Raw genomic sequence first — 72,089 nt, 5'->3', positions numbered from 1 at the left:
CACTAAAATAGTTTGCATTTCTTTAGTCTCATTTACCATGGGGAATTTAGATGTAACCTGACTGGTGAACCTGCATGATTAATATTCCTTTTTTGAGGTGTGCAGAAATTGAGATGAACCATGCAGGTATTTTTTTTTTCCTCCACACTGTACAGACTAGGAAAGCCTGAGATTGGAACACATCCTTCTAGGGTTAATTGCTTTAACCCCTAAAGTATATGTACAGCTTGCATTAAAATCTTCATTCTCAGCTTCAGTGTCTCGGGCATGCTCCGAAGAAATTCACAGAAGAAATTTCTTTCTCAGTTCTTAACTTCTGTGTTCTTCTGTGTTCTTTAATACAGAACAAGTTTTCTCATGCTTTCAATATACTTTGCATTTTTAAGAAATATGTTTAAAAATGTATTAGTACAGAGAACATACATAATCTCTTATTCCTGAGACATGCTCTCTGAATAGTCTTATGACTAGCATGGTTATTTGAGTGGTCAGATCACAGCTCTAGCATTCCTTCTAGGGTCTATTTCTATAGCACACAGAATTCACATGCTTCTTTGCTGCTGGTTTTGACAGCACTGTAAGACAGCAAGAGATTTGACCCATGACTTACTTGAACTAGGTAAAAGTTTTAATGCTTTTAAAATTTGCACAGATTATTTCTAAATACTACTTCCTTTGGAGCAAAATACAGTAGATCTTTACAGCAGAATGTGGATCTTTACTTTCTCAGAATTGAGGTTTGAGAAACATGTTGGCATTTTTACTCCTCTGGTGGGTGGGGTTTACAATTTAAGTGAAAGTGTGTCATGCTGACTACTTTGAAATGCTTCATTATTAATATAACTTTTTTCTTTTACCTCAGAGAAATACATGTAATACAACAGAGTGTTTTGGATGGTGATTACCAGACAGTGGTACAAAAAGAACCACATATATTAAAGGCAGGGGGACCACGTGTGTGTACTGGTTTTGGCTGGCATAGAGTTAATTTTCTTCGTAGTAGCCAGCATGGGGCTATGTTTGGATTTGTGCTGGAAACACTGTTGATGACACAGGGATGGGAGCAGCTGTGTGGGGTTTAGTGGCTGCCTGGCATTGAACCACAACAGTGTGGGTTGAACTCTCTCTGTGAAATGCTCTTACTGGGTGAAAGTGCAAGTCCTGAGAAGCAAAATTACAGTCTCTCCCTTGCATACAAGTGTGCAAAACAACTAGATATCCTGTGTTGATAGATGGTGGAGAAAATGACATAATTTTTGGATTTTCTGTTTCCCAGCAGTACCGTTAGCAGTAAACCCAATAGCTCATTGTACATAATGACCCCAAAAATGTACAATCAGACTCACCAAGAAGTAGCCTTTTGACTGATTTACCTGGTGAGAGCTCAGGACCCTGAAGGTATGGGTATTTTGTTATCTCCTTCTCCCCTGGTTGTTCTTCTGAATGATGTGTACTGAAACGCCCAGCTCATTGCCCACAATCTCTCAGCCATCTGATGACCCCTACTAACCTTGACCAGACTGGAATGATTGTTCAGCCATTTAGCTGTGGCAGATAACGTTAGTCCAAGTTCCTGACTGTAATTCCTCAATTCCCAGGCTAGTGAACGTAGGCAAGATGAACCTATCACAGCTGTGGTTTAATGGGTATAAAAAAATTAAGTAATTATAAATCAATGAGCTCTGTAACTCTGGTATTATAATAATTACATTTTAAAAGGCACTACTTAGTTACAATTCAGGAATTATTTACAGGCAATAATTAAGGTCAAACTGACTTCCTGTTGTTACACAGAGTATTTCTATGAGCAGCATGTCAAACAATAAATAATTAAAGGCAAACCTAATTGCCTAGTGTACTGAAGTGTGTCATTATCCTAGAGATTATGCTCTTGTGTCTATCACTGGTTATATGTTAAAGATAAAATATGTCTTTTTTTAAATAAAAATGCAAATTGTCTTAATATGTTACTTTTTGGTTAGAATGGTATAATTTCCTTCAGGGTTTTTTTACTCAACCCACAGGAAAGGGAATAAAGTAACAGGAAAAAGAGTATGGTGCATTCAGTGTATGAAGCAATCCTATGAAGAAAGAATGGATGAGAAAAATTAGTGCAATCATTTTACAGGATTATTCCCCACAGTATATTTCCCAGTGCTTTGTCTGGTCTAGTTTGCAAAGATGCAAATGATGTTGGTTTTATTGCTTCCCTTAGGGGAGATTATTCCAGTCTAATAACACTCACAGTTAGGAAATTTTACTGATGTTCAAACTGTTTTTCTTTACCTGACTTTACCCCCATTGCTCCTAGTCATAAATTCCCACAGGCAATTCAGGATAGCTCCTCTCCTTCCTGGGTGTTCTGAGCCAAGCAATACACAAGAATTTCTTTTAATCTTTACTTGAAGTCTATCTACATGATGGACGCTGGAGCCTTGGAGAGCCTCCAGGTTTGAAGGCAGCCTCTGGTCACTGCCCTGTGTCCACACATCTGTCTGTGCTTGGACACACTTGTGTGCAGAGATGGGTATTCCTGAAATGCTTACCCCAGACAGGACCCTCGTGGCACCCACTCATCCATCAAGTGTTCTCTTGCCAATGGATTTCTTTTCCATTTAGGAGAAAAGTCACCTCCAAGGCTGGTAACCTCAAGGAAAGGTGAATCCATAGGATCAGCACACAGTCATAAAGGTGGGAAGGCATCCCAGGAGGTGTCTGGTCTGAGCCCCATCACAGAGAAGGGGAAGATATGAAAACAGACTATGTTGTACAAGGCTTTACCCAGTTGGGTCTCAAAAGCCCTAAAACCCACATGTTCTCCAACTTTTCTTAGTGACCTGTTTGAATGCTCTATTTTGTCATTGGAATATTTTTTCCTTTGCACCCAGCCAGAAACTAATCTTGTACTTGGTAATCTTCTAGGATTCATTTTATGTTTGAGCAGAAACAGCAGTCGAAAACTGTCTCATAAGCTTTGAAGGGTAGAACAGATTTCCCCAGTTTTGGGTCAGCAGAGTGTTGTCAAATTACCTTCTCTCTTTCTTTCAGTCCACTCTCAATTTGTTTAAATGTTAAACCTTGGGGGGAAAAAGTCTTTGGAGTAACATCTTGACAAAGCATGCATAAAATGCTTGAGTTAAAACATTTAGAATATAGTCTTGTTGTGAGAACCATTTCATAGAATGTTGATAAGTTTGTGATAAAGTACTTCACATTTCATGACCATGGTTGTCGCACTGTGCAGTCTTTCTGCATTTTTTGTATGGAAAGTGGAATTTTCTACAGCTTCTTTCCTGTCATGAGATCAACATCAGATGCCCTCAGTGACATCTACAAAGAGAATTTGCTTTCAGACCCTGGCGTACAACTGACTGTCACCAGACTGCCATTTCTGCTCAGTGCTCCTCTATTTTCTCTGCATTCCTGCTGCTGAATGGGAACTGAGCCTTCCCCCACTCCATCTCACTAGTGCAAACCTCCTCTTTTCAATCTCCATTGGCACTGGATAATTAAGTCACCTACTGGTTCCCTTCCCTGAAATATATCACTGTATTGCACAGTTCTGGCAGACTTGATTATCACCTGGGAATTGCACTCCTCCCAGACGGATGTGTCACTGATAAAGAGATAATACCTGTCGTTTCTGCAACAGCAAGTGTAGTGCACATTTATTTGAGTTTATTTTTTTTTGATCTAACAACCTCTAGTTCTTGCAATCTTTTGAAGACCCCTGCCTCTGCTTCTCTCCTCTATGTCACTTCCAAATGCCATGTTTGTTAAATGGGATTATCAGTTCCATAGGCTCAGTATTCCAACTCAAGTCTTACAAACACTGAGAACAGATATTTCGTGTGTCTGTCAGGCTGTGATCTGCTTTACACATCCAAGGGTGATGTCAGTCTCTCATATTTTTGTTGTGGCAGTGTAATCTTTACTCAAGTGCAGCCTGGGCTTTGGTAGATTCCCTGCCTCCATTGTATTCAAAATTGTTTTCTGAACACTAATTCCCCATTCTCTTTTTGTAGTTGAACACATCTGTGTAAGTGTAGTATCTTCCACTTGACCCTTTATAAAGTTCTAATCTGTTTTTCTTCCAGTTTTTTGAATTTTCTTATTGATAACTACAACAGGCAGCATTGTTTTCTGAGGCTCTTCTCCATATTTTATTCAGAGTTAAGGGTTTAGTAAAATATAGTTGTAATACTCCATACACCAACAGCACAACTTCACTAAGATGTGAATGTTACAGTATTTGTAGTGCAGAAAATAAGCATTAGTTTAGGAACAGATATATCTGTAAAGGGAACAAAATAGAATGCCTGTTTTATAAATTATTGCAAGGGAAAAATGATATGCCTTTACGATAAAAAGTTTCCAAAACCCAAGGATGACGTATTTCATACAAAGGCTGCCTAGGAAACCATTTCAAATATAACAAAATGAGTTATGTTCTAAAGCAAATGCGTTTATTTTTCGTTTAACAAAATATCAGGTTTACAATAAGATTCTTTTGTGGAGATGTACAGATATGCACAGAATCCAAAATAATAACTTAGGGATACTGGAATAGCCTTTAGCAAAAATATTTCAAAGGCGACAGGCTTTTCAAAAACTTGGCTTTGTCTTAAGAACCAAATCAACTCACCATGTTCTTAGAGACTTCTGGCACACATGTCTTTGAGCATTTCTGAAAATTTGCCTATGGAGGTGGATCTTGAGCACTTGAAAAAATTATCCTTGAGCTCTTTGGGAAATCTGGCTACATTTTAGACAAATGCCTGTTCTGTGATCTCTTGCCCTTTGATATACCAAAGCTTCTGCTATTTGATGAACTGCTTGTTGACAGATATTTATTAGTTTTTAGCTGACTTAAAAATAAGGGAGGAGGGGAATCCTGGATTTTGTAGAGACATGGCTAAACTATAGAGGGAAAATTAAACAGCCAACCAAGAAATCACTGAAATTTCTCAGTCCCTTGAGATGAGCTGGAGTATATTTTCCAACTGCAGGCCTGGAGAGTCTTTCTCGCACTCCAATCTTTAGTTGCATCAAGGTTTCAAGGTTTTGTTAATGTTACTGGGAAATGTTTGCACAGACTTTTCCTCCACCAAAGGGGAAGAAAATACAGCAAATTTTTGTGCTGATGTAGAGAATGATTAGACACTTTGGAAAGTGTTTTTACAGAAAAGTTCCATAACCAATCCCACTGCTGAGTAAGTTTTCCGAGTAAAAGAAACAAGAAGACCACTCATACTAGAATGTATCCAGTATTTTAAAAACCCCTGCTTTTAAGTATCACCTACAATGGCTATGTAAATCTAATGTATTGTAGCAGGCATTTACTAAGATTTCTAAATTACATTCATGTTTTTCAGGTATACATTTTGAAACAGTATGTCATGCCTATTTTCCATCCTGACAGTGCAAATGCTAACCTTGGCATTCGTTTCCAGCCCCCCACTCTCTGAAGAGCATCTCAAGTGAATGTACAGAATGCACATTCCTGGAAATCTCCTTGTGTATTTACCTGACAATTAAAATCTTGTGGCTTGCCTGCATTTCTGAACATATATCAGACAAAATGTATTCTGGTGCAAATCCAGATTGGATCAGCAGGAGTATCTTGGCTGGCCTGGAAGTGTCCAAGGTGAAACTGTAAGGCTACCTGCTGTATTATACTCCCAGCTGTCACATGAGCAGTAGTTGATGCTTGACAGACTGCCTGGAAGAACACTGTTGAATTATTTTTCACCCGTGTATATTAAAACCGACCATTTTTTGGAACATATGTCTCTCTTGCTGTACTCACAGGTGTTAAATTTACAAGAACAGTAATTATTACAGGACTAGGTGGTTAACTTGCTCTTGTTTCAACTACCGGTGCTATCCTGACTAATCAGTATTTAATTCTGCATTCCACCTCTCTATTGACCTTTGAAAATACTTTTTGCTATCTATCAGATAATAGTATATAGAAGGAATTGTTTTAAATCTTACATGGATGATTAATCCTCTGTTTTTTAACATGGTGAGAAGGGTTGACTTCTTCAATGCATTTCTCAAAATTACATCAAAATAGTTAAAATAGAAGTGGCAGAATTGTGCCATGGGTGCAGTGATCTGAACTACATGATAGAAAACAACATTAATGCTTTGTTTTTAGAAGTTATATGTTTACTTATTCCCCATAGCCTCTTTTCAAAGATTATCCAAGAGATGCTTAACTATGGTAGCAAGGTAAAGATATGATTGCATAATAGATATGGTTTAGGATGAGTTTTAATCTGTACTGAATCTTCTCACTAAATAATGAATGATATGTAGCTGATGGAAGAGATACAGGAGAGAAAGAGCAGCTGGTGTTTTGACTGATTCTATGATATTGTAATTATGTTTCTATATCTCTGCCAGGTGCTTTAACAATTCTAGCTAGGATTTATTTTATGTGGATGTAAATAAATAGAGGCTGTGGTTAATTTTCCTGTTTCCTGAAATAAGTCTTTATAGGTGTCAGTGAAAACAATGTGATTGAGGCCCAGGAAATATAGGTGTCTTAATTATTGGAACTGTGCAGCTAAAGTAATGGGGTGCTTGAGTGGTTGCCTGGGTAGCAAGGGGTGATTTTGAGATGATTTAGCAGGTTATTTTTGTCCATCAAAGGATCTGTATTTGTCTTAATAAGCACATGAAAGCTAGGCAATGACTGGAGTTAGCATGGATGCATATTGTATGGGTAAGTCACTAATCAATTGAAAAATGCCTTGCAGATTGATGACAGAAGCTAAGGAGCAGGGAATATGGCGGGGGGGTGGGGTTGGAAATTAAAACAAACAGATTGGATGTAATTAAAGAGCAAGGGGGAAGAGATTTGCATACAAATTTTTTGACTCACCTGCTTAAAAGCTTGACCGGCATCATGCTTCATTACTTACTGGGCTACACCAGCTCAGGGAACCAAAGCAACAAACCTGGTCTGGATTTAAGTATGTGGTTAAGGGTGACTGGCTGAGTGAAAGTTCCTGACTGGCAGCAGAGGGAGGTTCCTGCCAGAGGTGAGGAGCTAATGGATGAGCAGTCAAACCTAGAGCAGCATGCAGGGACCGTGGAGAGGCAGAGGCAGTGTGAGTGGGGCACAGAGGGAAGAAATGATTTGCAGCTGACGGTAGCACATGTCAGTTTTAGGAGATCTGAATTATTATATTCTTAAGGGTTTAGCTTGATTTAAATTTAGATATTTATTTTAATGCAACATAAATCAGATAGCATTAAGAGCAATATGTTGTTACATACTTCCAATTAACTGTATTTAATACTGGTTGCCTCCTCTGAAAGCATCGAAGTAAAAAACAATCTTGTTCAACCCCCAGTGGAAAAGGCTTGAGTTTTTTGTGAAATGTGGTGATATTTTCTATTTAACAAATTTTTTTGGTTTGTTTTGTTTGTTTAAAATACCTTCTAAAGCCATATTAGATTATAACAAATCTCATAATATTCCTTTTAAGTCTCCATGACGATGGTTATTGTGCAATTTGCATTTCAGCATACAGTTTTGCTCTCTGGACTTGAGCCCTACTGGAACATGATCAACCTAAGGATAAACAACAAAGAGAGGGTATAATTATATGTGCTCACAGGAGATGAAAATTAAAACTGTTTTGCAGTTTATAGATGTCAAATGGGCTTGAGTCAATTAGAAAAATCATCTTTCACCATAGGTTATAGCAGTTAATTAATTTTAAAGTGAGGGATGGTCACCTAGTGCAACTTCTTAAGCAGCTGGGCTTCTTTCAGTGATAAGTAAAAGTCTTAAATCTTTTCTCTGCTGCAGTGCCTAGCAGCGGAAACCAGTCCTTGCCAAAACCCATAAAGCTTTATGTGTTATCCTCCTCTAAATCCCTCCTCAAAACCTTTTTTCTGCTGTGATGCTGTGAGCCACTCCCATCAGTTAGACAAGTAGTGAGCTGTAGTGAAGTCTGTTTGCTTTACAACTGTAAAGCAGTCTTTCCAATCCACTCCCACCTTGTTTATCTCTTTCATCCATTGCTTTTATCCTGTCCGATAAGAACCCTGTTAGATCTGTGATGCAGGAACTCTTTCTTATTATTGTTTGCAAAATAACTAATTAAATTGAATCCTTTCATTTGGGGTTTCTAGGTGCAACTATAACATAAATAGTAAATAATAACTTTGTGAGATTATCGCCAACCAAAAAATCTCAAAATAGGCCTTCATTGGTAGGTGATGTGCCGTGCACTGGATGCCACAACAGAATCTCAGCACCAGACAAATCCTGCCCAGTAATATGGAGGAATGTTAATAGATTTGTGGAACTGTGCATGTGTAAGTCTGTACAGCTTGCTCTCAAAACACCATCCAGACTAGGAAGTTAGAACAAAAGGTATTTCCATTGTAAGAAGTTTTGTGGTACACAGCAAGATATTCTGTACATACTTTGGTCTGTTTTATTGGTTTCTGCTTGACCACCTGTGCCCAAAGAGCCTCCCACATTAATGGAGCTTAGGAATAAAGTATAACCTGAGATTCCTCACATTTGGACCATAATAACATTCCTCATCCTGCAGTGAAAAGTGTTCCATCGCAGAAGCAATGAGATCATTGGTGAAACCTCACAGGAGAGGTTACAGGTGAAAGTGCTGGGTCATTTCTGTGTGACTGGGCTTTTAGCATGTCAACATGGCTGTGATATTGATAATTAAGTCAAAACTGGCAAGGAAAATGAATACCCAGGGCATCACTAAGCCAGGAGGAGAACACTATGTCTTTTGAGAAGTCTGTGTAACTGGTCATACCTGTTCTAAAATGAGTACAGTCTTTGAAAAGCATTAAAGGGAACTGACCTTACCTTAGTGCCTAATCATAATAAATGACAGACTGAGTTAATTATTACTTGGCAATTCTTTATTTAAACTTTGTACTAAGATTCATTTGCAGCATATTCTTTCATGCAGAACATAAAAGATGTAATTGTGTGCAGAGTGGGAGTGGTGTTTCCCTAGGTCAAGCAAGGAATAATTCTTTTATATATTTGCCCTTTATGGAAAATACATGCATGCTGTACACGAGTATCCCAGTTTATAGGACTGCTTCTAGTAATTGTTTGCACAAATTGAGGACAGTCACTTTCCTAATGCTTGGGTGTCACTTTTCTTCTTTGACTGATAGAAGGGAGCAAGACACTGATGTGTTTGCACAGTGCAGCAGTACCTAGGTAAATTCTCTAAGAGCCAGTCTTCATCCTTCCCCACTCCATGTATCAGTATTTCTAAATTAGCTGGCCTGATCGCTCCATCTCATAGTCTTGTAGGACTTGATAAAAAGTCAGGGCCCAGACTTTGCTCCCAGGCTGTTGGTTAGCTATGCTCAGGGATAAAACAAAGCAATTTTTACTGAACCTTTATAATCAGTGGACTGAAGCTGGCCTTCTGCCTTAAGAAACCTGTCACAGACACTGTCTCACTGGACCACTTTCCTGAACCAAAACATATGTGTAGCTTTTGTATGTGTCTAACATGTGTAGATGTTACACCAAGAAATTTCTGTGAATTAACAGAAGTATAGGACATGTGGAATGAGACATAAGCAAGAAAAATAGAAGTCACTTTAGAAAACATTAGTGTAGTTTTTTGAAAATAATGCAACATCATGAAAAGGGAGGAATACTAGCAAATATTCTAGGGTTTTCCTTATTTTTCTGTGAAGCAGGATTCTTTTTATTTAATCATCCTCTTGCCTCCCCTCCAGCTCTCCCACCCCCCAAAATAAAAACAAAAAGACAACCCTCTAAAAACTTTTGAACCTGACTTCTTTGGATAACCATCAGGTTTCTATCAAAAACAACAGGATCCCGTTGAGATTGAGATAATTCAATGCTGAAATTGTAACTCATTCTCAGCCAGGCACGAAAGACTTCTTCCAGCACATTGCTCCTCAAAGCTGCTGTTTTTTCTCCCATCTTTGAGCTCTCTTACTCCAGCCCACAGCTGTATTTTGAGCTCAAAGCCCCTGGCTATTCCCTACCTGGGGAACAGGTGGCAAGCTGCTAGCATCTCCTTGGGCTTGTTTTTAGCATAGCATGAAGTTAACCATGCTCAAGGGAGGGTGAATGAGCTGAGTCACCATCAACACAAAGGTGAAGAATGAAAGTCAACCCCAATCACTTCAATCGGGGCTGGCTGATGTTTGTTAGTGGTATCTGGGCCAGTGCAGGCGAATTAGAGAACATCAACAGAAGTCTGGACTCCACTGAACTGGTAACTTTAGAAGTTTCCAGAGAGAGGGAAAAGGAAGAAAAGTAATTGCCTTTGCTCCAGGGGATAAGGAGGGATGTTCCAGCTGCACTACAGACACAGAAATAAGCTGTGAAAGTCATCTCTGGCCATCCTGTGGGAGGCTGGAACCACAAAGCTGCTAACAGCCACTTTAATTGGCGCTAAAGTTACTAGCCCTCGAGGCAACTTCCTTTAGTAGCCCTTCTCTGCAAGTACTTTGGGTTCACCTACTCTGCTCTTTGGCAGTCTCTGCGCTGTGGAGCTCTCATCTCAGAAGTGTCCAAGAAGCATGGCTATATCACAGAGAAATGCAAGCAATTACAGAGGAAGGAAACTTGTTTTTCCAGCATGGGGAAAATGGATGGTGTGCCACAGAGTAGTCATTGTTCCATGACAGAGCCAGTGTTTTTTTCTGTTATCAAATACTTTTAAAAAGCAAATGTTTTCCTAAGCCCTATTATTTTTCTGCCCTTTAGATGCTTGTTCTATGTCCTTCCCCCTATATTTTTCCCAATGTTTTCTTCATGTGTGTGTTTCTTAATGTCCCCTTGACATCTAAAGCCTTTGTCCTATTTGACTTTTTCAATAAGCTTCTTTTTTCCTTCTTTCTTTCCTTTCCTTTATTCTCTCCTGCATACTCCTCTCCCCTTCCCCAGGACTATATTTATATTTATATTTATTGCACTTAAGTAGCCTCAGTTGACCACAACTGACCTTCTGCCATGAGGGCATATTACACTGGTCACAATCTACAAAGCCCAGCAGAAAGGAATTTTATTCTCTTTTCACAGATATGGAAAACATTGCTCTGACCTGTCAGTTTCTTGACCTAACCATGAAAGGAAGCCAGATGTTTTTGAGCTTGAGATCATTTCGGATAGGATAGAAATAGAATAGAATAGAATAGAAATAGAATAGAATAGAATAGAATATTTCAGTTAGAAGGGACCTACAATGATCATTTAGTCCATTTCCCTGACCACTTCAGGGCTGATGAGAAGCTAAAACCTCTTATTAGGGAAAGTGCCAGTGTTGTTCGGAAAAATCCAAAATGATTCTGAAATTCTGGCAGGTTTGGGGCATTGACCACCTCTTTAGAAATCATTTGACCACCCCCTCAGTAAAGAAATGCTTTGCAATGACAAGTAAGGGTTTATCTCCTCTGACACAGCTTTGAACCAGTCCCAGCTGTCCTATCACTCAATACCAGAGAGAATGGATCAGCACCTGCCTCTCACTTCCCCTCCTTAAGAGGCTGTAGAGACCAATGAGGCCACAGCTCAGCTTCCTCATTTCCCTGCTAGACAAAGCCAAAGACTTAACCCCCTTCCCAAAGGACATTTCTTCCAGCCCTTTCATCACCTTTTTTTGCCCTTCTCTGGATACATTTGAGTACCTTCACATCCTTCTTTAATTGTGGGGCCCAGAGCTGCCCACAGTGAGCAAAGTGAGGCTGCACCAAAGCTGAATAAAGCAGGATTATCACCTCCTCTGACCAGCTGGGGCTGCTATTTGATGCATCCCAGGATGGAATTTGACCTCTGGGATGCAAGGGCATGCTGCTGACTTCTACTGAGCTGCTGCCAACCAGCACCCCCAGATCCCTGCTGGATCCACTCCTCTCCCAATTCACAACTGTGTTCAGCATTCCTCCATCGCAGGTGCAGAATCCAGCATTTGGGTTTGACAAATCTCATCCCATTAACCATAACCCAATGCTCCAGTCTATTCAGATCCCTCTGCAAGGCCTTTTGTCCTCCAAGCCAGTCAACAGCATCTCCCAGTTTGGCACAGTCAGCAAACCTGCTAATGATGCATTCAACTTCTGCATCCAGACCATTGGTACAAATATGGAACATGACTGATCCTAGAGCTGAACTCTGGGGAATGCTGCTGGTGAATGGTTTCCAGGCAGATGAAGCCCCGTGGGCCCTGCTCTTCAGCCAGATCTTGTCCCAGCACACTGTGTACCTACTCACCTCACAGCTGGACAACTTGTCCAGAAGGATTCTGTGAGGGACAGTATCATGAAAAACCTCAGGAAAACCCAGAAACCCCAGATTTTTTACGAGTCCCACTGATATGAGGCTATCAGCCTTTTTTTTTTTTTTTTTTTTTTAACCACACCCTCCATGCACTCTTTTGTACTTTTCCAGAGCGAACAGTACTAACCTCTGGCCACTTTGCTGTGTGGATACCTTCCCACCCAGTCAGTAGCAGTGATCTCAGGTTACAGGATGTTTCATCAAATACAGTGCACCTGTATTGCATAACTCAAGCCAGTTGAACATTACACCCATCTTGAAATAACACTAGACACACAAGTTAATTGCATAGTTGCTGTGGAAAAAAACTCCACTAAAATTAATTATTTGGTGGTAACTATTCTGTGACTCTATCAGCAATGGCAGTAACTTGCATGTTTAACTTAAGATAACATGTTCAGTTCTTGCTATTCTCCAGCAATCATGTAATTGAATGGTTTTTAAACATTTTAAAAGGACATTTTGGAAGAATGCTTGCACAAAAAATCCCAAGATAACACAGCAAGAAAATGTTACTCCCACTACCTCTCTAAACACTACTGACAACTCTTATCATAATTTATTTAAAAATAAATGGAAAAAAATAGAGTGAGTACTTTTGTTTAATTTTACCCATGTACTGCTGCAGGGCAGTGGAGAAAGGTGCACAACTAGGAGAGAAGGAGGAAGAAAAGAGGTACTTGACTGATATGTATAAATGAAGATCAAACAGTCTTTTTGGTTTTGTTGTCCTCCTGTGTGGCAAATGATTTGGTTTAGGACAGGTTTTTTGAGTTACATGGTGAAATATATGCTCCATCTCATTTACAAAGCAAAAGGACTGTTGTCCTTTTACTTTGGATGACATTACCACTGCTTTTAGTTCTTAGAGCAAGATAGAATCAGCTTCATTTAATGAGAGTGGAAATTAAATATCTAATACATCTAATAATTAGATTCTACATTTCTAACATGGGAATTAATAATTGGCTGATAAGAGACAAAATTTGAATTTTAGGCTTTCTAAAAATTAAAGAACCATTTTTTTGTCAGTTCTCTCAAAAGGAAATTTGGAATGAATAGGTTTTCTCAATGGATTTTAGCATTTATGGTTGCATGTTAACAGAAAGAACCACGTTCTGTCTATGTAAGGGTCACTATCAAAATAAAGTTGGGTATGAGTAAGAAGTTGTTTATTCAAATCCTAAAGTGTATGCTTGTATTCCAAGATAAAAACTTACCTGGTATTAAACTACTTCTTTTGGACTAGAAGACTCCACCAGTTACAATGATGCTGGTACATGGGCACAACAAACTCCTTTCCTCTCATACCACACATTCAAAGGGGCTTTTTCTGCTTTTATTTCAGGTAAACTTCACCCCTTTCTAGTCAGAACAATGTAGCATTTAACACTGTGACAACACCACATTCACAAAGGCACCATATGTCTATGTTACTGTATTATCTTGAAAGGGCATTTACTCATTTTTACACGTGTTAGCATTGAATTGGGTCTGTTATAATTTTTCCTGGGTGTCTGGATGTTTGGGATTCAGTGTCTTGGGTGCTAATGTAATACAGAGATCTTGCAGAAATAGTATCTACTCGAAGTTCACAGCAGCTGTTTTTCTGTCTGTATTTTGTTAAGATGCTTCATTATTAATGGAAATTCTAAGGGAGTTGTTATCCCATATTAACACATAACAAGAGATTTCAATCTATTATTGAGTCATAATAGCTACTGGCATGGTATTTTTTTGAATAGTAACTGGTTGGAGAGCAACTTCTGGACATGTTCCTGCAGCAACACCCACTCTTCTAGGGAAAAGGATTATCAATGCAAATTACAGGGGTGTGTTTATTAAAGGTTACTAATTTGAAAAATGAAAAATTTGCTGAGATGAATGATTGGACCAAAAGAAGATTATACGAAACATGGAAAGCTAAAGAGGTTTTTGTTAAAAGGGTGGCCTGGAATCTGTAATTGCTCATTTCTTTAGATTTATTCTAAAGTGCCTATTCAAACCTCCATTTCAAGCACAGAGGACTTTTCTCAAGCATCTTAAGTATTTCTATTAGAGATATCTAATCCATCATTTTTTTTCCTTGTAATCTAAATTTCTTCTGGAGTTGTGTACGATAAGCAAAAGCCTTGAAAAACCAAGCATATATATCAAACCTAAACCCTTTCGGAACCAAAATCTTGGTATGTCTTTGGAGGGTGTGAGCACATCTGGGTCACCTCTAAATGAAATGTTTTTTCATAACAGACACAGAAAAGAAGCTTTTAAAATTCCATTTTATGTAAATGACACTCATTCAAGGATCTCCAGTACACTGTGATTCCTTCTTCTGCTGGAGGGTCTTCATATCTGCATCTCCCATGACAAAAGCTTTGCTGAGTGACAATACTTTAGCTTCCTTCTGCTTACTCATCTTCCTCTGGCTCAAGCTAAGAAAAAAAAAGTAGCACATAGATTCAAGCATCTTTCTATAAACCAAACAAAGACTAGAATTCAAGGCTCCCCTGTCCCGTGTAGATGATCTGTTGGTTGCTTGAGGTTTCATAAGTCTCACTGCTATATTATTCTGAGCCACTGAATAGTTTCACAGCATTTTCAGTCAAAAGGAATGAGAGCACTCCCTCCAAATTTAGAATGACTGAAGTTTTAGCTCTTGTCTTGAGATGGGAGAAATTTGATTGTACCGCCTCATTAGAAAAGGGTACCAGGTTTTCATAATTCTGAATAACTGCCTTGGATACAACTTGATAGAGCTGGTACTTCCTTCTCCTCAGGAAAAAATAATAATCCCTGGTTACATTATATTCAAAGACAGTGCTTAGTCATCCACCTTTAGGAATGGATTCTAGGTTGAGATTTCTCAAATAGGACGAGGCTGCTATTCTGCTCTGTTCAGTCTAACACCCAGATATGGCTCAAGATTAAAGACCTACTGTTGCTCGTGTTGTGCACTACTGGTTCCTTATTTTACTTCACATACAGCTTGCATTTTAAAAATGTAAATTTTCTTCTACCTTTGAATACAAAGTTTTTACAAGGCTGTTCATCATAGTTATGAGAAACCTCCCATTTTTGGATAGCACTTTCAAGCTATTAATGCTTGAAAGATGCGTAAGGAAGAACAAAACATTTACAGAGTTTAGGAAGATCACAGAAGAGTCAAACACCTGATATTACTTTCAGAATAGGAATGGATTTGTACCTGGCTTGGAAATCATGCCTTTGTGCTGATTTCAGCTGGGATAGAGTTAATTTTCTTCGTAGTCCTTGGCATAGGTCTGTGTTTTGGATTTGTGCTGGAAACACTGTTGGTAATACAGGGGTGGTTTTTGTTATTGCTCAGCAGTGTTACAAACAACTGAGGACTCCTCATCCCACCCCAGCAGCGAGGAGGCTGGGGGTGCACAAGGAGCTGGGAGGGGACACAGCCAGGACAGCTGACCCCAAATGACCAAAGACATATCCCACGCCATATGGCATCATCCTCAGCATATAAAGCTGGGAAAAGAAGGAAGAAGAGGGACACATTCATAGTAATGGTATTTTTCTTCTGAAGTCACTGTTCTGTGTGATGCAGCCCTGATTTTCTGGGGATAGCTCAACACGTGCCTATGGGAAATAGTGAATTAATTCCTTGGTTTGCTTTGCTTGTGCACGTGGCTTTTACTTTACATATTGAACTGTCTTTATCTGAGAGCTTGAGTTTTCTCTTTTTCCCCTCCTGACTGTCTTTCCCAATGTGCCAGAGAAGAGTGAGGAAGTGGCTGTGTAGGGCTTTGTCTGGGATTAAACCACAACAGTACTCAAAGAATTCAAGACTTGAAGTTACAGTTTGGAGAAGAATGTTGTGATTCTATACAGCTCTTGTGCTCTTGAAACTGAAAGGACCAAATATTTTAAGTAATCCCAGGATCCTGTTTCGGTTATAGAAGCTAATTCCCAAGGATATCAGCAAATCCTGAGGAAATGTTCTATCTCTTGCTCCTGAAACCACTGTCTGTGCTCAGCCCCTCAGGAGGGTGTGTAAGACTTCTACAAGGAAGTCTTCTGTTGCTTACGTTATTCTTTATCCTGGTGAAATTATCTCTGGCCTGATCTTTGCCTTTTTAATGTTTTAGTCTTTCAACTCAATGTAAAAAAACCCATAGAAAATAAAAATAATTTCCTCTGCAGATGGAATTAGTCCATCAAATTAATTAGTAATATTAAAAAGTACATTTTCAATGCAAAGACAGCAAAGTGTTAAAATATAGTTCATTAAACTATCCTGACTTTAACCTCTCCTGGCTAACAGCATTTTAGTGATCCTTTCTGTATTACTTTGATTTTCTGGAGCTTTGACACTTATTACTTATGGCTTTTAGCATTCCCCTTCCTGTTCACCTGCACCCTATTTCTCTGTTCAGGAGTCCTGTGCTCATTCCTTGTGCTCATGATGGAATGTTTTTTACCACATATGAATATTCTGTATTCCTTCTTTCATCCTGAAGCAGTTCTCTCATATGTGGACACTTCTTCTAGGAAGAAATCTTTGTAAAACTGTCCCCTGCGTTGCTAGGATCAGTTCTGGATATGGTATGAGGGAAAAAAATCAAAGACCTGTAAAGATATGTAAGGCAGACTGGAATGCTGCAGAGCTTTGGAGGATTTCTGGAAGTGAAGTTCTGAATGGTTTATCATTAATAATAAAGGAAATAAGCAAAGTAGTTCCGGGATTTTTTTTTCCCCAGAGATTAAGCCTTCTGATAAATTTCTTCATATAGATTTCTTCATAGATTTCCAAATGCACAGAAAGATGAAAAAGGAAAGCTCATGTCTTGCATAATGCTGCTATATGGCATAATGCCACAATTTTTGTCTCAGTGTTTCAGCTTGGGAACCTTTATCTAGTTAGAGTTAAACATAAATTATATTTTATGGAGAGATATTAAATATAGCTGGGATGACTGTCTTCAGCCCCTTGTCTCCCTATGGGAACAGTTTGCAATGTACTGTCATTTTCTTTGGTAATTCATTTTGTGCAATGTGAGTTTTGAGTTACGCTAAGGGTTACAGTCGGGTTACACCATTGTCTGCTCCATCAGCCTTAGATCTCTTCTGCTCTGAATGGAATTAATTCCTTATTTTCAGTATTGGATAGGTTTGCTTTTAACATTTCAAAAATTTGGTAGGAATCTGTGCTGTATGAACTACCTAAGATGTCTAGACCTTCTTTTTCATATGTAGCAGTCTTCCTTGCTTAGGACTAGAAGTTTCAAACAGGACAATATATCTTAATGTAGGTTAGTATGTGACTCTTTTATTAATAATATTGAACCAACTGTTCAGGCTACTGGAGCTGTGCTGTTTTAATCATAACTGTAGTAAAATGTGGCACAATTTTCTAGTAGAGTGAAGTGTTTTATTAGTGTTTGAACTGAAATGGACAGTGATCATCAAGCTATTTGTTTAAATGTGCTTATCTGGTAATGTTGCTACCCCTGCTACTAGATGCTTTCTTATTTAGGTGTCTGACACCTTGATTATATTCTCTCTTCTTGTCGTTCCTACAATTAAATAATTTGTTATGATAATGTTTTCCCTCACCTGAAATGTTACTCCCCTCTTATGCTATGGCTGGAGGCTTGATAGCCTGAGCTGTCCCTGAAATGCTCCTGGATGGGTTCTCCTCCCTGGGTTGCTTTTCAGAAACAGCAGCTGTCCTCTTGCTTCACCTACACATCTCTTTGCATTCCCATTTGTTTTAACCATGGCAAGCAAGGATGATAGCAACCTTAGGACTTTTTTTTTTTTTTTTTTTTTTCTTCCTGGTAACTGGACTTCCTGGTTCAAAGAACTTATCCAAGCAGCGTAAAAAAATAAATAACCTTTTAGACACCACTACAGCACCCTAGCCATAAGCCTCTAAGCATGTTTACCTGGAGGAAGAACCAGGTGGCAAGTGTGACAAATTCTTTACTGTGACAATGAGATTCTCCAAATAAAAACTTAAAGCATGCACCTGAATTTAAAATAGAAATCAGGAACCTCCAGCCCTAAGTATTAATCTGTTCAGAAACAGCACTGGTAGGTGCCTTGATTTTTCATTGCTAATGTACTTTCTCTTGAGGCCCTTCTGCTAAACTCCTATGTGGACACTTCTTTATTTATATACAAGTAGAAAAAAGTACCTGCATTATGAACTCTCATTGGTTTTGGCTATGTTTTTCATAGGTGTAGTCCCAAACCCCTGTTTTTGTGGTGCATGCAATATTTCTGAAGTTATCATAACCTGAAGGCGAGGGCATCAAATAAAATGATGACCAAAGAAGATGCTGTAGCTTGATTTTGAACACATGACAGAAGTCATAAGAGGAATAATTTTTTTATTGTATTAATTAAGTTGCAGGGACTGTTAAGTTAAACTTAAAATAACCCTTTTAAAAGTTGTTGAGGATAATGAATTACCCAGGAGGAGTTAGAGCCTGCTGCTGCCAACTAAAGTGCTTGGAGACTTGAGATAGAAGTGAACGATAAGAAGTAGCTTTCATGCATTCAAATAAATTACATGTTGGGCTTGGCTTAATCTTGGCAGCAGAATGATCTCAGGGGTTTTCCCCACATTATCTTAGTCTATGATTATGCAAATATCCTTTTAATGTAGCGACTCCTTAACAGGAAATTAGTCTCATACTTGCTCATATGCTCTTGCAATCAACAGACACTTACTTGCAAAATCTTAGTGTGTCTGACATACAAAAGGCACATTAACTGTTTTAAGTACCAAAATTTTGCAAACAGACAATAACAGGACATGCCCAGATATGTCAGGGATGTAGCAGATGAATCAGGAAAGAGATGTTTCCTAACACAAAGTATTCCTGGGTTTGAAAGTTCAACTGGAATGCAAATGGTCCTAAGTTTACATTTGGTTTCAAAGATTGTAAGGAAAACACGAGAAAGAGGAAAATCTTACAGAAAAGCAGGATTAAAACTGAATAAAACATGGAAATGAGACAAAGCATAAAGACAAAAGAAATTGAATCATTAGTGTTAAGTGCCCAGCAACCTGCTGAGCCCAGGGAATGCACTGTCATCACTCACACATATTCCTTATTGTAGTGATGTTTGCAGGAACTGCACTGAAATGGGGACTGTCAGGGTAACCTGCTTTGTCTGGAGAACAGGAACTTAAAAATGACATCATAAAACAGAGGCTTGATCTGGAAAGACAGAGAGCTGGTATCCTTTGGGAGGGGAGGAACTGAAGTCACAAAAATTGTGCTGCGTTACCTGTGGTAGTCCCAATGTGCACCTGAGTAAGCAGGACAGCTCAGTTCCTGATTTCTTGGGTTTGTCTAAATTCCTTCTAGGTGAAATCGAATTATGTAACCTTTTCCTTAACTGCAGGTTTCTAGTATGGGGGAAAAAATACCAGTTAAGTATTTGATATCAAAGCGGGATACACTAGTGGTAAGTTGGCAGCTTGTACTCAAGGTGACCCCCACGATTTTTTTGGTTTTTTTTACCTCTAATTGAAACAAAGACAGCTACATCCTTGGAGTTAAGGATGATGAAATTAATGAAATTAATCCCCTAACTTTCCAATGGGATTTACGGTAGTATCTGATTCATTCAAGGTCTTTTGAAACTCCCATCAAAGTGAACTGTTCAAGGCATGACCTTAAGGTAACAGTTGAATCAGCCACAAAATCTAGACTTTCAGCTCTTTGTTTTAAATATAAGACATATTCTTTCTTCTATATCCAGTGTATTCTGTTTGTAATAACCAGAAATTACCATCAGAGAAGTGGAAGCTAATCTGAGGCTCATTAAGGAGCAAGAATTTATGCTTAACTACTTAAATATTGTTGATCTGGTTTCTGGAGATTAACTTGTAGTTTTATCTGTCATAGATGGGAGAAACTTGCTAGTGCTACAGCACAGTATCTTAGATTTAAACAACCCAACAGATGGAGTTGTACTCTGTAAGTAAAGAGTGTTTGTAAATGCTACTGAGAATTATGAACTTCCATGATTCCCCATCCAGACAAACATGCTCTATGCATTTTTGTAGTGTATTATGCACTCACTGGTTTTCTTCTGACTGCTCTAGCAAAAACTAGCAGACGCTAGATGAGGTCTGAAGACTACAGAAAAAAAATTTGGAATTGCTTTTGATTTCAAGAGATTAAAATCCTAAAGAAATGGGGAACGGCTGTTGTTCTACTAGAGGTTTCACCTCTAAAATAATTTTGCAATGGTGCACTGAATATATGCTGAAACCCTAGCACTCATATTTAGCAGAAATACTGTGCTAATCAAGTCAACCAAAAAAATAGATTTACCATCCATTTTATGCAGCAAAACCTTGGGCAATACCAGGATAAATGCCTGAGAACTCTTTTTCAGACTTGAGGACTTAGAAATTCACTCTTCTAAAAATCACGTCAGGAAGCATTCTTCTGGAGCAGCATTAAGCTTTTAACATTAAGCCAACTCAAAATTTAAACAAATGTCTAGATCCATGAAGGCTTAGATTAGCTGGTAGCAAAGTGCAGTCACAGGCAGCTCTACATGCTTACAAAAATTCTGTCTCAGCTCAGAGGGCTGTCCTTGGACACAACCTGGTTCTGTAAGGCACAACTTCCATTTCCCCTAACAAGTGGGAAAACAAAACAAAAACAAAGCCTGCAAGAGTTCATCTCCCCTTAGAACAACACTTAATACAAATACAAAGTGGCTTGAAAAATGAAGCATTTTCCTAATTTTTTTGTTGCTTATGAATCTGTAGAGATAACTCCCTTCAGTAGAAGTACCTAAACTTGTATCAGCCCAGAAGTTTTTTAACTACTTTGAAATCAGTAAGGATTAATATCAAACTATGTATTTTCTTCTACTCCTCAATATGAGTAATCCATCTAGAGTGTTCCAGGGATCTTTTTTCCAATTTGCTATCTTCTGTAAAATAGCAAAAATTGCTACAAACCTGTTTGTCAAAAAGCACGGCAAAAAAAAATATTTAGAGGAAGGCTACTGTTTATTTGTATTGTTCCACTACTCAGTGGGTTTTTTTAATGTTAATTTTTAAATTACAATTTCAGGGTTAAAGGAAAGAGGATACCAATTGTTCAGGCATTACAGCACTCACGACAACATATATTGGCATCATAACTGCTTACGGTAAGTTAAGAGTTCTATCTCTTAACATTTCAAGATCCTGTATTCTGCAGTTTTATTTCCTTCTTGGAAAGCAAGTAGGATGTTTGCTAGGAAGTTACTTTTATTGAGAAATGTTGGAACTTACTTAGCTTTTTGGATGAGCCATTTAAAATGGGAATTATGTCATTTTGCCATAAGCCGATCTGGTGATTCTAAACCTAGATAATGGGCTTCGATGGAGATCAAGTCTTTGCTGCAGAGAAAAAAAAAATCTAGCTGGCTTATAAAGTCTACCATTCACATCAGAAAAAGAGATGATAGACTCAAAAATTGAGTGACTTAAGAGGCTTTGAATCATATGAGAAATTTTCTTATTTTTGCTCTACATAATTGGAGCTGAACGGCAAGAGCTTTCTAAGCACTTCAGGAAACAGTAATAATCTCACAGGGTTATGAAGCCACCAAAGTTGTGAAGGCATTAATTTCTTTGATGAGGGTTCACATGAGAAGACATGAAAAGAGTGCATTTAAGTCATTCTCAAATCACTGAATGGGAGTCTGAGCATCTAGGAATCCTATCTGAAAGAACTTAACTACTATTGTGGAAATTTCATGATTTACAGATTTTAGAAAGGCTACAGAGTGCAAACTGAAGCAGGATGAGAAAGTGAATATTGTAATTAACACAACCCTAGAGGAATGTATTTGGCAAAAAATACAATTCCTTGCGAGTGTTCTTTTATGGTTTGTCATTATATATGCAAACAAAAAAAAACCATAATGTACAATGCTCTTTTTCCTTACAAAGGATATTATTTAGAATGATTATGTATTATGGAATGATACAATTATCACCAATTCTGAAATCATCATCAGAATATCACACAAAGTTACTTTTTTGCAGAAATCAGGCTGTTTAAATAAAGAATTAAAGGCCACAATAAACAGATGGCAACTAGATTTCAGGACTTACTGGATTGTCACACAAAGAATTATTTTTATTAGTATATCCATGCAGAAGAAAAGCTAAGAGAATTACAATCTGCTTTCCCTTCAGGTCAATTGCATGTCTCAAGTCTTGAACACACTTCAGAGATATTTTGTGCTTAAGCGAAGCAGACTGTCCAAAGTCACGCTCTAGTCTAAAAAATAGCATTTTTACACAAGTTCTTACTGCAATCCACATACCCTCAGAAGATGTGGAATCACTGCAGAATATTTGCCACTGACAAACAAGTGTCAAATAATGAAAAAATGTATCAATAAACATAGGCAACAACCTGCAGTTACTTAGTGATAACCACTATTTCACAATAACCAAGGTGCCCCTAAGGGTTAAAGGTTGCACACTGCAGGTACAGAGCTAAGTGCAAGAGCATAGGACAAACATGCCTAATGTGCACAAAACATCTGCAAGAAAAGGGGGAAGTGTTGTCTGCCATCTCTGGCATCAGCCATCTCCTCTCTTGCCCTGGCTCTGGTTCTCTTTGGACCCACCTTTGACTTGATTCAGTGTTCTACCAGCGGCTTATTAGGAAATAATTTAATGTCTTTTTTTACCCCACTCCCACAGTAGTTTTATTTTAGGCTGAGGCATTAATTCACCTCATAGAAGCTCAGAAAAAGTGCCAGAGAGGATGGAAGGGGAAGTGATGGGAATGCATGGCCCCTAGCAGAAAACAGGGTCAGCTGGCACTTACCCTGCCTCAATTCACCCTCGGGACTGAGGCCTCAATATTCAATCAGAAAGTTGGTCAATCAAGGCCACTGGGGGGCCATTCCAGAAGATTTTGAAAAAAGACACTAAGCGTAATAATCATGTGAGACTGTATTTTAATGAGCAGTGTGATTAGATCTACCTGGGGGGGGGCACTAATCAGAGGTCATAAAAAGCTGTTATTCAAAGGGAAGGAATTTAAAGAGGTAAAACCCAGAGCAGTCTCTCAGTAACAACTACAAAACACATGCTATAAAATTATGTGTTTCCTTCTCATTATAATGACAATTAGGAGAATTTAAAAATACATGTGCTACAGGCCTAATTTAAAAAAAGACAAAAACAAAAAACATAAACATGAACATGGTATGAAGGAATCAACAGTTCAAACAATGCTTTAAACTTTATTAACTGCTAATTAAGGGGTTGCCCTCACTTTTTCTCCCAAAGAATAAAAGCTACAATAACTTTCAGAAATGGAGACTTATTTCAAGTTAAATCATGTAGCTTACAGCAGGATCACTAAAGGCAGGTTGTCAAAATAGGAATTTTTAAGGCACAAAGACATGACATTGGTTCTCCAAAGTTTTTCAAAATATTTTTGCATCTGAATTTTCATTCCTCATACTGTGGCATCCAACAGGACTTTTAAATTGCAATGATTGCTCAGCAGTTGGGGTTTTTTTAACTCTCCTTTTCTTGGGTGCGTTTAACAGTTAAAAGTGCCTGCTGACATTTGTCAATCAGCTGAGGATGAGCACCCCCTTCTGGCTTCCACAGTGTGGGGTGAAAGCTGGAACTCCCATCATCATGTGAGAAACCTGTACAGGAGAAACAAAGGAAAAGCAAAAACATTCTAAAATTATTTAGTCATAGTAAATAGGCAGAGGAACATTAAGTGATCCAATTGCATGCGCTGAAGAGCAATTTTAGAATGGCGCTCATGGGCCATGAGGTGGCTCTGTGCAGGTGTGGCAGCCAGTGTGTCTTCATCATTGTAGGCAGTGGCAGCACCACAAATATCTGCTAAGGCAGAGGCTCACTGACAGCAAACGTCCTCTTTCCTCCTCTAGGGTGGGCATAAAGGCTGAGGAGCCAAGTCTGTTCTCGGCTCATGTTGCCTGAGAAAGCATTTGTCATTAGCCTATCATGTTTAATTACACCACTTCTTTGGTCAAGAAATTCCTTTATGATCCCCGAACTGGTACCTTTAAACTTGCTTGTATTTTCCAACTCTGAAATGTTATGCTACCACTATGTTTTGCTGTGGCAAACTGTGCATTACTTATGTAAGAATTGTTTCAGATATTCTTCATGTAAAGTACACCCTGATCATGTTATCAATGGATTTTAACTTTAAAAATTTTTTAATGAAAACTTTCAAAACTGATTATTGCTACAGTAGAAAACAGAAAGTCAAGGTGATTTTCTGCATGAGATGAACAGGTGACATGTATCAGTGGAACTCAAACTGGCCAAGTCTGCTGAAGGAAAAAACGAAAGCCCCTAAAACCCCCAACCAACCCACCACATAAGTAATATCACTGAGATGGTCTGAAATCAAACTGGATCCTGCAAGCTGAAGAACAAATGTGGGTGTTCAGACATAACTGTACAGATCAGCTCACTATGCTCTGGCCTTTTTAGTCCATTGGCTTTTCTGGTAATGCTTGATACCATTTTGCTTGAAAAAGAAATCACACTCCATGCTGTACATTGGTACTAAATATGCACAGGACATACCTAGCTATTAATACATATATTTTTTGTTGCACTTTGTGGGAAAGGAGCATTATTTCAGGCACAGACACAATTGCAGTAGTAACGGAGCAGACTGGGGGAAGATAAGCAATACTGAAGTTTACAGAGTGGGAAAGCAGACTGAAGTGATGGTGTCATCTGTAGTCTCTCCCTCCAAACAGATCATCCTTACAGATAAAGTCACACCTGAATATAAATGTTGTTGACATTTACAAGATCCCATTTTCTCCGGCTGGATGTTTTGAAGGATCTAGCCCATGCTGCTTCATCTGCACTGCGATATCAAACAAGTAGTCATAACATTCACACCTAAAACAAATAGGGAAAAAATGCAATGTGAGTAAGGCTCAAGTCTTACCATGTTTTATGAAAATTAGTATTTACCTTCCTTAAGCTTTTTATCACCAGTGTGACAGTCTGACTGGACAGCTCTATTGTTGTTTATTTCCAATGTTGTGGAATGGAAAGTGCTCAGCAGTTTTATTACATAATACTGATTTGCCACATTTCCATCAGCAGATGAACTAAATTCCAAAAAATGGGACTAGGGAGGGCTACACAAACAGTATTGGCAGGTATCATATAAAAGAAGAGATTATCTGCATGTTTCATATGAGGAGGGAGCTGCTGACTTGTCTGAAAGGAAAATGTTGGCAACCCTATCAAGCCAGCATTGATATGAAAGGAAAACCAAGCGATGGAATCATGGATGAATCCATTCCCAAAAGCTTCCCATGCATGCAGTGAAGCCTTAATGTTCTGAATCATTATCCAAGGGCTGGAAATATACATAACATTAAGTTCATTAAGATCTTGAGGCAAGAGATAGCATATTCCTGAATTGTACTCACATCGTTTTGGCTTTTTCCCATGTCTCTCCCCATACATAAACACCGTGACGTCTGACCAAGACAGCGCAAGAGTCTGGGTATTTTTCCATTGCACGTGCCATTCTCTCCTTGAGATCCTTCTCTTCTGGTGTATTCTCAATAATGGGAACCACTAGTGTATCATGATATCTATTAAAAAAAAAAGTAGCCATGTTTGTGTATTTAAAAAACCCCTGTGCTTGGATGTATGAAGCTTTTCCCTAAGAGATTATCCTCTGACTGTGTAACATGTTAACAAATTCTCAGCACTAGATTTTCTGCTTCTCCCTTGTGAGTCATGCTGCAGCATAAGAATTCTCAGGAACATCTCTCACTCTGAAACACATACTATGCTGGCAATACCTGAGCTACACTTGAGGCACAAAAAGAAAACAACACTTTAATCTATTAGGTGTAGCTGTTTATTCACATATCACTTTGTAGTTGGGTCCCTTCACAACTTTTTCAAACTTTTCATCCTGTATTGGCATCACCTACAAGCTTTACCTCAGATTAAATTATTTAAAAGAATCACATCATGAAGAAGGAAATGAAGCTGTTTGCTGGAGAGCAGAAAAAAATTAATTTAGGTAGTCCAAAAAGCCCCTGGAAGATTGTCCTACTATGGCATATAAATAGAAGGTAGAGTCAACACATGAAAAATAAATTCTCTGTGATGGAGTCATTGGTGGGCTACATGTGATCTTAAGAGAGCCTGAGAACCCCAGTTCCAAAGACAAGATGATGCACGTTACTCAGTGGAACTTGCCTAAGAGTTTCTTCTGAAGGAGGACTGGGATATTTGGCATTGTTTGAACCTTAATTAACACTAGCAGAAACTTGTTTAAATAGTTTTAATAAGTCCCCAGTTCAGGTTCAGATTTATCATTGAGATCACATAGATGTTTCATGAGTGGATGCTAGTAGTACTTTATTTTGTAAAACACAGAAAGAAAGCAGTGGTAAAAAACCCCCAACACCGACAGCTTGTATTTCAAATCAAATATTCAGAAAAAAAAAGTCTCATTCCTTATGGTTCTCAATGCTGATGCTTTCTCAAGAAAGGCCATAAAAATAGTGAATGCAGAAAGTGCAGTGGCATTTGAAGCTTTACTTTGACTCATATAAATTCAGATCACTAAAATTACACTTGGAGTGTTTGTTACTGATGAGGCCAAATGAGTTAATGGATTGGCTTCCTAGGTTCTGCTTTTTACTTGCACGTGAGCTTGGAAGCTGCTATAAATACCATAACTGATGCCTAATTACAACCATAAGCTTTCTATCAAGAACTAATACTATAGAATGTCGAGACCACTCTGCACGAGCTAAATACTTGGTATCTTTCTAGTTTTATTGAAATATAAGCAGCCTACATTTAGTCAAAGCTTCATTTTAGTAAAACACCTTGTGACAGTCCAACCTTCAAAGGTGCTTACTACTGATCTAATTCTCCTTCTATGGAAGTCAAAGGTAAAACTAGTCTGGGATCACTGGAGTCATATTTAGGCCAACAAATACTTCTGATTATCCTATCTGTAGCATTTTCCTGGACAGCTTCCAGAAAAAGATTTATGTAATTAGAAACAACATACTGTCAATCCCTTTTTTTTGGAAGGTCCCATTTTATATTTTGAATCAAAGGTCTCATTTTTCTTTTGAATTCAATGGGGAGACTTGTGTGAGGTAAGACAATGCAATCAGTCTAGTATGGACAAATAATGTGCTTATGAGCCATATAACCTGGAGCTTTGATTTCTTTAGTTTTTCTGGTAAATTAATAGAATGACACATGACAACTTGGAGATATGGAACCCAATAAACACAATGTTTCCTAACTAATATTTAGGCGCGATAGAGAGTTCAAAAGGCATATAAAAAGAAATTGCTGTGGATTTTTTTGAAACCAGTGTTGTTAAACAATTCAATACAAGGGCTTGTATTTTACCACATTAAAAATGCACATGCTAATGGTGACAAGAAGGTAAAGTTGGCAAGTCAACCAAAATGGAATAAAATATGCCTGGGCGTAAAATCACATATGGTTTGCTCCCTTGCCAAAGGGCAATAGTTAGATACAAAAATTAACATCAAAAAGTGGAAAGAATTTAGCATTTCAATTTCTCATCTCCTTGTCACATGTTATATAAATGTTGTTTGCAGATCCCAATTCAACACTCTGTGGGTGGAGACCTCAAAACAAGCCATCACACATAATTTGGAATAACTCAGCACTTACCTCAGAGCTCATCCTTGAAAAGTAATAACATTATCTTTAATGAGCTGTTTATTCTGAATTTTCTTTCAAACTCTGTCAAGTAAATCTGAAATCCTCTACTCTCTTAACATGCCCTAAACTAGCACAGGCAGTGATATATGAAGTCCACCCAAATGTAGTTTGTACATGCTATCAATCCAACTTAGTGTTGGCTGGCTCCAGTTCCAGCCTAGCATTGCATAGATGTGGCAACATCTCAGGATGTAGCTCTTTATTTGGCTTGTTCCTCTAGCTCAACAGACCACAGCAGCCTTGGCATTACAAGATTTTATCTCAGATCTCTTCCACAAGCTTAAGACCTTACAGAAAGCCAGTGACTCATTGATTCCAGAGGTCTTTTTACTTCTTATTCCTAATACTTTTTATTACACGCTTTAAAGCACAAAACTCAAATGACTTATATTTATATTGCTGAAAACAAATTATCAAATATCATGCCTCTTTTCTTAAATATGAAGAAGTACCTGTAATAGCCTCCCGAAGTACACTTCTGGATTCCCTTTATCATCTCCTGATGGGTAATACAGAACTCACTCCCTGGGTAAAGAAGAGTAGCCATAACAGCAGCCTTGGAATGTGTATGGATCACTGCACCTGCCCCTAAAAACAGAAAAAGTAAAAAAAAATTCAGAATCAATTTTAAAATGTGTCTATTAATAGAATTTTATTCACATTATTTATTTCATTTTATTAGGCATCTTAGCAAATGGTGATCTGCTACATGAGAGGAAAAAATATACAGCAACCTAGATGAAGGTATGAGGTAATTACTCACCTATAAGGGATAATTATGGATTGTCTTAGGACACCTGTGTTAATTTTTAGTTAGTGAAAAATTCCAGGAGAGAAACTACTTATACAAATTCAAGGAGAAATACTACTTGTACATTTCTTTACATACTGCCCATTAATTTTATCAGAGTTCTGAGATTATAAAGAATTCTTACACTTATTTGTGAGATGAAAGTTTAAAGGCTTTTACTTTCTTGTTAGGTCTTCTTCAATCTGCTAATTCTCTGAAAAACATTCATTGTTATCTTACTGTGTCCTGACAGAAAGATAGGTAGACAATAATTGTAATCTACTTATCAAATTGCAATGTTGCTATTCCTTGGGTACACATGCAAGCTGCTTGTGCAGGAAGATCAGACAAGACTCCTTAAATAGTTTCTAAAATAACAGATGTAAATTTTACACAGCATCAAAAACTCTCTATTACTGTTCACCAGCAAAAGAAAAGTTTCATACTGTCTTTACCTATTCATAATTTATAACAACCTCAGCCAATGAATGCAAAAGGATTAAAACCATAGTAGCTGAACTGGCAAAACTACTGATACAAAACTGTCGTAAATCCCAGGCTTCCCCTGCAACCCAACAATATTCTGCACTAAAAATCAGTGCTGAAAAGATGATCACAGGTATAGCTACATAAGAAAATTAAACTGGAAGTGACATTGACAGCATGTTACTACAGATTATATTCCAGTGTATATACACACACCTTCGCAAATAAATTTGTTTTATAGTTTCATGTTTATTTCACTGTAACTGCTATGTATAAAGATTATGTATTGAGTATCAGTTTTGTGGATGTATATATACAGTGTTTCAGTCACTGCTGGACTACAAACATTGCTACATACCTCTCATAGTGTAGGCATTCATAAAAAGAGGAGTGCACTGACTTTTCTTTAGTTTCTTGTGCAGTGGAGGACCACTGATGTCCTGTTCATTCATGTCACAAACAAACATATCTTCTGGCTGTAAGAAAGAGAAATTATTTTGACCTGTGATGACTCAAATAGTTTTATCTTCCCTCTAGGGAAACAAATACATACAAACCATGTATTTAATATAGAATGTGATTTTAACTTTGTAAAAGTGCTGTAACACACCACATTCATTCAGCTTCTAATACTACTTACTGACATTGTGTAATGGAAATTAACATTACGTACTCTTTTTATATGGACTGATGCCACACAGATATTTGTAAAACTACAATTTACTCAGACAGGAGATAGTCTGTAGCTCAGTAATAGAAAATAGATCAGAAGGAAAAGTAGTAACTGATTCAAAATAAGAAATGCAGATGTACTTTTCCTTCCCTACTTAAAAGAACCAACAAAGGACACAAGTTAAACTTAAAAATAACATATTTAACTTGTACAACTATTTATTTTTGAACCTTGCTTTTAGTAGCTTTATACGAATGTTACCTTTACATCAATTAGCTACTCATAATAGTACAAAGAATTGTTCAGGACAGTATCAAAATTTTAAGGTTATTTTAAAAATCATCAGAAAATACAATTGCAAGAGATTTCCTCACTCACTGTGCTTAATCCTCTCTTACTGTGAGCACAGACCAGACCATCGTGGTTATCTTACATACCTTTGCTTGCCTTACTTCTTCACATCCCCAAAAACACTGCTGCAAGACCCCAAGTTTCTATCAGTGAAGAAACTCCTTTCACTCCTCACTGTATTTATCCTCCAATTTATGAGATGACAAATCCTTTCCATGTATTACTCTATTCTGCGGGAGTTCCTGCTGTCATAAAATAGTTACCATTTACCATTCTCCCCTCCTCTCACATTTTGGGTTTTTTTGGAAAGGAGACAGACAGACAAGGTCACCTTTTCATGGGGAGAGCTCATCTATTTACTGAGAATATCAAGACAAATATTTGCAATCACTCATATGAAAATAAACAGTGATGGGGTGTTAATGCTTATTTACGTATGTACCTCAGAGTAACTTGAAACTGCAGCCAACCAAGCCTGACAAAGAATAAAGCTGGACTGAAGTAATGCTTGACACTCACACTGCTTTGTGTTAATTTAAAGCAAAGAGATCATCAAGACTAATCTACTGGCCACTGAAACACAAACTGGCTTGCTATGATAGTGGAGTACAGGAGACAGCAGCAATTGTTTCAGTAATGTAGTCAACAGTTTAACAAGTTTCTAACTTCACATAAAGAAAAATGAAACTCTAAACAAAGGCACTTCCATCCATCTCAAGATGAACTCTCAGGTAAAAGTACAGCTTAACATACCTGTATTCTTTCCTTCTGGACTCCTGAAGGAGCAATGTAGATTTCATCCCTAGGAAAAGTTGCAGATGGGAAAAGTCAGTAAACACAGCTGAGCAATGACTGTTCAGCTATACATTTATTAGAGCTCTTGGTCCACTGAAAAAGAAATAGCAAATCTAGACCCTCACAATTTAATAACTTTCTTGCTCTTTCCATACATTTACATGTAGATAGTTTTCAAAATAGGAGGGCAAATTGTACAAGGGCAAATAAAATCTCTAACTTGAAGGGGTAAAAAACCCTGCTTTCAACTTGACAGATATCTGAAAAACATACAAGAAGTGCAGCCTTGTTTTTCCAACAAAGAAAAACAGCCTCTCCCTGCAATAACTCAAACTCCTAGAATTCAGAATAAAAACTAAATGAGAAATTGCAAGCAGATACTGATTTGTGACAAGGCAGGTGACAAAACCATTACTTAAAAATCCATAAACTATCTGTGAATAATTACCTGTAACATTCAACAATGTAAATACTTTCTTTTTTAACTGTGCAGGTTAGGTTTCTAGTGCAGTTACATATTTATTTGTGTTCATAAATAGATATCACTAATTCAGTGCAATTAAATTACTGAAATTTCAGTAGAAATGCATCACTTCTTGCAAGGACTTCATGAGCAAAAACCGTAAAAAGTAAATTAAACTAAAATGATTTAAAGATGCTATCTGCATTATTTTCATTATTATCACAAAACCTCCAACTAGATTCTCTCTCTCTCAATTGCAATCACTATTCAGCTTCAGCAGTCACAAACTAAATTCAGGAGCACAGAGACATCTAGTGAAAAATTAGTCAAGTTACAGATACATTTCCTATGGACCACGGGATGTTTGTATTTCTGGACAAGAGTAACACAGCTGGTGAAGGGTCTGGAGCACAAGTCTTGTGAGGAGCAGCTGAGGGAGCTAGGGTTGTTTAGCCTGGAGAAAAAGAGGCTCAGAGGTGACCTTACTGCTCTCTACAACGGCCTGAAAGAAGGGTGTAGCAAGGCAGGGCCTGGCCTCTTCTCCCAGGTAACAAGTGACAAGACAAGAGGAAATTACCTTAATTTGCATCAGGGGAGGTTTAAAATGAGTATAAGGAAAAACTTCTTCACTGAAAGGGTTATCAAGCATTGGAACGGGCTGCCCAGGAAAGCAGTTGACTCACAATTTCTGGATGTATTTAAAAGACATTTAGGCATGGTGCTTAGGAAAGTGGTTTGGTAGTGAACTTGGCAGTGGTAGGTTTATTGTTACTTGAGGATCTTAAGGGTCTTTACCAAACTAAACAATTCTGTGATGTTAATTCTTCCAAAAATAAAACTCACAGGATGATGTACTATTCATAGTGGTAAAATGTCTGTCAAGCACATTAAAATGTAGCTTTATCATATTTGTAATTTTTAATATTCATTAATTAACACTGCCAGCATTGCATTAATTTAATCTTAATTCATTTGCATGAGCAAGATGAGAAACCAAGTGGTAATTCAGTTGTTTATGAAAAACAAACAATTTTTCTTAACCCAGATTTTTTTCTTTTTTAGAATTTAACCATAAAGGGGAAATCTGATGACAAAATACAGCCTTCAAACACAAGATACCTCACAAAGAATTCTACATCCATTTTTAATATGCTCCCCCAAGTCCAAATTGTCTTTGTTTTTTTCCTGAGTAGTTGATATGAACTGCACAGTGAGAAAGGCTGATTAAGATTAGCTGGTAAAAACAGTCGTTATATTTAAATCAAATTTCAATTGTTCTTTTGCATTTTCCTATGTAACAATTCTAAGTAAACAAGTTACAGAACTACTAAGGAAAACTTTATTACTATATTAGTGCATTCTCTGATAATGCCATTTGTCTTGCCACAACCAACAGGAGTTGCACTGGAATTACAAAGAAAATAGGCTACATTTGGATACTGGTGACAAATTTGTGCTAGAAAGATCTTCCCATAGACAACTTTTAAAACAAGGATTTACTCTCTTTTCATTAATTTCATTATTATTATTGTTGTTGCTTCGCTTGCAAAATCAAGCAGGGAGATGAAATGACCTGCACCAAGTCCAAACAGCACAAGTATGAGCATTTAGGGCTTTTTCTTCGTATATAAAATCTGTATTTGAATAGCAATGGCTGTGCATGCATGCAAGTGTATACCAGAAAAATGGTCAGATGCTTTCAAGTTTGTGTCACAACCCTCTGACTGGGGACAGAATTGCAGACAGTGTGCAAAGCTTTTTGCAAAATGCAGACTTACCTTTTTTTCAGTGGCCACTGAGAGGAGCTCTGTTTCCACTAAAAGCTTGGGGATTACGAATAGGTGGGAGACAAGCAGATTAAAACAAAGTGGTGCTTCTTAGTAGAAGACACAGACCAAAAATTGTTGCTGTTACCTGTCCTGCTCTAATTGTATGTTAAGTATTTTTCTCTTTAGAAATTATCTCAGTAGAACGGTAATTTTGTTCTTAGTGGAAATATCTCGCCTGCAAAACGTCCAGGGTGAGATTGATTTTATTTAACCACAGGCATTTGAAAGCTGTGTGACTGATGTAATCCACTCTAAATTCCACACTGAATGAGATGGAAAAGGGAGAATACATTGTTCTTTGAAGACAACTCTTAAAGATAGGAAAAGGACAGAAAAAAGCCACTCTCTGAAGTTGTCTCTTTCCATTGACGGGTCTGCAATGATTAATTCAGACTATTCATACAGTCCTCTCTTCTATATAGTTAAACTTGGCATACTGTTCATTTCCCCCTCTAACTCCCGCTCACTCTTAACTTTCTAGCATTTCTCATGGAACTGAAATGCCCTCACCAACTACTAAACACAGCCAGCCTCTCTCTAACCACCACATGATTTTTCTTTCATCATTACTTACCCATGTTTTAAGCTGATTCCTCCACCAGTTCCCGTTACCCAGCCCAAACCATAAAACAGTCTACAAAGCTCTGGGATTAGGTTCCTTGGATGTAACTTATCCTAAAAAGAAATAAAATAAATAAATGAAAAACCATCAAAACCACTTCAAACCTATGAATTTAAATTCTCAAACTGAGTTTGAGATTAGTACTTTCATACTGCAGTAAGAAGGTCTAATTTCTGTTAGTGAACTTCAATTACAAAATAACTGCATGTTTTACACAAAGTCCTTAATGCTCAGCCAGGGACATTCACACCTTGAAACAAACAAACAAAACTCCCAAATAAGATGCACATCTGATTATCCTTCACAGGAAAGGTCTCATCTAAAATTTATTCGAGTGCAGTGGCCCACAGATATCACACCAGCAGGATTATGTTATGGACTATTGGACAAAAAAAGGAAAATAAATGCATCTAACATTATACATTTTAAAAAGGTCAACTAATAGTTTTCCCATTAAATCAGTTTTTTGTAGGTTTATTGTGCTTGATTTATAAATTTCAGTAGAACAGACTTCATTAGTTAATATATGTATTTAAATAGCATTCAAAAATACCATAGAAAATACATGCAAGTTGTTTTATAAACTTTATATTCCCACATTTTCATAACATGAGGTTACTTTACACGCCGTTTAGCCAGAAGGCAAATTATTTTAATATTTCTTCCAGGAGGAACAAAACGTTCTTGTTTTCTATGTCCCATTGTTTAGTACATTAATATCTGTATCTATGTATTAACCAAAGGTATCTCTAGTGTCAGAGGTAAGATTTCCATCTACACTACCACAGTAATACAGCTTCTCTTACGGTGTGCTTTTTTTTAGTTTTTTTTTTATTGCAGCAACTAGAAGCTTTAAAAGTTTTTCTGAAATGAGCAATGATTAGCTGCTCTACTGCTCACCTTGGTAATTATTTCCCATGAAATGGTGTTTCCATAAAAAATGTTTGCTTAGCAGCAAGAATCCACATCGGGGGGAGTATTTTGTCAACACCAACAGAATGGAGAGAACAAAAGTAAAAACCGCACACGGCAAATTTGGTAGGCAGGTGATTACTTGGTGCCAATACCTTTGCTGGAATGTTTAGAAATAAGTGCTTCCAGTTGGTGTTGGACTTGCAGAACTAGGGATGGGGAAGCAGCATGGAACGGGAACATGAGGCAGTGGTTCTGAGGCAGGAGACTGGGAAGGTGAATTAATGGAGATGGCAGCCTGGGGCAAGTTTGGAATCTCCTACTTTAGCTTCGTGTTTACAACCTCCAATTACAGTGAGTCACAAGACCCTTAGGCAATCTGTTAACTGCCCCAGGTTGGAAATATTTTCCTAATGCCTAAACCTTGCTGGCTGAAACTGTAGCTTATTCTCTTACCAGACATCACAGACGTATAGAAAATGGTCTTTCCCTTCACCTCTGTGACAATGTTTTACACATTACCACAACAACTCCATTATTCTTTCCCTCTTTCCTGTCAGGCCATACTACCTAATTTGCTGATTCCTCTCATCTCCCTGCTGTCAGTTCATGCTGGTTTTGGAGCTTGAGCTGGTCTCTCGACCAGGGCCACACACAAACTGGAGAGATGTTTCAAGCCTTGTCCAGGCGAGCAATGCTTCCATATGCTCAATGTTTGCTTTGTTTGATGAAGCACAGCATTGCCAACTCCTGTGCTGGTCAGGATGACATATAAAACTCCAATAGAACACCAATTTAAAAAAACCCAACAAAATCCAAAAGAAAACCAAATCACAAAACAAACCTAAAAAGCGCCAGTTAACATAAAAAGGGCCATGTGTCCCGTAGATGCAGCCAGACTGACCGCTGGCAACATTCTGGAAACTGTACTAAACTTTGTAACACGTTTATACAGGATCACGGAACAGATAGCTTTGAAGGGACCTCTGGAGATCATCTAGTGCAATTCCCCTGCCAAGGCAGTGTCCCCCAGAGCAGGTGACACAGGAAAGCCTCCAGGTGCTGAATGTTTTAAATGCTTCCGGAGAGGGAGATTCCACGATCCCCTTGGGCAGCCTGTTCCGGTGCTCTGCCAGACTCAACGTAAAGAAGTTCATCCTCGTGTTGAGCTGGAAGTTGCGTTTTAGCTTATGGCCATTCCTCCTTGAATGCTGGACACCGAGCACGCCTGGATCTCGCTGGCTCGATTCCCCCTGGCCGCCAGGGCACACTGCCGGCTCGCATTCAGCTTGCCATCCACCAGCACTCCTCGGACCTCCCTACCAACTAGCAACTGCGAAGTCCTGGCTAGTTTGCAAGGCTCAAGAGCAGCCTCAGCCCCGCGCTGGCGGCAGCTCTCCGGAGCGCTAGTGCAGCCCCCTCGCAGCCCCCTCGCCGCCCCATCGCCGCCCCCTGCGGCCCCGCGTTACCTGCTCCGCGTCCCCGCCCGCCGCCGCCATGCTGCGGCACCGCGGGGTCCTCGCTCGGGGCTTCTTTGGGGGCCGCGGGGCGCCTGCGGAGCGCAGGGCATCCCCCGGCGTGGGCACCGACCCGAGCCGGGCCCGGCGGGCGGGATGGAAGGGCCGGTGCGCTCCGGGGCCGGCGGGCGGGATGGAAGGGCCGGTGCGCTCCGGGGCCGGCGGGCGGCAGGGACTAGGGGAGATGCGGGTGCGCCCCGGGCGCGAACAGCCAGGCTGGGCGCGGGTGTCCGTGCGGTTGCACTTGCCCACGCCTGGGGCGATCGAGCGGCCAAAGCACGGCCGGTGCTGCGGGAGGGGCAGGCGGGCCCGGGGCTCGGTGAAGCCACCCCGCGGCGCTGGGGGCGGGCCGGGTTATTTCTGCTCAGGCAGCCAGGCGGGCAGCCCCGGCGCGGTCGGGAGGGGGTGGGGCAAGATGGCGGCGTCCCTGTGGCTGAGCGGCGGCGGGGAGCGGGTGCTGAGGCTGCTGCGGGCCGGGCGCTCGGCGCTGGGCGCGGGGCTCTGCCTCCCCGCCCGGACGGGATGGAGGCACCTGCACGGCACCCGGGAGCTGCTGGGTGAGTGGCGGGCTGCCCTGCCGCGGGGACCTGCGGCGGAGAGAGCGCTGAGCGCGGCAGGTTGCGCTGGCTTGACCCTGGCTGGATGTCAGGCGCTCAGCCGAGCTGTCGCTCCTCTCCGCAACTGGGCAGGGGAGGGAAAACATATCGGAAGGGCCGTGTGCTGACATAAGAGCAGGGAGAGAGCACTCGTCGATTACGGTCATGGGCAGAACAGACTCGATTTGGGGACGTTAATTGAGTTTATTGCCAATCAAAATCAGAGCAGGGTAATGAGAAGGGGGAAAAAAACATTAAAAACACGTTTTCTTCACCCTTGCCTGCTTGCCAGGCTCTGCCTCCTCCCTTCGAGCTGCGCAGGGAGACGGGCAGGGTGTTGTGGTCAGTTCATGCCATGTTTAGTGCCGCTGCTCGGGGAGAGCAGTCGCAGCCCTTCTGCTCCAGCCTGGGGTCATTCCCACGGGAGATGGCTGCCCACGAGCTTCTCCAGCGTGAGCCCTTCCCGTGGGCGGCAGTTCCCCGTGAGCTGGGCGAGCAGCACGGGCTGTGTGTGCCAGGCGGTGGGAGCTGTGCTGCCCGGTGTCCCCGTGCGGTGCGGGGGGACAGGCGAGCAGAAAGGGGACATTGACCCATGGGGAGATGGATGACATGATGTGGGCGTGGGGTTATTTGGCACAGTGTCTTGGTTTTTGTCTCACCGCTGAAGCCAGGAGAGTGTTTTCTAAGTATAGCTAAGCACTGAAAAGGGAAGTTTTTAATTTGGTTTTTCTTGGTCCATGTTTGGCAATTCCACCATATTTCTGCTATCTTACTCTCCAGGTAATGTTTCAGATAACTGGAGAAGGGCGTGTAATGCATATTTTATGTAATTCTATTTGTTTTTTTAATGGAGAAATAGAGTTTGAGTTTATTAATTGCATGTTTAGCATCCTTTTCTACATAGAAGTCAAGGTGTGAGATTATGACAACAATCTCTCAATATGCATTTTTCAGGAGTTTGTTGTTACACAAGTTATCAGGCAGATCATCTACCCTTCCATGTTTTTCTCTGTCTCTAAGAGATGTGGGGAGAGTTATGGATCCTGAAATGAAATGTGGTCTTTCCCTACTTTATCTGTAAATTACAACTTGTAAAACACTTAAACAACCATCAGGCACATTGTTATGAGGTCCTGGTGTGATGCTGAGCATGAAATACCTGAACTCTCTGGGGTTTAAGTGCACTTACAAAGAAGTGAGCTTTCATTAACCTCCTGTAATAAAACTCAGCAGCAGTTCAGAGACAGATTAATCACTGTGGTTTAGACCTCAGCATTCTCTTCTTTCTGGCACTGGTTGCCTTTGCCGCTGTGTAGTGTGAAAATCTTGGCCTTTGCAAAACCTGCTGTGTGTGATACAGGGAATTCTATGCCTTTCTTGAAATAAATGTTATTTATTTTCAAGCTTTATTAGAAAAAAATTGCTTCTTTCTTAATATAATAGTGTACATATGCAATACAATGCAGGATAAGCTACTTCTAAATTGGTCTCATTGTTTATCTCCTTAAAGAGTTTCTGTCTGCAGTCCTCCCAGACAATCTGTTGTAGTACTTTAATTGAGAATTCTTATTACATAGCTGGAGTTAAATTTCTAAATTTGGATATGCAAATGACTAAAATCTTCTTATTTAATTCCTTATAGTAAGCTTTTTAGTGCTAGGGTGGATAGATCACACCTTTAACTCATTCAGGCTTTTCTCATTCAACCCTTCTAGTATCCTTACAGCTTTTCAAGATGGTCTGTATTTTGGTGACACCATTTTTCTTAAGCTTATTGTTACCTCTCAGATGAAAACAGAGAGGAAAATGTATAAGTTCTCTGGTAAAATACAGCTCCTTTGGACATGAAACTCACTCTTGGTTCCTAGTTTGACAATTTAAAGTTAAATCAATTTTATTTTAGGATAAGTTTTATTTCTCCACTTTTCTGTTTCTGAAAAAGCCACTATCTGAAGTATTGGTTCATGTGGATCTAGTTTTTCATGTCACATTAGTCTTTTGTTTCTCTGTATGTTTCTTTCCTTGTCTGTGGTGCTGGCAGAGGAAAAGTTATTTTGCATGATTAAAACAATTAATTCAGAATGGAATTCCTAGTTTTTTGGGTTTTTTTTAGGTCTTCTTCCTTTTTTATTCAGATAATTGATATGTAATTGTTGTGGTTTGACCCTGGCCAAATGCCAGGCACTTATGACATCTGCTCTCTCTGCTTTGCCCTGCCACAGCTGGGCAGAGGAGAGGGAAAAAAGTTAACACGCAAAGGGTTCAGGGCATGGGTTCACACAGGGGACTGGGAGCAGATGCACTGAGGGAAAAACAGGCTGAACTTAAATTTGTGAAGTTCCTTCCTTCTACTTGGTATCCAGTTTTATTTATTTATTTATTCATATAATGGGTACTTGCTGCTGGAATTCCTCTTCTAACTTGAGCAAAGGACCAGAATGGATTGTATGTTTTGTGGTAGTTGCTCATAACGTTGAAGGGGAAATGTTACAGTGGTACAAATTTGTTGCTCAGTATTGTATTTATGCGAAAGTATGAAGCATATTCTGGGAAATGGATCAAGTAGCTCTTAATGGAAGATAAATTTGAACCACCATGTTTAAAAATTAATTTTTCCTCATTAAAATGTGGATTATTTTCACTTCTTTTTAAATGAGGTCTGTCCACTAGTTCTCAATAATCCTAGATATTTGTGGGCTATAACTTCAAAATAATGTTTTGATAACGTTTTGATTTTTGAAGTCAGACTTGTCAAGTTAGACGTATGAAACAGAAAACTTCTTTGCCTCCTATATTGTATTGTTTTTCTGCATGCTGTTATTGATAAATATTATTTTTGGGTAAATGTGTATAGGACAATTGTTAACTCATACTTCGTACTTCAATTTGTCAATCATACTTCATTTATCAAATAAAGTTTTTTAGTATTGAACACAGATAAGCATTCATTTACCTAACATAGTTCATTTTGCTGTTAATTAGTCTGAGAGGTTGCAAGAATAAACTTTTTAAAGAAAGTGCTTGGAGGTTACTCAGATGGGAATTGTGAGTGTTAAAAGGAACATTGTTTGGATGCATTTATAAACATTGAAGTCATGAGTAATATTAAACTGAAACTACCATGGAAAGACTGAAACAAAAAAATGTTTATTTGCTCATGCAGTCTTCTGGGAACATCAGCCATGCAATTGAGCTCATTTCCACAAAACTCAAGTGTTCTGGGTAGTGTGAGCCTGATAGTGTTTCTGTCTTGGGGATTTTGGGGAATAACTAACTCACTCTCTGCTCTTGGTGCATTTTAAAATATCAAGATCATTGATGACTGCTTAGGTCATTAGAGGTTTGCTGCAATGTTTCCATTTCACATTTTAAAAAATTATAGAATGGTCATCTAGTCCAACGCCCTGCAATGAGCAGGGAGATCTTCAAATAGACCAGGTTGCTGAGAACCCCATCCAACCTGACCTGGAATGTTCCCAGTGATAGGGCATCCACCACCACTCTGGGCAGTCTGTTTCTGTCTTTTGCATCTCTCATTGTAAAAATCTGCCTTATATCTAGTCTAAATCTACCCTCTTGAAATTCAAACAAGGACAAGTACTCCTTGTCCTATTGCTATTGGCCCTATTAAAAAGTCTGTCCCTATCTTTCTTAGAAGCCCCCTTTAGTAAATGTTGAAGGGCTGCAATAAGGTCTCCCTGGAGCTTTCTCTTCTTCACTGAACAGCTCCAACTCTCTCGATGTTTCTTTGTGCAAGTGGTGCTCCATCCCTCATAGTTTTTGTGGCTGTCCTCTGGACCCTCTAACACATCCATGTCTTTCCTGTGCTGAGGACTCAAGAGCTGGATGCAGTACTCCAGGTGGGATCCTGCCAGAGCACAGTAGAGGGACAGAATCACATCCCTTGACCTGCTGGCCATGCTGCTTTTCATGTGTCCCAGGATATGTTTGCCTTCTGGTCTCTGAGCCAGAACTGCCACGTGGCAGCTTTTCATCTGCCAGTACCTCCAAGAGACTTGTCACCAATGTCCATGCAGGCACTGAGAAGATGACCTCTACCCTCTGGATATGACCATCCAAGCAATTCCTCACCCATGAAACAGTCCACCCATCAAATCCTTATTTCATCAGTTGAGAGAGAACCATGTTGTGGGGGACCATGCCAAAGGCCTTACAGAAGTCCAGAGAGGTGACTTCCATAGCCCTTCCCTTGTGCACTGGTGTAGTTGCTCTGTCTCAGAAAGCCACTAGGTTGGTCAGGCAGGACTTGCCCTTCATGAAGCTGTTCTGGCTGTCCTGCATCACCTCCCTGTCCTCCATGTGCCTTAGCACAGCTTCTGGAAGAAAAGGGGCAAGGAAAAAAACTAGAAGAATTTTGAGCTGAAAAGCAGATAATAAGGTAAAAAATTGAAAAAGGATTAATTTCAAAGATTTTTTCCTTTTTTAGTTGCTCCTGATTACTCTAAGCAGTATATCAGCAGGGAGAAATGTGGTGTTGTTTCCTAACCACCTTAATGCTGGCTATTAGAGAAAAGGGAATATGAAGTAGAAGTAAACCTTGCCACTGTGTACATTGTACCTTCTATGTGTCTGTTTCTGTTCTCTGATTGAATACAGAGACATATAGTTCAAGAAAAAGCCTCAAAAATCACATACTGGAAAGCTGCTTTTACAAAATTGTATCTAAAAAGATATATTTTTTTTTTTTGGCCTCATAACTATTTGTAAAAGTTCAGAAAGGTAGGATCTCTCATATTAATGTCAGAATACCACTTTAGTACAGTGGATCAGATAACAACAGATATAATTTGCTGTGAAGCCAAGGACTGTGCTTTATCCTGAGCTCTGCCCGCAGAAGAATTCCACTAACATGGCACACAGTTGCTGTTACACAGTGCTGCTTCTGCATATGGGTTTACTGAGCCAAGACAAAATCACTGAACTTGAAATTAAGCAATTTCTGCAAAGTAGATATAGTTTTCTCTTAAAAGGATAAATAAACATTATAAAAGTTTATCAGTGGAAGAGTGTCTGGAATACTTGGATGACAAAGGCTTCATTAATTTAAAAAATACGCTTTAATCTGGAAAAAATTCCACAGCCTGGGTCAAGGAGGAGAAGGAGGACAGGCAAAAGGAGGATGTAGTGCTTTTGGTGGATTATGAGATGATCAACAAAGCTTCAGGTCTAGGAATTCAGGGTTCTTGAATTTCCATTTCTTTTGTAATGCACCTTGTTTTCCTTTGTGCTCTTTGGTGGGCATCCTGGTATGTAAGCTTAAAAAACAAGAGCATCATAGTGAATATTTTGTTCCATTATCTTTCAGATTCATGCACTTTTAATTTCATTTGTGTTAAGCAGTTAACTGAGAAAAAAATTATACTGAAAAAGTACTCAGTTGAGATAACCACATGCTTGTTTTGCAGGTACACCTGGTATAAAAGTTCTTATGCCTGCACTTTCTCCAACAATGGAAGAAGGAAACATTGTGAAATGGTTAAAAAAGGAAGGTAAGATAGCATTTTCTGTGATCACATTTTCCATAGTTTTTCAGCTATGCAAATCTTTTCTGTAAGAACAAGATCATTCTTCCTGGTTATAGATTAGTATTCTGAAGCAAATTGATGCACAGTTGCTGTCATCATGAGCAATACCTGCTTTGAAATTCTTGGTTCTTGAAATGTTTTTTTGCTTATTGTCCTAAAGATTGCATTTACCATATTTTTGAAAAATTTTCATTAGGCTCTTCCAGGGTATGAGTGTGTGTGCTGTTTTTAATTCCCTGTGTTGTCATGCTGATCAGTAACTTTGGAAGTCTGAGAGCCATTGACTTTGGGGAGGGTCTCTGTTTCATTATTCTGCTGTGTTATGGAATACCATGAAAGATACGGTATTTTTTAATATCTTAATTATAGTCCACAGTTAAAGCTGAGAGAAATTTAAATTACTTTCACAACCCTAGTACCAAATGGGGAGATTTTTCCCTAAAAGAACCCAAACTGAAAACCAGATTACTCATCCAAAAAAAGCTTGAACTCTGTGCTCTGACAACTACGTGCTTCTGTTAAAATATTTTGGAGCATCTGGCTAAAAAGTCTGTCAAGTTTTTTCTTTGTGTAGGTTGTATGTAAATGAAAAATGATCTGTAGAAGAGCCAGCAGTTCCTTTTCTGTCAGGAGACCTTTTTCCTGTGTAGTCCTACCCCGTCCCTTCTTCACTTTAATATTAAAACTGAATTTTGACGGTAGTTTTGGATTCCAGGTAGCAGTTGTTCATTGGTATAGGACGCCATGCAGGGTTTTAGATGGCAGTGGGAATATATCTTTTTCACATGAACTTTTAGATTTCCTAAAGAGATGAATACATCTGGAGAAAAGAAAATATTTAAATCTTATTATCTTTGACAGACACAATTTGGATTGCTAAATGTGTTTTGTCTATTGTTCCTAGATAAGGCTTTTCTTTTGGCTTATCCTTTTTAGTTTTAATACAGCTTCTGTTATTGTGGTACTGAAGCACTTTGCTTTTCTACATTTTGAGTACATTTTGAGAGGTGGCTGGAAGGCAGCCTCTTGCTGCAGTAGTGGACTTGACCTTTTGCTCATAAAACTTTTAGTAAGAATTTCTGCAGAATTTGCTGGATACAATACAGAAGTTTGTCTATCAAAAAAATTGCACTGGTATTCTTGAAACTTTCAATCAGCTTTGCTCATTAAAAAATGTTAGAATGTAAAAGCTATGTAGTGGTTTTTCTCAGTCTTTCCACTACCTTTCCACCCTATCACTGAAGAAAAAAAAGCTTCACACCTCTTTTAATTAGGTTAAAATCAAATCTTAATTGATGATTGGTCTTTCAAAGAAAACTATTTTAGTATTTTTATTGCTCTATTTTCCATTTAGAAAGAAGACCAAATAGAATATTTTGTTTTACTGGCCACATCTGTGACCATAACTAGTTAGTTCCTATCAATATTTTTGCTTCTTCCTTATAGTATGGACAATAAACATAAAGACAAAAAAAAAGAAGCTCTTAACTTCTTTATTCACCAGAGCATTTGCCACGTAAAAGGAGTATTGTTGCTGAATGTAAGTGTTTGACAATCTAATATCCGAGAAAATATGTATTTTTAAGCAGTTGACAGAAGCAAGCTGCTTGCATATGAAATGTTTTTCCCTCTGTCTAACCAGAAGGGGTCAGTATAATACTATTCTGATAATTTTTCCTGTTCTTTGTGTAAATATCAAATGTTTTCCTTTTACCGTTTCACAGGATGGACAGATAATTTCACTACTGCAGAAGGAAAAGTGCTGAATTTAATTGACAGCTTTACTTTTCTTTCTCATTATTAATGCAGTTTCATGTTGATTCCTGTGGGTAATAAAGTCATTCTCACAAAGATAAAACTATGTTTCTAAAAACTTGTATTTATTATGTATGAATTTAATGTTGATGAAAGATGGTGGACTGACAGCCCAGGAGACCAAAATCCTCTTGTTAACGTGGGCAGAAAACAGAATATACAGCAGTGTTGGCAGCATCCACATGCAGTGTAACTCTGCTACCGTTTGAGACATCAGCTCCAGGGACTTCAGTATCTGTGTTCAGCTCTGATTATATTTGCAAAGAGCGCATTAAGAAATATATCTTGTGATTTGGATACTTTTCTGTCAGTAGTTGAACAGAGCACGAAGGCTATTGGATGCCAATTGGATCTCCTAGAAGGAAACTGCTTCAGTAGAAATCCTAACCATTCAGCCTCAGTAAAACCAAATCAAACAAAAAACAAACAAATTAAAAAAAAAAACCCAACAAGCAAACAAACAAAAAGCTCAAGCCCCACCCAAGATTTTTCAAGGGTGTAATCTGAGAGCCCCTGTTCAGGTAACTTCTGTTGCAAACACTGCTCTCAGTTTAAAGTGTAAGAGCAAAGATGTGCTTTGCAAAGTGTTCATTCCAATTCTAATTATTGGGAAAGCTGATATGTAATTGACATCAAAGTGTGATAGGAACTATCACAAATTTTGCAATCTCTAATGACAGTAACTCTGGTCCTTTCTATTGCCCTTGGGTACTGAAACACACATAGGATGTGAATGCTGCAGTGAGGTATTCTTATACTGCATTTAGTCAATTGCCTTTCAAATTTGTGGCAACTTTATGGCTGCAGTAATGAAAGGAAAAAAAAAATGTAGTGGAAAAGTGGTTTATCCTGTTCTCTGAAGATGTTTTCTCTTGCCTTCCCTGTGCAAAGGAATATTTAGTTTTCTGTGAACAGCCTCAGGTACTTAAGTTGAGATGTGATGTGTGACAAACACAGGGATGCGGTATTTGCCTTGGCTGGCCTACACTGCTGGAGGTGCTGCTGATGGTCTCTGAGCACTGAGATTTCTTTTAATGGTGCAGAACACCTACTGTCTGATGGCAGATTAAGGTACAGAGTTAAGCTCCTTTCTGCTTGCTAATCTTAGCTCTGTAAATTACAGAATTTGCCCAACAATTTGATTTCTTAACAGCTAAGAAGTACTTGCCTAATGATCTGATATATGGGCTACTTGAATTAATGATCCAGTGAAATTAAAACACTAGTACAGAGCCTGGAGTTTTGACTTCCTCTTATAAGCTGTTCATGCTCTAGTTACTGCAAAGTTTAATGTGGCTTTTAGATTATTACATTAAAAAGATGAAGGGTATTTCTCTACCAATTTCTGTAATAGGAATGTTTATGACTTATAAAAGTATGTAGGTGACTGAGCTTTTGATGTTTTCATTCAACACAAATGAGATACAACACCTCATTTTCGCTTTCTAATTCACGTAGTTCTGAAACAGGAAATAATTTTTTATTATAGTGTTTGTCTCTTACCTGAATAGAAGTGGTAACCTGCACTAGGTTTTCATTCTGATCCTTAAATAGAGCCATATCAGTAATTAAATGCTTAGACAGGTAATGCTGTTGCAGCATTTCTGGTGATGGAGAAATATTAAAATTTTACTTACTATAAAATTGTAGGCATGTTTTAAGCTTGTATGTATTGTCTCTATCAGGAAAAAGTTGTATTTTGTTGGAAACCAAAACATTCAACTGCCTCACAGTTTTTAATGTAATTTCAGTTTTAATGTTGGCCATCTAGTCAGTATTGATTTGTCAAAATAATCCAGACACATAATATCTTTATCATCTGCTAGCAGATACAGATATTCTTCAAAAGCAGAGGAAGAGTACGCTTTAGAGTTAATCTTGGATTTGTGTCATGTAGCAAAAGAAATTTGTAGCACTCATGCATATTTTTATTTCACAAAGTATGAATGAATGCTTAAAAAACCTTTCTGAATTATATAGGAGATTAAGCAAGCTTGCAGCTGTGCTTTCCCAAAGACATTAAAATTCCTGAGGTTTTCATCTGAATGTCTTTAATAGTGTAGATTCCAGTTACAGAACTATGATATTGTTATAAACAGTTTTACATAGCTTGCTCTGACTGGTGGCTACCAGTGAATATAGAAGGCTTAGTATTTTATTCATGGCAGTGCTACTGAGTATGAGGTTCTGGAAATAAATTTCATGTGTGTGTATTTCCTCTTGGAAAGCCTAGTGTAAATACCAATATTTGGAACATATCAATGTTCTGCCACAGCAGTCTGTGTTTCTTGAATCTTGGTGATTTTATTTGGAAGGGAAAGATACAATATGATAAGTAATGATGGGGGATCAACTAGCTATAAATTACATTAAAGAATACAAAATGGCTATATTGCATGGTGATTATCTATCTTCCATGGTTAAATAAATATGAAAGGAAGGTTAGGATAAGTGTTCTTAAGTTCTGTTGTATTTTGCAGGTGACACAGTGAACGTTGGAGATGCATTGTGTGAAATTGAAACGGACAAAGCAGTGGTTACCATGGAATCAAGTGAAGATGGCATATTGGCTAAAATACTGGTAAGGATCCTGCATTTCTGAGTAGAGTGATATAACTTACCTTCAGACTGTTGTTCAGCCTATTGCCTCAAAAACTAGTTTGGATAGCTAAATTTCTGCTCAGCATTCAGAGAAATGCACTTGCTTGCATTCCTAGGGGAAAATAATTGCTCTATTTGTTCAATATGTGTACCAAACAATTGGTACATGGTACATGATTTTATATATATTTAATGGATTTTCACCTAACCTGATTGAATTAGGTTGCTTTGTATGTTTGACACGTTTTGAGGTAGGTCTATGAAATATTGTAGTTTATGACACCTCTTCCAATTGATTTACTTGTTTTCCTATAACGCAATGTAATATGGAATTTTGGGTGGTACTTCAGCCAGGATGTGTTGTCTCTGTGCTAGATTGTCTTGTGCTAGTCATTCAGGGTGGAATTTCCTCTATCAAAATGACATCGATTAAGCTTAATATAAAGAACAAGAACTGTGTTGAGTTAGAAATTTTCCAGTCTCATTTTCGTGCTGGTGGTGTATTGCAGCTGTTTCTTCTCTCCCTCCACAATAATTAAACAATAGGCTGAATTGGAAGAATTTGGAATAAAGTAAGTAAAAATATAAGAGATGTGTACTTATAGTAAAGATTATCTTAATTTGGTCAGGGAGGTCTCCTCTAGGGAATACCTACTCATGAGTTGTGAATCATGTAATTATATATATTAGGCACACTGGTATTAATTGCAATCCAGCTACTTCGGAAACAGCAGAATAGGCATGGATACAAACTAGTTCCTGGAGCCATGAGAAAATTCTACCCTACACACAGTGAGACGTGTTTCTGCTGCTATTACAAAAGCTTTTTGGATTTGTATATTAGACTTCCTGTCTCTGCTACAGTTGCATTTTCTCACATCAGTATGTATTTGCACAGTTATCCTTTGCAAAAACAGAAAAGGGAGAGTAGTTTCCTGTGTGGCAGCATTCAAGAAGTGATGTTCTGTTTAGTGTCTTCCTTTTTTGTATCAGCAAAGGCAACATCCTTCGCAAAAGTGAAAGCTTCAAGATATGTGGGGAGCTGGTTAGGGAGGAGAGGGGAAGTAAGGTGGAACTCAGGTGTAAGTAAACTCTATCAGGGCTTACAAAAACTGTCATTAGTGTTTAATTTCTACATGATAACTTGTATTCAAACATTACTGTATATAGACAAGTAAGAGCCTTTAAAATAGTTTTCTTTCTTTTAATTGCATTGCTAAATAGTGTTTTTTACTAGATGTTCAGTCTTTTTGCTGCACCTCGAAACTTCTAAGTTTTTGTGTTCAACTGTGGAGCCACCCATTTAAGAAGTTTCACAGGATCTGTTCTGCTATCCCACTCTGAAGTCTCACATCAGATATATTTTTTAATGTATTTTTAGTGTCCCTGCAGTTATTTAAATAATTGCTGGGCAATGCTTTCACTATTTTTGCATTTGCAGACACTACTTTGTTAGACTATGTGAGGAGGAGATACGGGGATTCTCTCTGTCAAAAGTATTAAGGAATTAATGCTGGAAAAATATTTTTTAAAAATTTGAAATTATCCGAGTTTTTTAATAGTAATTTATGATGCCTACAAGTAACATTAGTATTTCAGAAGCTGTGGGGTTTTTTTGTTTCCTGTTTTGTATTCCAAATGCATTGCAAATTTCAAAATTTCTTTTTGTGCAGTGCTCTTGTGGCATGTTCTTTGATAGATCAAAGCCAGACTTTCCAGCAGCTGCATAGCTTCCATACAGCTATATCAGTGTCATGGAGCTGTGACATTCAGCCTTAGTTATATCCATATCATCCAGTAACAATCCTATGCCAAGAGCTGAACCTGAGAAGGAAATACCAGGAGGTAGAAAGTAACCATAATATCTTTCTGAATAAGGGAAGAGAAGCAGCTTTGTTGGAGTAACATGAACAGATTATTATGCAAACCCAATCTTTAATGGATTCTTTTAGTCCTTGGAATCTAGAAATGGTAGGCCTAAGAATTAGAGTACAGAATAGACATGCTTTTATTCCAGTCTCCTTAAAAGTACAGAAAAAACCTGATGTTTTAGAAACTGAAATAAGAAGAAAGCACTAAGATCAGATTTTTTCTTCTTTTTTTCCCTGGCTCAGGTGTGATTTTTGGTTGTGTTTCTGCCATGTCTGGTGGATATTTCTGCTCTATATTGGGTGTTCAGTAGATGTTCATGTAAGGTTTATAAAATAAGCTGTGTCAGGTATGTGGATAGGGGGATGATTACCTATTGAAAAGACTCCTTCCAAAGGCTGCTCAGAAGTTTCAGATGTGATGTAGTTGATGGGAATTTAAGAATGTTTTGTGCCTCTGAGCTAGCATCTGGCTGAATTTTACTCACTTTCTAAAAGAAATAAGACAAAAATGTTGTGCTTTTTGATGCCAGCTACAATTCTGAACCATCTTGACTGAGTTCAGTATGGAAAACTTGAGTCAAATAAGCAGAGTCTGCTTAATGCTTTGGGTTTTTCATTTAAAGATAGAAGGTTCATTAGGTTAAATTAATTCAACTTGTGTAACTCTTCTTGGTTTTTCTTGACTGCATAATCTCTTATGGTTTAAGAAAGAGCAGCCTAACAGTAAAATAGAAACTCATGCATATATATTTCTTTTTTATCTGAATAGGTCTTTTAATGAACATGTCTGATTCAGTGTAAAATGCAGTAAAAGATTAAGTAACTGAATGTATTATTAGAAGGGTAATTTCAGAAAGATGATTATTCTTTCAGTAGAGTTGGTTCTTAAATTAACAGTGATTGATTGTTGAAGAACTGTTATTAATTGTTGAGGAATAGACTTATAGCAGGTAGCTGGGTGTGCAGCTGCAGTGAGAGCTGCAGGTTGTGTTACTGGCCACAATTAAAATTGCTTTAGGGATCCAGGTGTCTGAGATTTTGCTATGGGAAGCCCAGGGCCAATCCAGTGAGGAAACCTTGTCTGACTGTGTGGGCAAGGTGTGGCAGGGAGCCAAGAGGGGCACCCATGGGGTCACTGGAGCCTCCCACTGTGAAGGGGCTTCAGTCCCAGCTCACATGGAAGGACTGTGACTGCCAGAGTGGCTCCTGGATGGTCAGACAGGAAAGTTTCCCTAATATTAGTATCTACTACCATTTTCTCATTCATGACCTAAATGAGAATTCGTATGGAAACCATTATAAATAAAAATTCAGCTGCAGAATGAGCCAGCATAAGTTCTGTCCACTTTTTTTCTTAGTGGAGGAAATAAACATTTACTTTAGTATATATTTGTCAGTGACTAAAACTCTATGTTGCAGTGGCAAAAGCTCCAAGGAAATTTGATTTCTCAGTGCACTTACCTCCAATTTTTTCTGCCTGTTATAGTCACCTGTGCTTTGCTGGTTTGTCAGCAAAGTTAGGAATTTTTTTACTTTACTTGGCTACATACAACCATTGAATGGTTTGGGTTGTAAGGGACCTTAAAGATCACCTCATTCCAACCCTCCTGGCAGGGATGTCATTCACTAAAACAGGTAGTGCAGAGCCCCATCCAACCTAGCCCTGGATACTTCTGGGAATAGGGCATCCACAACCTGTTCCAGTGCTTCACCATCTCTGAGTAAAGAATTTTTTCCAAATCTAAACCTGCCCTCTTTGGTTGGAAAACCATTGTCCCTTGTCCTGCCTATATAAAAAGGCCCTCTCCGTCCCTTTTATAAGCCCTTTCTGGGTATTGGAAGGCTGCTATAATGTCTCTCCAAAGCCTTCTCTTCTCCAAGCTTAACAGCTCCAGCTCTCTCAGCCTGTTTTCGCAGGAGAGGTGCTTCAGCCCTCTGGTCATCTTTGTGCCCCTCCTCTGGACCCCCTCTTAACAGGTCCATGTCTTGTGTTGAGGACCCCAGACGTGGAAACAACACTCTAGGTGAGTTTTCACAGAAGTGGAGTAGAGGAAGATAATCATCTCCCTCACCCTGCTGGCCACACTCCGGCATTTGCCTTTCTGGGCTGTAAATCCACACTGTTGACTTGTGGTCAGCCTCTCATCCCAGAACCCTCAAGTCCTTCTACTTATTTCAGCTCTTTCTACATTTGAGATTCTAGGGTTCTTTGAGGTTTATACAGGTTTTTTTTGGGGTTTTTTTGTTTTGTGAGTAATGAAAATGCAGCAGTGACTCAAAAATCCAGGAGATGAGAAATTATGCAAAATTGTAACAATTTTTCTTTTTCTATTCTAGTTCTGAGCTGCAAAAGCTGTGTGTATAAAAAGTTACTTTATTTCTGAATGCTAACTTTAGGTGTATGGGATTTGGGGGCATAAGTTAATGTTCCTCACCTTATAATAGCAATTTTAATTAATTTCAGTCTTGAAATATCTTATTAATAGTAGCAATAAAATGGGATATATCTTACTGATGAATTGTCATTAATATGTCTGTAACTTTGACATCTACTGTTTTTAGTCATATTAGAGTGGACAGAGCAATATGAAACTTAATGTTCTCATTCCCTTAAACTCAGGCGGAAGAAGGAAGCAAAAATGTACGCTTGGGCACCCTAATTGGGCTGCTGGTGGAGGAAGGACAGGACTGGAAGCAAGTGGAGGTGCCAGCTGATGCTGGTGTTCCATCTTCTGCAGCTCCACCTGCACCTGCAAGTGCCCCAGCTCCTGCAGCTCCTTCAGTTTCAGCCCCTCCTAAAGTGCAACATGAACCTGGGAAATTGCAGTAAGTTTCTATGTTTGGTACAAAATGGACCTCTTCATTAGATCAGTAGACCTGAACCAAGAAAAACCTTTTGTCCCTTTTTACCTAGTAGCAGGCTGTTGGTTTGAGTGCTTCAGTATGAGTGAGGTGATAAACCTTGCATGCCTAGAATATTTCTTTGCCTGTAAGACAAATAAGTAAATTCAAATAACATAATTTTATTAGAATTAAATGGGCTTTTATTCTGTCATGCAATTGATTTATGAAGGACTGTAAGCATATAATTAGAAAGAAGTTGTGCTAATATAGGATGGACACTAGTGCTTTTGCATTAGATTCTAAGTGTACCTGTAACTTGTTTTCTGTTTATTTGAGGAGAAAAATTAAAGAAATGGCACCCTGTTGTTGGGGTGGGTGATACCATCTCAGGAACTGCTGAGGAGCTGAGTGGTTCCAACACAGCAGAACCCCACTGGTGGAAGCCTTCTTAGTCCTCCCCCCTGGAGAACACGATGGTTCCTCCCCAAATTATGTAAATCCCCCCAGCTGTAACCTAACCCCTGATGGCAACCCTTCCTCCTTCCATTGGTTGTGGTGTTCCCCCCGCCTCCTCTCCCCTGACCCTCCAGCCGTCCCTTTAAATGTAGACGGCTGGAGTGTCTCGTCCTCTTTTCACGCTGGAACCCTTCAGAATAAACCTCTGGAACCTCCGGCTGACTGAGCGCTCTGAATTCTTTGTCTCTGGTAACGCACGAGTTATCCAACTCCGTGGGTGAGTGAGAATATGTGCCTTACACCGGCACGGGTGTGAGAAGGGCCTTTCTGTACAGCACCAGGCAGTGCTGGCTGGAGTGATCTCTCGATAGCCTAGAGACACTTTCGGTAAACGCAGAGGCCTGGTTCCACCCCTCCTCCCCCTCCACGTTACCCTCCAAAGTCCTTCCAAGCTCTTGCATTTTTAATGTTAGAAAAAAATTATTCTACTTTTTATAACAGTGAAAAACTTAAAACAATAGGTCTTTGTGCTTTTTGTTAGTTTTGTTTCAATCTGTTGGTGCTCTAAGCATTGCAGACAGCTTGGAGGGGGAGTCAGCCCCAGTGTTAGATAACAATAATCCATAAATCAATGCTTCATGTCCCAGGATATATCCTGTTTGGAGGTATCACTTTTTATTTGTGCTTATTTTTTTTTCACCCCCCAGACCTCATTACTTTTCTATCTGGCTTGCTGTGTTATAAATGCTGCCAGCATTTAGGCTTTTCTCTTGCAAGTGGAAGACAACTAATTGAGGTCATTGCCCAGGCATTACCTGTAGTAGGAGGATGATCCACTGAAAGGATCCTTGAAAGGATTATGTCTTTTCATTTCCTTAGCAAAGGAACATCAGAAGTGCTATTTCACTGTAACTGTTAGAGATGTATCAGCACAGTTGGAACCCAGTGATCACATGGTTTTTTTGGCAAAGGCTTAATGGACCATTCTTAAAATTCAATGAGGTGCAAATACAGTCTCCTTTAGCAAATAATGAATAGGAGATTTTGTGGAAAGACTTGAAACCAAATTCTTTAATGAGTATGTTGTTGCTTTTATATCTTAAGAATTCTAAAATATTTTCTCTAGATGTTGGCTTTTCTCCTCATTTAAGAAAGCAAAGCATCCTCAGTACCTACATACTCTGCTTTGTAGTTGATCAGAGAGAAATGTAGTTTCTCATGATGTACATTAAATGAAACAAGTTCATCTTACTATTTAGATAATTTTTCTTCCCCCCTCATTTCTTCAGGGTTCGCCTAAGTCCTGCAGCTCGCAACATTTTGGAGACACACGGACTGGATCCAAGCAATGTTACACCTACTGGGCCTCGAGGAATCTTCACTAAAGAGTATGTAGATAATTTGGTAAACCTACAACTTTTGATGCTAGAGTAATCTCCATTAGATTAAAGTTTGATTATGAAAAAAGCCATGTCTTTGTTCCATTTCTTGCTATGGATGGCCTTAGTTAAATTTGAGAAAACTGTTGAAAAGATAGGGAGAATGGGTTAGGAAATATTTTAAGAAGTCCTTAATAAAAAAAAACCCAAAAAACCAAACATATATTTGTGTTTTTTATGTCCCATCTTAGCTGTGTGGTACTGCTGTCACATTTCCTGCAGTTCAGCCTTGTGGTGGATATTGCCTCCTAAACACCACTGTTAGCTACCACTGTGGATCTCAAGAATTTTGCTGTCCAAGCTGTATAGAGAGCCAAAATAAAATACCAGTGGCCTGTTTTCTTCAGCTCCTTTTCTTTGGGGAGTTCAGATCTTTTGCTTTTTTTGCTGAAGTTCAGTTCTGAAATCTGTCAGGATTTAATTTTTTTCCCATTTTTATTAGGATGGGGAGAGCAATGAAATGTAATGATAAGAAATTCCATAATTCTGGTTTTTCTCCCACTTTTCTTCTCTATGATTTAAAGAATGTTTGTTTACAAAGCTGTGGTTTGGTATGATCAGGCTTCTAGTAGTCTATTATACCTTTTGAGTGTTCCAGTGTAATGACTGGCACTCAAGCCTTTGTGTGTAAAAAAACATGGTAGGTCCACTGCATTTAGTCTTGAAATTATGCATTCTCTTCAAATGAGCATGCATGCTATTGGAAGTGAGGATTTTGGCAGAAACAAATATTTTTGTTCTCAGTAAAATTATTCCTTTTGACAATTGCCATCATTCACTTACACAGACTTTGCTGGCTGCTGTTATTTTAGTTCCATTCAAAGGCAACCAGGACCAGGTCAGTGTAACTTGGAACTGAAGTCAGAAAAGCAGCAGACAGTTTTTCAATGTGCTTTTTTTCCTTATGATATTTGGCTGAGTTGAGATGTAATAATTAATTTAATAGATAAGATATTCCATGTAACAGCAAATAAACAGAGAGACTTTCTTAATTATGTAAGTGTAATGGTAATTTATGGTGTATAATGAGGCTTTGGCAGGTGGAAACCCTCTAGGACTTTGAGCTAACGAATTAACATTTCCTAGTTGTCATGGAGATGTAGCAAAGATTTTTTCTGTAGTTATGAGAATTATCTAGGAAAATAATTTATTTTTAAAACTGTTCTTTACATACAAAATATTTGACTTTGAAATGTCAATTTAAGATGAAGAATGTCTGGGGTTTTCTAATCATTCTTTTGAAATGGGGTTAATCTTTCAGATGCTTACAGACTCTGCTATTATATTCAGTTTGAAATGAAGTGTGTGCAGATTTTTATAGAGAGCTGCTACAGATATTCAGGGAAATATTTCCTTTGCTGTTCTCACCAGGCTACGAGAAACAAAGATAGTGAATTACATAAGCAAGCAAGATTATTTCCCCGAGTTTTCTATCTTTAAATTCAATTCACTGTAAAACTTTTAACAGCGGTAGCAACTTCCACTCTACTGGCCTTCTCTGTCATGACCTACTCCCTTAGTAGGCCAATACTTTATTTATCTGTATACTTGTATTTATTTATATTTCTCTTACGTGTCTGCTCAAGGTTGAATTATTATTTTGTTTTTCCTGCCTGTTTTGTCATTGTTAGTTTTGTGTGATTTTTTTTCTTTTTTTTAATGCAGTGGCAGGTGTTTTTTTTTAATTTCTTATTTCTATGTCCTCTTATATCACTTAATATCACTATCATTAAAAAAGTTCTAGAAAATTGGTGTGCCCAGTACAAAGTAACTCTCAAATTCTGTCAAAGATTGTAGTGTTACAGCCATGAGAGTCATAACATTGCTGTACCTGTTTTTCTTAATCAGTTAAATCATGTGGAATTGGTGAGGGGAAACTATTCATATGTGTAACAAATATATATGAATTTTGATTTTTGTATATGTGTCTTTTGTACCATAGTTTCAAAAAGTCTTGTATGAATCTTTTAATCTAAAAATAAGCTCAATTTTGGCAATACATTTTTCTGTTAACATAGTAAAAATCACCAAAACCAGATGGTCTCTCTTATGACTGTCAAGTGAAAACCTTTAACTAATTTTTGGTAGCTTCTAATATGTTAACAAAAAACTTGCATGTCATGCAATTACTTTTTATGTCTCAATTTGCCATGGTAGGAAATGATTTTCATTCTGTGAAGTCTTAGTTTTTTTCCCTGATATAGTAGGTGTGTTAAATACTAAACACTATTTTAAAACAAATTTTGGGTACCATGTTAATCTGGGAAAACAAGTAACTTTTTATTAGGAAAAATTTTATCTTGAGCTCATTCTCCTTTTTGTTTTCAATATCATTTGTTGAAGTATGTGTTGAAGGTAAGCATAAATTGAAGCAAGTCAGCAATAGTAAAAGTAATTATGTAGAATTTTTTAATTTTCAGTTCTTGTTGCTGGAGTGCTACTTCTTAGGAAGAACGACGAATGCATAATGTTCTGAGATTTTTGTTCTTTCTGTGATAATTTAATAGCAAACTCTTGGCTCTCACTCAAGAATATTCTCTCAAGGAGTAATCTACTGAAATTAGATAGCTTTGTTCAGTATTTATGGCCTGTGTTTCAAAACCGCGGTGGGTTGTAAGGAGTCTGATATTTAATTTATTTTAATTTCCTCTGCCAATTTGTGGAGTAAAACCTTTGTGTACATGTTGTGTCTTCATGAAGTGGTACAGGCTTATCTAGGGTATGTGGTACAGGCTTTTGGTAGCAGATCTGGAACACAGAGGGATCTACAGGAGATCTACAACTTACTTGCCTTGCAGCTGCCAGTGGTGGTGTAAATGCAGTTATTTCTGTTCAGCCTTGTAGGTGCTGATCTTGAGCTTGTTGCTTTATGAATGCAGTGCACCTAGAGTAGACACAGAATGGTGGCTCAGTGATGGGAGGCACTCATGTCTGCCATGCTGTGCCCACAACAGGGACATTTTCTTGTGATAGCTGTGTCAGTATGAAATGCTGGGAGGATACTTTGGCTTTGTTTCTCTTGCGTGGCGTTATGAACTCTGGGCCTTTGTAACCTTGGTGCCTAACTGTGCATATTTATGTCAGAAAGGTACAGAGGAATGAGTGATAAATGTATTTGTGAGTTTTCAGTTAGCACTAAGTAATTACATTAAATTCAGATTATTACTAATATAACAAAGGAAGCAGCTTTTATTTGAGGCTTTATAGACTGAATAAATGTACTCTTTTATTTAGAAGAATTGCTATTGGAATTCAAAAATCACCTTGCATGTTCAAAATTAATGATGATGATTGTTATGCTTCTCTAACACAAATGTTTTCTGTTACTGCGTATTCAGGCCGTTTTATACATGGAAGTTAATGAGAATTTACTAAAAAGATACTCAAAGGTGACACAAAATTAATATAATTTAATAATAATCACCTTCTTAATGTTTGGTTTGACAACTGAAATTTAAATGTCCAGAAGTGGCTAATTAAATAGAATCAGTGATGGAACAGGAATACTTAGGGAACTGTTAAATAGTTTCTTTGGTGTCAATATTTCACTGTGTTTAATCACCAGGGATGCTCTCAAACTTCTGCAAGAGAAGCAGAAAGGCAAACCCAGTGAATTGAAACCTGCGATTTCTCCAGCTGCTGCTGCAGTGCCTTCTCCTTCAGAAGCAGCAGCTGTAACTTCTCCTTATCCAAGGCCAGCAATTCCACCAATTTCTACTCCAGGACAACCTGCTGCACCGGTTGGTAACACTTCTGCTAAGATTTCAGCATTGCTACAGCTGAATAGTGCAATAACTACTTTAGTAGCTCTGACATTTCTAGATCTGGAGAGAGGAAGGAAACTACAAGCTCAGTTAGGTGCTGTTTGTGCTATGTTTCAGTAATTTTAAGGTAATGTAATTAGAACTGTGAAATCCTAAAAATTATGGTCTGCATACTATTTTGTGTAGCTTGCAAATTGAAGTGATGAAAATGTTATATTGCAGGCCTTGGAGAAACTAGAATGATGGTTTATTTTCACTGCACTTGATTTGTTTGCTTTCCTGCAAGATATAAGTGTGCATTAATGAGTTGTCAAGAAGTGAGGAAGGAAAAGGCTTCTTGGTGGTTGCCTTGGAGAGTAATTTTGCGAACTCTAGAACCTAAATAAGTTTGTATGTTAAATTGAAATGTTGGAAATACCAGATTTTTTTTTTTTTTAAGAATAAATGCTCTTGCTGAAATACACATTAGTAGAAATTGAAAAACTTTTGTGAAAAACCTTTTCTGGCTCTAGAACAAAACTTGATGTATCTTTTTAGGCTGACGTTTACAATGTAGCTACAATTCATAATATTCAGAAAATGCTGCTTTTTTTTTTTTGTACTGTACAAAGAACCAAAGAACCTGAAGCTCAGACTTAGATCCATTACAGAATCAAACATTTCTATGATTGCACCAGAATGTACATATTGCAATTTATTGTGTGTTAGTGACTATTGAGTACGTACTAAGGATTCTATGAATCCTTTTATGTTCAAGGGATATGTGCTAAAAATTAGGTATGCAAAATAAGGTATTACAGAATAATTTCTTTTCTTGCTTTCTGTAGTCACTGATATTTTAAGAAATTTCTTGCAAGTTGACCTGCTTCTAGGAAGAAGTTGACCATTGAACTATTATTATGCATATCTGGAAGGAGAGAGAAGAATAACAGAAAAGATGCAATAAAGCTTATCTTTAGGAACTCCTCAGGGAACTGAAAAAGCAGTAGCTTACTGATTAAATGTTCTGTTATAATTTAAATGGAACAAAGCATAATCTGAGCAATATGCCAAATCTGGAAGATGGAATAGTACTTATGTACTCTGGCTGAAAATTAATACCTCAGTGTTTCTTTGGGGGTTGGTTTGGTTTTTTTTTTTTTGAAACAGAGTTAATTGTATACTGTAAAGCTGAACTATTTTGTAAAACCTGTTGTGCTGATCCAGTTAATAGGAATAGACTAGAATACTCAATTATTTTAGTCATATTAATTTCAGTAGTTGAAATGTAGCACTTTTGGGTACCTAGGGGTTAGCTAAAGTGGGCAGGAGTCACTGATGATACTGAATAAATGCTGGAGTACTGTTTCAGCAAAGGGGAAGTATATTTGCTGTCCTGATATTCAATATGCAGCATGTGATTTCTTTCAGGGCACATTCACAGAAATCCCTGCTAGCAACATCCGAAGAGTTATTGCTAAAAGATTAACAGAGTCTAAAACTACCATACCTCATGCATATGCTGCTGCTGACTGTGCCATTGATGCTGTTTTGAAATTACGAAAAGAATTGGCCAAAGGTTAGTAGTCTGATTTACTTTAACATGTGGCAATACTAATGTGATTATACTAATGTATACTTTGTCTTGTTTACATAAACTTCCCCAGGAGGTGCAGATTTTGTATAGGCAGACCACTAGGCATTCAAATAATTTTTTTCAGTATTCTTATGTTGGACTCAAGCTGTAGTTCCTGGCAGTTATTTAATTGGACAACTTCCTGTCAGGATACAGAAAGACAGAGGTGTTACTTTGGCAACTGACACAGCATTCTGAAGTCTATTGTCCACAATGTTCAGGCTGCATAAGCAATTAGTGAAGCTCTGTTTGGTGATGGAGACATGCAGATGTGCACCTCATAGACTGGTACTAAGTCTGTGACTTGGGTAAAAAAATCTGAAGGCCTGTTATTTTATAAAGCAAAGAAACAATGGGATGGTTTTTCTCATATATACTTTTTTTTAAAAGACCAAAGATTAATTATGAAAACTGAAGACATTCATGGGAGACTGTAGCTGTCTGCACAAGAGAAACATACATAAACAATTTCACATGGATTCTTTTTAGTGTTGTTCCATTAGTTCTTTTTTCTGGTACCATTTATGTAGTTTTTTCTCAATAGTTCAGCTTTGATATGTTTATCCTCATTACCTCATCAAAAGTATGAAAAATGAATAATTGTAAGTCTAAGACACTTCAAGCGTTGATCTAAAGTTTCACCATTGCTGTCATGGTTTGAAAACTTACAGGTTCAAATGGTGTCTTTCCACAGCCATGTGAGCTCTGCATTCAGAATAACATAGCAGGATAGTTTTAATTTACATTTTTATTGCTGTACTGATTGAGAAACTGAGGCCAGGTGTCCTGTACTAGTGACTATCTCATGCTTGTTTATCTCTTTGTGTGGTCTTAAATTCGATTGGTATATTCAGATTTTCCAGATGATGATACAGGAGCTGCTTCTCCTTCCACTGGAGTTTTGAGTGACTAATTTTTAATGCAGCAGTACTCAGGTCATTTTTCCACCTGATTTTTTTTTTCCTAGTGATATTTTATTCACAAGTTAATGTCAAAGATGTTTTATGATGCTGATGTTTTCTTTAAACAGCAGCAGTTCATAAGGAAGGAACCAAAAAATTGTCTTAGGAATACTAACTTGAAATTTTTCACACCTCTCCTGCTGTTGTGGATTCTTAATGAATAGTTCCTTTAAATGTAGAGATGGAAAAGCCATATGTCTTTCCATGAAATTGAGTTACAGAGATTTTCCTGGTAGATTTTTGTTTTTTCTGATGGAAATTACAGTATTTTTTACTACTATAAACTTCAGTGATGCAGGGTAAAATATTATCAGACATGGATCATTTAACTGTGTTCCTCCTCTCCTACAGGACAGTGACATTTTTGCCAGGGGTTAGGAATGTTATATGTAAATGGAAACCAGAGTATATTTGATGACCAAGAGTCAGGTTTGTCTGATGTGAAATTCTGTCAGTGCAGCATAGTAATTGTAAATTCCATAATGTTATGTTGGAATGCTGTCTCTCTTCTTATACATAGATTACTAATCATGGCAAATGTTGCAGGCCAGTTATGTGGTAAGTGGATACTTAGTTTGTTCCTCTAAATTTGTGATGACTCACCAATATTTCACTTGATATAATTATCTATAAATTATTTTCCCTTGCAAAAATATTTCTAAAGGTATGTGTGTTACATGCCATAAACCAGATTTGAAAATTGAGCAGTTTTGCTGCTTGATCTGTTTAGCTGACAGCAGTGATGATAGTAGAAGGGTAATCTAGTTTTCTTCACTTGTGGGAATGGTGAGTTTAATATTGTGTAAATGTCATGCATTTCAGTGTAATCTTGTGGCATAATCTGTATTATATCTATAATCCTTGCATTTGCTGTCACTTCTGATTTTAGTCACCAATTTGAGTCTCCTCAAACTCTCCTGGGTGTCTCTGTGTGAGATTTTTTTATGATGATATGCCTTTTGTCCCAAGAGGGAGAAAAGTTTTCTTGCTTTTATTATTGGCGTTTGAAGATGAGTGACTTTCTGGCAATGCTTCAAAGAAGTAAATCTGCTGAATTTCTGGAATCTTGTCATCAGACAAATGCTGATAAATCTTATGAGCAATGACTGTTGTCCTTTTTTTTACATTTTCTGTTTCTTTTTTGCAGATGACATTAAAGTATCTGTAAATGATTTTATTATCAAGGCAACTGCAGTTACTCTGAAGGTAAGCAAATAATTAGCTTAAAAATATATTTTAATAGTAAACTGCCAAGGAGACAAGAAAAGTATTTTGTGAGCCTATGTGGAGATATGAATGTGATCATAGTAAAGCTGGTAATTCTGCATTGCATATTGTCAGGGTTTTGTAGATTTCCAGGTAAAATCTCTGCGCTGTCGATGCTGTGAACTGTAAAAATGAGAACTTTTTAGTAAAGGTCCACTTAGTGCAGTTAACATCTGCAAATCACAGTAGTTGCTATGTCAGCAGACTAAAGCAATTCTCAAGATCATCCGTCTATTCTTTGTTGCCTCTTATTTCTTTTAGTTATAAACCAGCATTTATCTAAGTTTTATACCAATCTTGTTATTACCTCAGGTGTATTCTCATGGCAAATTCAGTGATACCTGCTTTGAAATAAAAATTCTTCTGGCAACCAGCCTTCGCCCAATGCTAGAAATTCTCATTGCCTGGATTACCTCACAACAATATAAAAACATTGGAAAGGATGTGAGAGCTGTTTTTCTCGTTTGTGAGGATAATTTTAACTATTTAAAAGTTGAGGGAGGAAGTTATGTTAAAGTTGGGGGACTATTCCTCTTCCCATGGATATATGGAATTGAGAGAACACTGGAGTAGAAAAGATGTAACAAATTCCTAGCTGAACATGTACTAAATATTAATGTATAATTTTAAGAGGCATGGATTAATGTATAATTGCAATTTGGACAGAAAATAGACAGGATTTTAGGCAGTTTCATAAGCAAGTGCCTGAGAGAAATTAGAATCATTATTTAGACTGGAAAAAACTCTGCAAGTTAAAACCAGAAACAAAAGGAGGAGCTAAATATGTGTGCTGTGCTTTTGTTAGATATGTACATAGCAAGAAGCTTCTTTTGCTGGCCTAATGAAACCTAATGTGAGGAAATGGTGACACTCAAAATTTATCATGATCACATTCAGGTATTGAATAACAGATCTCTGCACCAGAGAGCAGGTGAAATGAACAGGAGACAGAGAGAGCAAGAGGTGTTGTGTTTTGTCTTCTGAGAGGGTTGTTAGTGTGGTTTTTTTGGGATGATAATAACACTGTGTTGATACAGAAGTAATCAATGAAATTCTTCTATCCTATTGCTTTGTTCGAAATCTATGCTAGCTTTCGTTTGACTATTAAAATAATACATTAAAAAAAACCCAACAGATTTAATTCAGTATATCAGGAAACAAGTTCATGATCAAGCTCATGTCTCAGCTGCTTTCTGTCAGTGTTTCAGGGAAAGATGTGACCTACTGCTCTAAAAGAAGAAAACCCACTTCCACCTGCACCTCCCCATGCTGATACTGGGTGCTGTGAATACGTCTTCAAATTTAAATTCAAGGCAGTTTCATTGACTCTTTTCTGGGCACTCTTCAAAGGATATGTTACTACTATTTTATTTCTGAACGATGGAAATGTATTCTTCTAGCTTTAATGAGCTGGTTTGTCAGTTTGTGGTTGCTTGGCATACACCTCAAGATAGTGCCTGTATCAGTTCTTTAATATGCTAACTTTCTCCTTCATACATTTTAGGATATCCCAAGTCCAGTTATGAATTCTGCATTTCAGCTTGGTCTTGCCATTTGGTAGCCAGAATTTAGTGAATGTGCCAGTGGGCTCACCAGGTGATAGCCCAGTAGAGCAATTCTGTCTTTCTGGAACTAGGAGGGAGAAGCATGGAGGAAGGAACTAAAACCTCCAGGCCGATATCCTCAAGTGGTTGGGCTTAGTAACAACAGCTCCTGTAGTAGCTGTCCTTTTAAAATAAATTTTTCACAGTTGAAGTGACAAATTCTGTCCCTACCATCTCTTTTGAATACCTTTATATAGAGTCATAGTTGCACAGCACCCACTTGAGGGCATCTTAGAACGGTGTGAACTGTGGGACATCTAGAAGTTTATTTAGCTTGCAAAGAAGAATACTACATACTTTTTTCTTCTGTCTTTTTTCTTTTTTTTCACACTATACTTTCTGGTGTTGAAGAACAGGAACTGAGAGTAGTGTCACACTACTTCTTCCTAGGAGTGCAGTTACTTAAGACAGATAATGGAGTCACTTTTGATAATGTGTCCCTCCCAGTTTTTTCTGGAATATCTTCTTCATTTCATTAAACTCAAAAAACTAAATGAAATTATTAGTAAATATCTCAATTTTTATTGATGTCCACCCACAAAAAAACCTGATACATTTTAGTATTTCTGAGTAACAGTGAGTGTACCTGCAGCATATTTTATTGGTTGAGAGTCATGCTTGAGACACCAGTGGAAAACAACACATGGGTGTAGTAGGATGTCCATTTTCATGCTCTTAATTTCAACATGGTGTCATTTATCTTGTGGGAGAAATTGTGCTGATTTGAAGCTTTACATGCTGGACCATCATAAGGTGGTATCAGTGAAGGAATTCATAGTTATTCGCTAGGTTTTTTTCCTAGCAACACAAAAACAACTTCTGTCTGTCCTGCCATTGTCAGTTTCTGGTGCATACATTCATGCTTTTTGACAAAGTAAATATAAATAAAATCAGTGCAAGCTAATTAACTTGGTGAACTCCTGTATGTAGCTATGTGTCTTAAAGGCATTTCCTTTTTCTTAATAACTGATTGCACTCTTATTCTTCTAACAGCTGTCTTATTTTATTGTCTGTCTGTGTTTTAGCAAATGCCAGATGTGAATGTAACGTGGGATGGGGAAGCCTGCCGGCGGCTGCAGTCCATTGACATCTCCATTGCCGTGGCAACAGACCGAGGTCTCATTACGCCAATCATAAAAGATGTTGCTGCCAAGGGAATACAGGAAATTGCTGCCTCTGCAAAGGTAGGGCTGAAATGTGCAGCAGGCTGAGGAACAGAGCAGCTGGATCGTTTTCTGTAGCAGAAAATGCAGCGTGACCCAGATACACATCAGTAATAACAAAGCAGGATCTAAAGCAGTTAAAGCATTATTTATACTTCAAAATCCTTCCTAGTTTTGCAACTCTCTTCGTTTTTAATTAACAATAATGTAGTTATCATGTTATTTGGTTGAATGGTGGCTAGACTGCTTGAAAAATAAACCTGTACAGACTTCTCCAATTTCTTTAATCCTTACAAGAAAACTACTTAGTGCTAATTTCTTTAGTACTTAAGACATTGGGGTTTGAGATTTTGGGTTTTTTGGTGTGTTTTCCCTTTCCCAGAAATTCTTGTGTCTTTATTTTACTCTCTTTGCAATTATATTATGGAACATATTTAATTTTCTTTTTTTTTTCAATATCCAATTCAATTAAGGATGTGACTTCAAACTCCTCAGACTAATGAGCAGTATTTTGCATAAACCAGGTGCCAGTCAGAGTGATCTGTGGCAGTTGTTGCCAGATAAAGGAGTGGTTTTTGTCAGGCAAAAGTACAATGAATGATGATATGTCCCAACACAGGCCTTTTTTTGTCATTTAACAAGTGCTAATGAAAGGCCTACAGCATCTGAGGAATGCAATAGAAGTAGTTCCTAGGATATAAAACTGTCCCCAAACTAGACACCACTGCACTTTGCAAATTCTTGCTTTTTGGGAAAAACTTCAGAAATCGTAATAGTCTGTATTGACAGAGGGGAATAACCAACAAAGTTGTAGCAGAAAAAGGTGTGTCATGCCACAAAACATTAATAAATGGGTGTTTTAAGGATTTTTTGAGTCCAAATTGCTTACTTTATGCTGAATGTGTCGTGAAAGCAATCCCTTTCACTAATAGCCAATTGAGGAGGAAGGTCAGCTGAGATTGTTTTGGGGCTGGTGATGGAATGACAAGAAGAAAAGCATTATTAAATATTGTGCTTTCATCATCATCCCCAATACCTGTAATACTGTGCAGTGTTTCAAACCTCTGTTACCACAAATCAACGTGCTGCAGTTCCCATGATGAAAATGCAGGCTTGTGTTATGTTCAGTGGGGCCATGATAGTGAGCATTGCTCTTGCCCTTCAATGGAATGTGTGTAACATAGGTCACACTCTGTAATAGACACTGGGTCACATAAGGTTGCAGGTGTCCATACCAACATCCTTTTGATTTTCAACTTCTTCACTGAATTACTGGAATAAATACATACCTGACATGCACGTGGGGGAGGCACAGACTGTAACTGCAGCTGCTTCTTTATCAGTCTCCCTGTAGTTTGGCAGGCGCTTTCTTTGTGTAATTGCTTATATATCCCCTTCTGCTGCATGTTAAAATTAACTTCTTTCCAGGTCATGTGTATCCTGGCACCATATTTTCATCATTCAAATAATGCAATTGCACAAATGCATCACGCTTATATTGACCCTATTGTGTGAATGCTGTTCCCATGGCTATTGTCTTCTGGTTCACTAATTACTCAGAGATGAATAAAAGCCTAAAATAAAGTGCACTGTATCCTTGTAACTTTTAAATGAATTTTAAAGTTTTGTACAACTCTGTGATCTTAGAACGTAGTATAAACTTCTTTGGCTCTATTCGAACATTTCCTGTTGATTTTAGAAGAAAAATCACACAAATGAAATGGAGGTCACAGAATGAGTGGCCTTAAAGGCATCCTTCAAAAGGTAGTTGAATGTTTGGGAGAAATATATTTATTCAATCTGGTAGAAAGTTCTGAAATGGTATATGTCTGTCTCTTTAAACAATTATGTTGGGAATAGTGTGAATTTGTCTCATCAGTATTTTGCTAGGCAATCTGAAAACACCAGGTAGAATATTGGTTGCATTGTAAAAACTGGAATGATATTTGTAAGGTGAGAGAACAGCTTTTATTGAACAGCCAATATTAGTGGGAAAATGAAGTTTTGTGTCCTAGTCTCTTTGCCAAATCATTGCAGATACAGCAACAATGTTGCTGAGGTGCTTCCCTAAATCCAAAAGCAGGTGACTTTCGCTGCCTTAGTGTCTATATAGTACTTAAAATGTCTTATTGAAATAAAAAAATTAGTCTATTAGAACACACTAACTTCTCTCTTTTCTCTGCCTGTTTTCTTCTTTCATTGTCTTTAGGCTCTAGCAAAGAAGGCTAGAGATGGAAAACTATTACCAGAAGAGTACCAAGGAGGATCTTTTAGGTAAAAGTCTAGCAGCATTTAATACATGCAGCATGGGTTCAGAACTGTTTTATCCTCAGCTATTTCACAGTCTTTTAATGAATTGCTTTTAAAATATTGCTCCATTTAGGATGAAACTCCATGTGATGATTCTGAAGGCCAAACCTAGACTGTCTTGTGTCAGGGTGAAACAGTTACCTTGGTACAGGTTAATTTCATTTGTACGTGACACTGGTGAGGCTACACATTGAGTCCTGTGTTCAGTTTTGGGCCCCTCCCCACAAAGGAGACATTGAGGCACTGGAGTGTGTCCAGAGAGGGGCAGTGGAACTGGAGAAGGGTCTGGAGGAGCAGCTGAGGGAACTGGGATTGTTTAGGCTGGAGAAAAAGAGGCTCAGGGGGCACCTTATTACTCTCTACTCTTTCTGCCTGAAAGGAGTGTAGTTGTTGTGAGGTGTGGGTTGGTCTCTTCTTCCAGGTAATAAGTAACAGGAGGAGAGGAAATGGCCTTAAGTTGCACTAGGGGAAGTTTAGATTGGATATTACAAAAAAATTTTTCATGAAATGAATTGTCAAGCATTGGAACAGATTGCCCAGGGAAATGGTTCAGTTGCCATCCCTGGAAGTATTCAAAAAGCATGTGGATGTGACACTTTAGGATGTGGTATAGTGGTGAACACGGCAGTGGTGCCATTTGATGGTTGGACTTGATGATCTTAAAGGTCTTTTCCAACCTTAGTTGTTCTGTGATTCTATGATTCCAGAACTGGATGCAGCATTCCAGGTGGGGTCTCAGCATAGCAGAGTAGAGGGGCAGAATTACTTCCCTCGACCTGCTGGCCACACCACTTTTGATGCAGCCCAAGATATGGTTTGATTCCTGAGCTGCAAGTGCACACTGCTGCCTCAGGGCCTGCTTTTCATCCACCAGCACCCCCAAGTCCATCTCAGCAGGGCTGCTCTCGATCTGTTTATCCCCCCAGCCTGTGTTGATATTGGGGGTTGCTCTGGCCCAGGTGCAGCACCTTGCAGTTGGAGTTGCTGAACCTCATGAGGTTCCCATGGGCCCAGTTCTTGAGCTTGTCCAGGTCCCTCTGGATGGCATCCCATCCTTCAGGTTTGTCAGGAACACCACTCAGCTTTGTGTCATCTGCAGATCTGTTGAGGGTGTACTTGATCCTTTTGTCTGTGTCACTGCTGATGATATGAAACAGTACTGGTCCCAGTATGGACCCCATGAGGGACACAACTTGTCACTGATGTCCATCAGCAGGTTGCCCAGAGAGGTGGTGGATGCCCCATCCCAGAAGCATTCAAGATCAGGTTGGATGGGGCTCTGAACAGCCTGATCTAGTTGAAGATGTCCCTGCTTGTTGCAGAAGATGGACTAGATGATCTTTCAAGATCCCTTCCAACCCAAACAATTCCATGATTCTGTACCTGTCACTTAGTGGATACCAACAGCCGTTGTAACTTGGCAGCTGTGAAGTTCAGTCTAAAAGACATTTGACTTGGAACAGGGACAGGCAAAATATTTTAAAGATACTGATTTGCTGGCCTACTTTCAGCCTTTAGTGTGTGCAGTTCAAGAATATACTGCTATAAAGAAATGGGACTTTTAAAAAGGTACATTATTTTTAATTGCAAAAATTCAAACCCTTGAGAGTCTAAATGTGCTCAACTGAAAACAGTTCAGATCTATTTTTAACTTAATGGGTTTTGCCTTGGAGGGGATTTAAATCATAGTAGTCGTTGAATATAGATTATTTCTTCTAGGGAATATGTAATTTCTGATGTTACTGAAACTCTTTTCTCTTTCATTCAGTATCTCCAATCTGGGCATGTTCGGCATCAGTGATTTCACAGCAGTCATAAACCCTCCTCAGGCTTGCATCCTCGCTGTGGGCCGAGCAAGACCAGAGCTCAAGATTGTGGAAGATGAAGAAGGGAATGAGAAACTTGAACAGCATCAACTCATGACAGTGACTCTTTCGAGTGATGGTCGAGTGGTGGATGATGAACTGGCTTCAAAGTTTCTGGAGACCTTGAAAGCCAATATAGAGAATCCAATACGACTGGCCTTATGTTAAGCTTGGTGAAGATTGCTTCCTGTTTTGACAGCACAGATAACTATTATATACTTAGGGTTTTTCTTCTGTATAGCGGAGTAAATAGATGGAGATGGACAGTTAAAAATATTTAATTTATGAATTAATGTGAAACACTGATGCTTTTAGTCTTCTGTAATAACCAGGTTTTGTACTGTAAAGCTAAAAGACTTTACAGTTAACATACCATATTTCTTTAAACACATACTACCAATGGCACATGTTTGCATAGGAAAGTCAATCTCTTCTGTAAAAAAAACCTCAATAAAACTTTATGAACTATAAAAGGTAATAATAGAATAATTTGGCCTTTAAAGGTCATCTTTTCCAGTTTCTCCTGCAATGAGCAGGGACATCTTCTGAGCCCCAACCACCTTGACTTTGAATGTTTCCAGGGATGGGGGATCTAGCGTCTCTCTGGGCAGCCTGTTCCTGTGTTTCACCACCCTCATTGTAAAAATCATATCTAGTTCGAACCTACCTGCTTTCAGTTTAAAACCTCACCCTTTGTCCTATTGTTACAGGCTCTGCTAAAAGGTTTGTTCCTGTCTTTCTTAGCAGCCTCCTTTAAGTATTGAAAAAAGCACAAGTTAATTGTGCAAGCAGTGTTCTCATAGAGGTCCCAGTATGAAAGGTCAAATTTTGCACACTGAATAGTTGCTGATTTTAATGCTGTTCTGACCTGGATGGAATGTAGATGTAAGTAGGAAGTTTCATCATCAGTATATATTGAAGTGTAACTTGGACGCTCAAGTTACGTGGCCTGAAGTTTAAATTAACAGAATTAGATTGGTATCTTTCTTGCATGTAAATATGGAACCACATATTGCACGTGAATGTTATGAAATACCTGTGTTTACAGGACCTCATGAGAATATAAGTTGTCAAGAGAATTATGGGAGTTTTTCTTATTCTGGTTTGGGGAAATACTTTTTCTTAATGATTTGTAGGAATTAATTGTGGCAGCAACTCAAGAAGTAAACAGCTAATTGCAAGAAAACCTTTACTTAATACTGAGTTGAGAGTTTTTGCTAAATGAGTTTCCTTTAACTTCTTTTGAGATCATAAATATCATAAACAATTAATCTGACTGTAGGGAGAGGTTTTGATTACCAGATCTAGTTAACTTACTAGGAATGGACATATGCATTCTGTGTTTCCAAGAGCTTCTTACTGGTAAACTGTATTAAAGATTGGGTCCTGGGGATTAATTTGCAATTTGAAATGGTTAATTTACAATTTTTCTGAAGTTGTTTGTCAACCTCATATTACTGTGGAAAAAAACCCAACAATTTTTATACTGTTCTTAATTACAAGAAGCTCTCATTCTCTGCTGAATCGACTCTGCCTGAGAGATTTTGCAGGCCAATTTAAAATCTGATTTCCTGCTTTTCGCTTCTGCACGTGTTGCTGCAGCGGTGCTGTGTGTTCCCTAGCATCCCCAGGTCATGCTCCAGCAGGTGAAGGCTGCAGGGGTGCTCTGTGCCGCTCCAGTTCTGTGTAGGGTGCTTTCCCAGTGCTTTCCCTGCGCCCTCGGAGCCACTGGAAGGCGCTGTTGCATGTAAGTATGGAATGTGTTTCCCCTCTCATCCGTGTGGGTGAGCAAATCAATTGTGCTGTCCCAGCAGGCAAGGCAGCTTCTCCAGGTTAAATAAACCTTTGTAACTTTGGAACTGGGCAAGGCTAATACAGGCTTGAATTCCGATTTCTTTACACTCTCCTGCTTGCTAGCATCGTCATTTGAGATGGGCATGGTTTGTCAGTCAGCAGCCTGTGAAGAAAATGTGTGGAATTCAGACATGTGATAGCAGTCAGATCTCCTTAATTCAGAGGAAATGTATTTCCTTTGACAACAATGTACCCTTTGACAACATCTACCACTTATACAGAAGTGAGACAACAGATATGTGCCCACACAGATTAAAATGAAACATTCAGTATCTTCTTGATGATTTGGGATAGGGACAACGGGTAAGATGGCCAGAAAATGAATAATTTGTAATGGATATGCTTACTTTTGAAGCAAATTTGCCTCAAAGTAAAATTTTCACAGAAGAAAAGTTTACCAGCTTTCTGTGTTTTATTCCTTCAGATGTCTTCTGTCAGCCTATTCTTTACATATGAAAGCAAGAAATGCAATGAAGACATCTACTTTCTTGAGTAATTAAAAAAACCCCATAAAAATGAAGGAGTATACTAATATGTGCTGGAAATTTGTGCCTCTAGGATACTTACTATCTTTATATGGTTTCCCATTGCAGGAGGCATGATTAGAAAAAAATAAAAGGAAGCTATTTTGGACTTTGTGATGGTTGGCAAATCTTCAACTGTGTGCCACACTTTAATCCCTAATTGCAATGTCAGAATATTTGACTTTTGGGGTTTTTTTTTGTTTTTTCTCCTGTGATGTACTCCTTATAAAATAAAATTTCTGTAATTTGTCTTCCTGCTTGATGCTGTATCCTGCACTTCAGGATACAGTTGGCTCTTTTGGCTTCCAGGGCACACTGCTGACTCATATGCAGTGATGTTCTATTCTGTTTGTCCCTAAAATGTTGAAGGCATAGAGAGCAGATTCCTCTAAGCCACTATAGCAGTTACATCCATAGTAGATTAAACAGGAAAAAACCTGATAATCTGAAAGTATCTTTCAGGATGTTCTTAGTTAAACATAAGTTTTAAACTTACAACCTCTTGGTATTTCTTTAGTCATGCTTGAGTGAAGCAGGAGGATGTTCACAATAGCCTGCTAGAGATGTGTAGAAACATGTTCCAAGAAACAGAGAACTTAGGATTTGGGTGAAATCACGTGCTAATTAAACTGGGGTGAAAATCACTTACTGGAATCTTGACAGGCTGCTTTGCATGTTTATTTTACAAAATCTGCCTAACCCGTATCAGTGAAAAACCATCACTGTTTGCTAGAACTCAGTGTACACTCCTCTTTTACGTCAATATTGTTTTAACTTGTAGGTGTCGTGATAGATAATTAGTTAGATACAATAACCATACTGTCCTTTGCTCTCTCCACAGTAATGGCCCTACCTGTCAAGTTAAACATTTTTGTCATTATGAGAAAATAACTAGCTGGAAAATTACAGACCTTTCTGTTTGTTCAGTACCTGTACTAAGGAAAATGATTCATGCTGTGTTAATGAATACCACTGTTTGTCTCCTTAAAAGATTAGAGAAGATTCCCTTTTATACTTTGGAAGTTTCTCTCATGGCATAGACCTAGATAGGAGGACGGGGCAGCTGTGAACATTTTTATTTCTGCTCACTGTTGTATGAAGAATGTAGTGAATTGTTAGAGCAGCTGATCTCTCCTGCCAGTTTCATGATTTGTGCTTTGTCTGTGTAATGTTCATTACAGCACACTGTTTGCTTCACTTTGCAGGGATCCAAGCAGTTGAACTTTGTAGGATATTCTCCATTGACCTAGTCATCAATTAATTCCTGCTTTAATTGCCTATTTTAAGAAAATAATTATGCTTCATTTTGCAGCTTTGGTGCACTTCTAATTTCTTTTCTGCCAAGTAAATTATAAGCTTACATATCTGTGGAGGCCGTTTGCTTGTGCAGATGCTTATACTTGCTGTGTCATGTCCCAGTCTGCATTAGCAGCATGCACTG

The 72,089-nt window shown here is 38.4% G+C and overlaps 2 protein-coding genes across 3 annotated transcripts; one reads left to right on the top strand and one right to left on the bottom strand.

Annotated features, from left to right (window-relative positions):
• Positions 1–23,579: 23,579 nt before the first annotated feature.
• APIP (APAF1 interacting protein) lies at positions 23,580–36,656 on the bottom strand. Of its 2 annotated transcripts, none has more exons than XM_085062688.1 (8): positions 36,506–36,656; positions 34,077–34,177; positions 31,169–31,217; positions 29,750–29,867; positions 28,568–28,703; positions 25,808–25,975; positions 25,137–25,265; positions 23,580–24,007 (listed from the first exon to the last, which is right to left on the bottom strand). In XM_085062688.1, the coding sequence occupies exons 1-7, from the start codon at positions 36,533–36,535 to the stop codon at positions 25,166–25,168; spliced, it is 702 nt and encodes a 233-aa protein (XP_084918814.1). In that variant the 5' UTR covers positions 36,536–36,656; the 3' UTR covers positions 23,580–24,007; positions 25,137–25,165. The 2 variants fall into 2 exon arrangements, with proteins under 2 accessions (XP_084918814.1, XP_084918813.1); XM_085062687.1 differs by having other exon boundaries at positions 23,580–24,016; positions 25,143–25,265.
• Positions 36,657–36,933: 277 nt separating this feature from the next.
• On the top strand, positions 36,934–69,467 carry PDHX (pyruvate dehydrogenase complex component X). Its single transcript, XM_085062686.1, has 11 exons — positions 36,934–37,110; positions 42,576–42,659; positions 46,991–47,091; positions 51,603–51,808; positions 53,572–53,670; positions 57,287–57,461; positions 58,896–59,043; positions 61,210–61,268; positions 63,958–64,116; positions 66,305–66,369; positions 68,174–69,467. The coding sequence occupies exons 1-11, from the start codon at positions 36,969–36,971 to the stop codon at positions 68,436–68,438; spliced, it is 1,503 nt and encodes a 500-aa protein (XP_084918812.1). The 5' UTR covers positions 36,934–36,968; the 3' UTR covers positions 68,439–69,467.
• The last annotated feature ends 2,622 nt before the right edge of the window (positions 69,468–72,089 follow it).

Source organism: Lichenostomus cassidix, chromosome 5, assembly GCF_008360975.1.
Source record: "Lichenostomus cassidix isolate B80296 chromosome 5, HeHo_3.0, whole genome shotgun sequence".
Lineage (NCBI taxonomy): Eukaryota > Metazoa > Chordata > Aves > Passeriformes > Meliphagidae > Lichenostomus > Lichenostomus cassidix.
The sequence above is the reverse complement of the archived record's forward strand: the minus strand, read 5'-3'. Positions and strand labels throughout refer to the sequence as shown.

What these genes read in the sequence shown, in the direction of transcription:
- APIP (XM_085062688.1), bottom strand. Translation starts at nt 36,535, where the DNA reads ATGGCGGCGGCGGGCGGGGACGCGGAGCAG. An exon ending in CGGGCGGGGACGCGGAGCAG is followed by an intron (nt 34,178 to 36,505) that starts GTAACGCGGGGC and finishes ATTTCTTTTTAG; the next exon opens with GATAAGTTACATCCAAGGAA. An exon ending in TCCAGAAGGAAAGAATACAG is followed by an intron (nt 29,868 to 31,168) that starts GTATGTTAAGCT and finishes TCTTTCTTACAG; the next exon opens with CCAGAAGATATGTTTGTTTG.
- PDHX (XM_085062686.1), top strand. Translation starts at nt 36,969, where the DNA reads ATGGCGGCGTCCCTGTGGCTGAGCGGCGGCGGGGAGCGGGTGCTGAGG. An exon ending in ACGAAAAGAATTGGCCAAAG is followed by an intron (nt 59,044 to 61,209) that starts GTTAGTAGTCTG and finishes TCTTTTTTGCAG; the next exon opens with ATGACATTAAAGTATCTGTA. An exon ending in AAATTGCTGCCTCTGCAAAG is followed by an intron (nt 64,117 to 66,304) that starts GTAGGGCTGAAA and finishes CATTGTCTTTAG; the next exon opens with GCTCTAGCAAAGAAGGCTAG.